This window comes from Mirounga leonina, unplaced genomic scaffold (genome assembly GCF_011800145.1).
Source record: "Mirounga leonina isolate KUSES-001 unplaced genomic scaffold, KU_Mleo_1.0 Mir_101664, whole genome shotgun sequence".
In the NCBI taxonomy this organism is placed as follows: domain Eukaryota; kingdom Metazoa; phylum Chordata; class Mammalia; order Carnivora; family Phocidae; genus Mirounga; species Mirounga leonina.
Genome location: NW_023270175.1, coordinates 26,524,767 through 26,596,855, shown reverse-complemented (window position 1 = coordinate 26,596,855; position 72,089 = coordinate 26,524,767).

Here is a 72,089-nt window from a genome sequence, read left to right as displayed (position 1 = left end):
CCTGGACAGGCACTGACCACGTATGTTTGTTGGGCAAATGGATGGGCTCCTGCCTATTCCTCTTACCCACCCCCCACCCAGGTCTAAAAACGTCCTTTGAGCCGTGCGTCCTCTAAATGGTAGAATCTTCTGTCACCTCCCCTGTCCCGAGCCCTGCCCACGCGGGGCAGCCCCCCTCGCCCCCCTCCCGCCGCCCCAGTCCCTGAGCCCGGGGATCCCCCGGGTTGCTCAGCAGCAAGAGCTCACCCCGCCGGCTTCCTGGCCTTCCCGGGACTGCGACCTAAAGGGGCTGCCGTGCCCCCTCTCTGGGGCTTTAGGGGTTCAGGGACTGTAAACATTAGACGACCCAAGCTCCTGCTAAGAAGCCAAGGCGGACCTCAGGCCCGGGCGGGCCAAGCGCTGCAGGTCCTGACTCTCTCTCTCCAGGGCGGGCTGACAAGCTGGTAGACCGCGCAGGTAGAGAACACCCGGCGCAAATAGCCCCTTTGCCGCGCGCTGTGACCATTTCTCCGTGGGACCTCTTCTGCCCTGCACGCGGGGCAGAGGCAACAGGCGGCGATTCGAGCGGCCCGCTGAGCCCCCGCCCGGCAGGTCCGGCGCCTAACGCCCCCCACTGCCCGGCCGTTCCACCGCTGCCGGGGCCGCCGGTCTCACTTTCCCGGGCCTCGGCGCTGCGCATTAGGCCACCCCCCCACCCCGCCCAAACCGCTCCGCCAAGAGGCAGGTGGGAAGAACGTGTCCCTTGCTCTCTCCGGGTCGAGGATCATGACCAAGCTCGCCTGCGGCAAACACTTGGTGCTCTGCACTTTGAGGCCTGGCGGTCCCCAGAGGCCCCCGGCGCCACCGCCCCTCCTCCCACTGCCCCCGATCTGGCTCCTCTCCGCCAAAGTCCGGCCCCCCGAAAAAGCCGTTCGCTGGCTCAGCCCTGTTTGCCCAGAGCACCGACTGGCCCCTTGCGTTTGGAATTCTTTTAGACTTACATCTGTGCCCACTGGTTGTCCCGGGGAACATCTGCCTCCTGCCAGGTCAAAGTGTACTCCTCCCTCAGCGTCCCCACCTCACCTTGGACTTGCCAGTCACTTAGAAAACGACTTAACAACTTTGCAAGACCCAGTGTTCAGAGCGTTCCAGGAAAGCAAGAAAGCCCTGATTTATTTAGCACCTATTAAATACAAGGCGCTGAGTGCAAATCGTCTCAAGAAATCCCCTCCACACCCCTCCAAGGTGGATGCTACTAACCCCCATTTTACATATAAGGAAACTGAGGCATGGGGCTGAGGTGACCGGCTTCCAAGTGTTTAGAATCTAGTAGGCCACACCAAACTTGACCCAAGTATGAAGCCTCCTCTCTTACTGGTGTTGTTGGTCCCTAACCTCTTCTCTTCCTCCCCAGGCTGGAAGGGAGGGGGTGCCAAAATTGGAGAGGCTTTGGGTGGGGGACACAACTGGCCACCGAGTCTAACATCAGCAACTGCCTGGCATGAGGTATAGGTCTGGAGTCCTTGGGGGAGTCACATCGCCTCTCTGTTTCTTCATCTTTAAATTGGGAACAATGACCATCACCTACCCCTTCCTCTGGGTGGACGTCAGAATCAGGGGAGAAAATGCCTTCGATACTGTCAAGTACAATGCATTGCTGAAATGAGCTGATCCTGGGGGGGGGGGGCTAAGGCAAGATCTGAGGGTCCTTGTCCTGCGGGGGTGCTGGGCAGGACGCCAGTAGTAGCCCAAGGGGTGGGAGGCGAGCTGGTAGGGACCGCAGCCGGAAGTCCCCTGATCTCGACTGGAGCACGACTGGGGCACGGTCGGGGAGCCCGCTGAGGCGGGGCCAGCTCGAGCAGAGTCGATGGCAGAGTTTCCAGGGCGCACCTGACCGTCAGGCTGCCCCAGGTGACTGAGGCTGTTTGGAAGATGCCTTACGTTCCAGAGTGCCCAGCTACTCTGCTTGCTATTTCAAACTCACCTGGGGCCACACGCAGTTTGGGGTCTGCAAAATGCGGGGTCAGATGCAAACTGGAGGGCCTGCACTCAGTTCCGGGTAGACCTTCCAGAAGACTTGCGCACAGAGAGCGTCCGGGAGGGAACTGCGGTGTGCATGCAAGCACCACCGCGGGCCGGCCGAGCCTCTGCGCCCGAGCAGCCCGCAGCCAGCCCGGCCTTAAGGGCCCCTCGCTCTGGGCGGCCGAATGGGCCCAGCCTTTTCGCTCTGGAAAGGCTGAAGTAGGAAAAGCATGCACTTTTTTGCTCACTGGAGCAAAGTCTCCGGAAGGGGCGTGGAGGACCGAGTAAGTAAGTGAATAAATAATGGTGCCTATCTTTAGGGTTTTCAGGTAAATTAAATGAAATAGAGTGAGTGACACAGAGTCGTGGCCACTCAGTGATAGCGACGAGCATAAATAAAATAATCCCCGATGAAGCGTCTTCCTTTGTAATGTGTCAAAGCAGGCAAAATGGCCAGAAGTGGTTAAGGTGCTTCACCTTGTTTGTGGGGGCTTGGAGAAAATCTGTCTAAAGTTACTTCTAAAACCCCTTCCAAACAAGAGATCTGACCACAGCACTTTATCCTGCCTGCATTCATACCAACTGATAACAAATGCTTTTTGCCCCTCAGATCCCCAAAGAGAATTCCATTGCCGCCTGGAGATGCGCTGCCTCCCAATGAAAGGGCAAATATTCCCTTTTCCAGGGGCCTATCGTTGCCCAGGGCAGCCAAAAACCCTGCCCCAAGGGGACGGGACCAACACAAAGACTCTGCCCTCCCCTTCATTTTCATTCCAATGCATTCTCAGGTGAAGTGGCGAGAAGAGGATGTTCAGTAGCAGCCCAGATGTGTGGGAGGCTCACGAAATGCCACCTGAGGAACTGGAAGAAGGTGGGGAGAGAGGACCCACGGGGCTGGCCTTGAGCTGCTTGCATGGTGGGGGGTTGGGAAAATGTGTGGAGCTCCTCCAACCCCATTCCTTTGCCCTTCCTTAATTGTTGCTCAGTTCTCAACAGCTCAACTCAACTCTCACCCCTAACAAGGCAGCCAGAAGCAGGACTCGGGATGCCTGGAGTCGGTCCTGGGTCTGAGCTCTGCCAGTAGCAGTCCTGGAAGTGTGATTTTTTTTTTAAGGTTTTAATTTTATTTATTTATTTTAAGTCATCTCTATGCCCAACGTGGGGCTCGAACTCACAACCCTGACATCAGGAGTTGCACGCTCCACTGACTGAGCCAGCCAGGTGCCCCTGGAAATGAGATCTTAAGACAAAGAAGGCGGTAGAGTGGAACTATAGCTCATTCTGGAATCAACGACGCCCTAACTTTAAGTGATCTTCACTTGAGTCACAGCATATTTTCAGTTGTGCTTTAATAGCTGTTACATTTCCTTGTGTCAAAAAGTCTGAACCTGTGTGTGGAGAAACGAGAGAGAATTTTCAACTGTTTTGGCATGAGGTGACTGTAGTTCAGCTCATGTTTCTATTCAACCGAACAGTAGGGTATTCTGATAGGCAGCCTCACTGGATTCAGGAAGAATATATCCACGCTTGGGCTCACCTCCACTCTGGACTTGCTGAGGAGAAGAAGAAACAATGTGGTGAGGGCAAAGGCTCTAAATATATCATGGCTTTGCCCTGGTGCCAAGTAGAATCATGTGGCCTTGGCCCTGGGAGTTTAGCATGCATGGCTTTGCCCTGGTGCCAAGTAGAATCATGTGGCCTTGGCCCTGGGAGTTTAGCATGCACGGCTTTGCATGCTGTATACCCAGAGAGTGGCTTTGAATATAATTTTGGAGAAGTGTACGTGGCTGGGAACAGTCCCCTTGCCGTCCAGCTTGGAAGAGGCAGCAGGCCTCTTTAAATTTCCAGGGTCTCAATTTGCAATCACTGACACCTGGAACGGATCTATCAGCTTTATAAACAAAAGATCTGTTCAGCAGGTGGAGGAGGAGGAGGCCTCTTGCCCATTGGTCAGCAGTTTCTGACTTGGTTTTTTTCTCTGTGATTTAATTCCCTGCCTCTTTTCTCCTTGGCCCCCAATCACACCTACACACCACTTCTTACATATTTCCTTAGGTAAAAGGCATTTCGAATTCCCATCTGGGATGTCCTGCCCCAGTCACGGAAGGAGAAATACTAGTTGGTAATGACGTTAAGCTGTAAGTTGATAAGAAGTGCAGGGTCCTTCTCAGCCCTGCCGCTTACTGACTGCGTCACCTTGGCCCTTATTTAAATCCCTGGAGCCTCCATTTTCCCATTTGTAAAAAGGAATTATACTGATGAAAGTGTTAGCACGGCACCTGGCACCTAGTCGGTGCTGAAAATAAGGCAATGAGTAGTTTCAAGTATCTACGGTGTGCCCCTCTCTGCACCACGAATCACAACAGATCACAACTCCTGGGTTCTCCTCATTAGCCCATGAGCTCCGCACGGAAGGATAAACCCTGGGTCCCCCTCCCTGTATCCTCAGAATGCAGCCCAGCGTGTGTCTTGCACTCGTGATCTAAGAGCTATTCTCATTGGGACAATAGATGACGTTGAGGTGCTAAATGGCATATAGCAAGGACAAGATCTCCTAGAATATGGGAATTCTGAGCAAAGCGGTAATGGGCGCAAGAGTCCCGCAGGGCTGTGGGGCTAGGGCACGCCTGAATGAGGAGGGATTTTCAAACAACAGATGCAAAAGGAATCCGAAAGACTTGTCTACCGATAAGATGAGGCTGTGCTGTGAGACAGGATACACCATCTGTATCATTTCTTTGTAAAGCTCCAGAGGTTTCAGCGTTGTTGTCTTATGTTGGTATATTTTGACAAACTGACGCCTCGTTTGCCTTTTCTAATTAGAGATACTTACAGGGCTCTTTGTGAAAACGGGGCAAGTCTCACTTTTGTGTATCTCAACACTACCTTTGCTACCAAGTATCGAAGGATGAAAGGACCCTTTCAAAGCCATCGCCTGAGTAACCAGCCCTCTTCAGACACTCAGGCTTGGAAAGGAAGCCCGATAGGGCCCCAAATGATGCAGGTCAACGGGTGTTACAAAATATCATCACACACACACACACACACACACACACACAACTCCATATGGCAGGAAGTCCCACCGATGGCTGGATCTCAAGCACTATTTATTATAGCTGAGTTCCTGTACAGCAAAGGAATTTGGCACCAGCCTGCACAGTTTGTTCTAGCAGGATTTAACCTGTCACTGGAGCTAAAATCTGGGTCCCTGTGAGGCCTGACCCGACCGTGGACGGATTGCAAGATCCGCCATGGAGAATGGATGCCACGCGGGGCTGCCTGCTGACACAGCTGAGAGCCCTGCGTAACCAGGGGCAGCAGGTTTGGGCTGACCCTCAATACTGCTGCTTGTAACCGCTCCCTGGCTGCACCACATCTCGGGGGATTTGCTGGTGATGGGGAGGATCCACATATTCCGGGACGGAGTGACTCACTGCTCCTAATGGTCAAGTGCTTTCCAAGGAGGGCATCCACTCCACGCCATCTCGTAGCGATATTTTATCTATTTTTAAAAGATTTCTTATTTATTTGAGAGAGAGAGAGAAAGTAGAGAGAAAGCACACAGGGAGGGGCGTGCAGAGGCAGAGGGAGAAGCAGACTCCCCAGTGAGCAGGGAGCCCGATGCAGGGGCTCGATCCTAGGACCCCGGGATCATGACCTGGGCCGAAGGCAGCCGCCCAACCGACTGAGCCACCCGGGCGCCCCTCGTAGTGCTTTTTAAAAAGGAAGTGGGGAGCTCTCCATATAGAACTCAGAAGGCAGAGACAAGTATGCACAAGAGACCCAAGTCACTGGACGGTTTTTAACCTAGACTCCCCACACTGCAAACAGCGAGAGCATGTGAACTAGCCAGCAAGCTGGAAAATATTTTCTAAGGGCCTGCAGCCGGAGGAGACCGCAGGGGAGCCAGAGAGCAGCATGGCAAGACTACCATCGGTCTAAAGAAAAGTGATGCTCTATTAATTTCTCCCTCCAGATTGCAGGGTGCAAACATCCAGGAGTTTTCTCTCTCCTACATTCCTTGTTTTCTCTTTCTCTTCCTCTTTGTCTGCTCTTTCAATGTCCTTCCAATGGAGAATTCTCGGGGCTTTTATTATTTTCCCTGTGGGTATCCCCTCAATCCATCATCATCTCCGACGTCCTCCGAACACCTGAAAACATGGACAGACTTCTATTTATTTGTATAAGCCTAAATTCATGATGAGAAGGAGATCATTTAAACACGCTTACAAGATGTTGAGTAGGAAACGTTCTATGGTGTCCTTCTCTGGAAAGGAAAAACCCAAGCCTCACATCGACCATCTGTATGGGGATGGAATAAGGTTCATTCATTCATTTAAGAGTGTTCGCTGAGTGCCTACTCTATCCCAAGCACTCTTCCAGGACTTGGCCCTCCCCAGTGTAAGCATTCTTTAATAAAGGAAAATGCAAACATCTGATCCAATTTCAGTCTGCTTCTTTCATGCACTATACATACGCTGAGCACCTGCTAGTATATGTCAGGCCCTGCTTGATGTTGGGACACAAAGATGAATGAAGGACAGTCCCTTGTCTCTGGGCACTCACGGTCTAGACGAGGGAGGCAAACAAGTAAATAGGCAAATACAATGCGACTTTCTGTACTGCTACATTCTAATTAGGAAGCATGAACAAGGAAATGCCATTCCTCATTAAAAATAATCACAAGACCTCCCAGGTCTGGAGACAAGCTCTGGGGAATGTACTGATTTTCAACCATGTACCGAGCACTATACAACATGCTCCAGATACTGAGGTAAGACCTAGTTTCACCCTCAAAGAACTGCCAGTCTAGTGGGGAGACGAGCCAGGAAACGGTTGATTACAATTGGCAACTACAGTGTGGTGGAAACACATCGCCAGGGACTCACCTGCCACAGTCCAGCTCTATACGCTAGGCCCACGCTAGGTGTTGGGTGTAATAATTATAATAGAAATCATTATACTTATTAAAGTTATTAGTTTTTCACATTAAAAATCATTTCATTTTAATCATTAAAATTAATGTTATTATAACTAAGACGATTTTTTAAAAGATTTTATTTATTTATTTGTCAGAGAGAGAGAGCACAAGCAGGGGGAGCGGCAGGCAGAGGGAGAAGCAGGCTTCCCACTGAGCAAGGAGCCCGATGCAGGACTCGATCCCAGGACCCTGGGATCATGACCTGAGCCGAAGCCAGATGCTTCACCGACTGAGCCACCCAGGTGGCCCAACTAAGATAATTTGAATGCTTATGATTCCAGGCACTTTACAGGGATCGCCTCATTTATTTATTTTTTGTAAAGATTTTACTTCTTTACAAAAGAGAGAGCACAGAGGGAGACGGAGAGGGAGAAGCAGACTCCCCGCTGAGCAGGGAGCCCGACGTGGGGCTAGATCCCAGGACCCTGAGATCATGACCTGAGCTGAAGGCAGTCGCTTAACCAACTGAGCCACCCAGGCGCCCCGGGATCTGCTCATTTAGAACAATCTCCAATTTGCACGTGAGAAAGCACAGTCACAGAAAGCTTTAAGAACTTGCTTCAGGCCCCCTGGCTCGTTAGTGCCGATTTGGAGTTGGACTCAAAGGCCTATCTGAATCCAAAGCCCACATCCCCATCCAGCTTGCTGTCATAAAGAAAAGCCAGCCTCCGTCCTCAAGATGCTCACAGCAGTGGGGGGGGACGGAGAAAGCGGCAGACAATTAGAACACATGGGACGCCGGGACAGAAGTAGAGAAATATGTCTTTGCTGAAGATATTAATTAGAAAAGGGAATGATAGGGCGCCTGGGTGGCTCAGTTGGTTAAGTGACTGCCTTCGGCTCAGGTCATGATCCTGGAATCCCTGGATCGAGTCCCGCAACGGGCTCCCTGCTCGGCAGAGAGTCTGCTTCGTCCTCTGACCCTATCCCCTCTCATGTGTTCTCTCTCTCTCATTCTCTCTCTCTCAAATAAATAAACAAAATCTTAAAAAAAAAAAGAAAGAAAGAAAAGGGAATGATAGCAGATGATTCTGGTTCTGGGTTGTTTTTTTTTTTTAATCAGGAAATCTCTCAAGTTTTTTTTTTAATTGTAAAATATGCACAACGTAATACTTATCATTTTAACCATTTTTAAACATGCAACTTAGTGCTATGAAGTATATTCACACTGTTGTGCAACCATCACCACCATCCATCTCTAGAACTTTTTCATCTTCCCAAACTGAAACTCTGTCCTCATTAAATAACCCCACATTCTCCCCTCTCATTCCAGCCCTGGGAACCACTGTTCGACCTTCTGTTTCTATGAATTTGACTATTCTAGGGACTTCATATAAGTGGAATCGTATAATATTTGTCTTTTTGTGTATCACTTATTTTACTTAGCAAAATGTCTCAAGGTTCATCCATGTTGTAGCAATGTAACAAATTCCATTCCTTTTTATGGCTGGATACTAGGCCATTGTTATGTAAATATGACATTTTGTTTATCCATTCATCTCTTGATGGACACTTGCATTTTTTTCTACCTTTGGGCTGTTGTGAATAATACTGCTATGTACAAATATCTATTTGAGTCCCTGCTTTCAGTTCTTTTGGAGTGGAATTGCTGGGTTCTGTGGTAGTTCCATGTTCAGCCTTTTGAGAAACCACCAAACTGTTTCCCACAGGGGAAATTTTGTTTCCTCTGTGTGTGTGTGTGTGTTTAGTCATTATAGCCCTCGTAGTACATTTTTAGTCGTTTCTTACTGTGGTTTTAATTTGCATTTCCCTAACGAATTGTGATGTTGCACATCTTTTCACGTGCTTATTGGCCATTTGTGTATCTACTTTGGAAATACGTGTATTCAGTCCTTTGCCCATTTTTGAATTGGGTTGTTTGTTTTTTGTTGTTGAATTATAGGAGTTCTTGATATACTCCAGGTATTAGAGACTTATCAGATAAATGATTTGCCAATATTTTCTCCCATTGAGTAGGTTATCTTTTTGTTTTCTTGATAGTATCCTTTTTTAAAAAGATTTTACTTATTTATTTGAGAGAGAGAGCCACAGAGGGAGAATGAGAGGGAGAATCACACTCCCCGCTGAGCAGGGAGGCCGACGAGGCGCTCCATCCCAGGACTGGGATCATGACCTGAGCTGAAGGCAGACGCTTCACTGACTGAGCCACCCAGGCGCCCCTTGATAGTGTCCTTTAATGCACAAAAGTTCTTAATTTCGGTGAAATCTCATTTATCTATCTTTTTCTTTTTAAAACAATTTTAATGTATTTTTAAAGTTTTATTTATTTTAGTAATCTCTACACTCAATGTGGGGCCCGAACCCATGACCCTGAGATCAAGAGTCGCATGCTCTACCAACTGAGCCAGCCAGGCGCCCCTATTTTTATTTATTTATTTATTTATTTTGGTCTGCCCTTTTGATATCCTGTCCATGAAGTTGTTGCCAGATCAGATTCATGAGGCTTTCCTCCAATGTTTTCTTCTCAGTGTTTTATAGTTTTAGTCTTTGATCTTTTGAGTTAATTTTGGAATATAATATAAGGTAAGGCTTCCGTTTCATTCTTTTGCATGCAGGTATCCAGTTTGCCCAGCACCGTCTGTTGAAAAGACCATTAAATGGTTTGGGCACTCTTGCCAAAAAACAATTAACCGTATATGTGAGCGTTGGTTCTGTTTAGAGTGTGGGCCTATCTCACCATCATGAACTGGTTCCTGAGTTTAGTTGACTGGGGAGTGAAACATCAGGCCCACGAGGCTTGAAGCTTCTGGACAAAGCTTGAACAGGACAACTGCACCTCTCATCTCCGTACATAGAGTAGTATGATTCCAGAACCATGGTCAGCATGGAGCAGTCTTCCATTCGTGAGCTTTGCCTTCTACGTTGTGGGCACTCAAGTATTTGTTGAACAAATAGCAAAAGAACTGTATTCACTTGGTAGCGATATTGTAAAACACAATCCCTATGTTTAAATTTGTCTTCACTCCTATAAAAGCAAATGGAATTTCTCAAATTAGAATCTGTGACATTTTCAAACATTCTGATAGCTTCTTAACTTTAAAGGAGTTTTCAGAGTTTCAGGAAGTTCAAAGAATTCTTTGATTATTCTTCTCTCTTTTCCCCCTGGCCTTTATGTTATGAAGGACAGGCCCAGATCCCTCTTTGATAAAGGCACGATTAAACTTCCTCACACCTAGGAAGTGAGCACATCATGACACAGAGTAAACAGACTTCTTTGCATTTACACTTCATAAACACGAAGCTGTAATAGATTAAGCTGTTCATTCTCTCTCTCTCTCTCTCTGGCTATAAGACGCTAAACACCACACAAGCAGAACATGGTGCTGTATTTCAATGATGGTGCATTCCAGACAGCCACCTGACAAGATTCTCAGGTGCCGGATGGAATGGATGTGTCTTATGTAATCGTGAGGCAGAGTCTTCCCCGCAACATGTGTATCCCAGTCCTCTCCACCGTGAACCTGAAGTCATTTATAGGAACTCATTTGACGTTGGCAACCCAGTGATTTCCCATGGACAGACAGTAGGGCCTGCCTAACAGGGCCCATTCTGTGACTGACTGCCGAGCCTCCATCAGGGAAGATCGATAGTTGACATGGCAACGAGCTCGTTTCTCCAGAAATGAGCTCCTTTTATTAAATTTTGCCAGCTATTGGTCAACTCCTGATCCACATATCAAAACATGACAAGCAGTTAATGAATCACAGGTCTGGTTGAGTCAAACAACAACAACAAAATATTCAAGAGAGTTAGGGCTGATTTTTTTTTTTTCCTGTGAATTCAGTCCAAGGATTCTAACCTGAATAGGGACTGGTACAGCACGAATCCATTTGTAAGGATGTAGATGTACCAAGACAGGAAAATGGAATGAATAAAACACACTTTCACAGCAAATTTAAGATTGTAATTTGGTCTTTTTTTCCCTCTCTCTCTTTAGATACTTTAGGACAAAGCTATTTTTCACACTATGCCTGTCCTTATCTTCCAAGTTTTATACTAAAAGATAGAGTACCTGGCTCATCCGGGGGTGAGCCTGGACATTTTTTTCCTTTAGCTACTAACAGCACCCCACTCTCCTTCCTGCAATTTTAGGCTGTCGGCTTCCGTGTGTGCAAGGAAGAGCCCGGACAAGAGAAAGGATCCCATAGTGAAGAAGGGTCAAGACCATGGCGATGGCTTTGACTCATTCCCTCCCTATGTTCCTTTCTTCAACTCCCTTTCCATTTCCCCACCACTCAGCACCTGTCTTCTGCTGATTTTCTCCAACCCAAATAGAAGACTGATTTCTCCCGTGAGTAAAGCTTTTAGTTGTGGATCCTTGGGGATTCACCTTCTGTCTTCCATTAACCAAGCTCATGTTGCTTTAAAGAGTGAAAATAGCATAACGCTCTTGAGTATCCCAACCGCGGATTAAAACCACACAAAAGGCCTTAATGATGCCAGACAAGCCACAAGAAAAATCGTGCCTTAAAAAAAGAGCTGCGCTCCAATCTTTATTTACATTAGAGATAATAACAATTCTGCCCTCAGTCTCTTCATATCTGATTTAAAAAAGAAAAAAAGATTTTAATTTTTAAGCAATCTCTACACCCAACGTGGGGCTCAAACTCACAACCAAGAGTCGTACGCTCTACCGACTGAGCCAGCCCGGCGCTCCTCTTCATATCTGATTTACTAAGTTCGCTTTTAACCCAAATCCTTGTGGCAGTGACAGGTTCTCAGGGACCCAGGAGGCACCTTCATCACCCTCATCAGCACACTTGGTGTAGTTCAGAAACTGCCAGCCTCTTATTCACTCGGGTCATACGGAGCATGACAGCACCTCTTGACAACTGTAGGGAAAAACTAGCTGGGGTTCTGTGTTATTGTGCGAGATCGATTTGTGTAAGAATTTATTATCATAAAAATAAACTTCCTTCCGTAATGACCCTATAGAAAGAGCAGCCTCAAGAGCTCTGGCAGGGATTCCAAACCTGAATGAAAATGGACTATTTTGCATAGGCGGAATTAGACCCACGTTACTGAGAAGTGATTTCATTATGTCTGATATTATCAAAATGACTGCTGGAAGAATTAAAAGTGATTAGCTGCCGGAAGGGTCTGGGAACTTTAAAAAATGCAGTTGGCTGAAAGCAAACTAAAATCATCTCGGACCGATAGCTATTTTATATAGCATATGTGTATAAACGGGTGTGTATCTGTGTCTTTGGAAGTTTACTGGGTATTTTTTATGGCGGTGTTCTCAAGTATCACATGTAGTAAAACAACATTTCTTAGACCTTAACAGAAATCACTGAGGAATCCAATTCAACCTAAAAACCGATGTTTGTTTGGCACCTATTATGAACAAGGCAGACGGTACCAGGTCCTATAGGGCAAAGGTAGCTAGCTTATGGTTTCAGAATCTGAAACAACGTTGGTGTAAACAATGAAGCCACACACTGGTAAGAGCCTCGTGCCCTTACAAAAATGACGCCTTGTTAGACTAATCAGATGCCCTTCTGTGACCGAGGGCTCAGCCTGTTCGGTCAAGTGGCTATTGTGGCCGTCATCTAGCCGGGATGTCTCCCAGCTTTTGATTTGGTTTGTGAGGTCACCTCATGTCAGCTGGGAAGATAGGTTCTAACCCCACTTCTTTGTTGGCTGCACTATGAACTCCTCAAGGATGCGAACCACTGCAATTCATTCTGGAGTTCCCAGGGGATGGCATAGTGCCTAGCACCCAGTGAGCATGCGATATATATGAGTGTGACATTGGAAGAGAGTTTCTAAATCAAGGGAAGTGTATCAATGAGCCTGCGGCGAAGGGAAGGACGTGTTCTGATGGTTGAAGTCTCTGCTCAGTGCTGCCTGCAGTTAGTCATCCTCCGTGATCCAGGGGCTAGACCAGAGGGCCCAGCTCTATTCTCTTGAGACACCAGGCTGGGCGGATGATTCACATCTGTCTCTCTCTCTGTCTTCGCATCAGGGCTGGGGCTGGGACTTGAGTTAACCAATAAAGTGCAGCAGAAATGACCCTGTGCTAGTTCTGGGCTTTAGGGTCTGGCTGTTTTTGGTTTTGTGCTCTTGGAAGCTTTGAGCCCCCATGGGAGATGTCCAGCTACCCTGCTGCAGAAAACATGTGGAGAGGGAGAAGCTCTCAGACTACACGGAGAGCAAGAAAGTCTCAGCCATGGTGGCATGGGAGCTGAGCCAGGCCCCTAGTTGCCCCAACAGTTGAATGCGGCCCCATCAGAAACCACTGTCAAGAGCAGCAGAAAAACCACCCAGATGAGTCCAGTCCAAATGGAAAAGTCATAAGCAGCTCAAGTGGGTGTTTTGGTAAGCCACTAAGTTTTGAGGTGGTTTGTTACACAGGAATAGGTAACCAAGACATTTCACAAACAGTATCGGGAGGACTGGGCTGTGTACAGTTGGGACCCTTTAAGAGGAGATTGTGACTTTCACTCTCCAAGTAAGGCAGGAAAGTAAAGTTGGTGTCAGTCATAAAAACTTAGTTTCTGCAGTTCTAGGGGATGAACGTCCTCAGAATACAGGGGAGGGAAGCAGCAGTGGAAGGCAAGACTGTATAAAGCAGGTTGAAGTGTTTGGAGTCTTATGTCACCACCAAAGGATATTTATCAAGACTTACACCCGCAATTTAAAGGCCGTGGTGGGGGGAAGGGGGGAGGGGTAGGGGTGGGGTTAGGGTGGAAGCAAACTGACATTGATAGAGCACTTGCTAGGGGCCAAACACTGTGCTGAATATTTTCAATCCATTCCCTCATTTAAGCCTTATAACAATACTGTGAGGGAGGCATTTCAGAACTTATTTAGACAGAGAGACACGAAGATAATTCACAACTGTACCCATCACCCAGCTCAAGAAATAAAACAGGAGAGAGGTTGTTGAAGCTTCCTGTGTGCTCCTCCACGATCACATTTCTCTCCCTTCCTCCCACTCGAGAGGTAACTATTGTCTAGAATTTGGTGTGTATCATTCCCATGCACGTCTTTATAATTTTACTGCAGGCTTTCTGTCTGCACAACATAGACCTAAGGAATATATAGTATTGATATGGTGTTGTTTTCCATGTTTTTAAACCTTAGGGAGATGCCTTCGTACCAGGTGCTTCCTACTGCAGGTGGGTTTTTGGTCAAAATTGGGTTTTTGAGATGCATCCACGTTGTGACGTGTAGCTTTAGTTTGTCCAAATCCACTGCTAGATAGTATTGTTTTGTGTAAATATACTACCATTATTCAGCCATCCTCCTGTTGCTGGACATTTTCTCTCCAGTTCTGTGCTCTTATGTCTTCAGTTCTTTTTTTTTTTTTTTAAAGATTTTATTTATTTATTTGAGAGAGAGAGAATGAGAGAGAGAGAGAGCATGAGGGGGGGGAGGGTCAGAGGGAGAAGCAGACTCCCCGCCGAGCAGGGAGCCCGATGCGGGACTCGATCCCGGGACTCCAGGATCATGACCTGAGCCGAAGGCAGTCGCTTAACCAACTGAGCCACCCAGGCGCCCATGTCTTCAGTTCTTTGCTAGTACAATGTTGCAGTGGACAACCCTGTACACGTCTTCTTACAGGTATTAAGAAGTAGCCTTGCTGGCTCACGTGGTACGAACATCTGTTACGAAAAAAACAAATCTGCACATCTCAAGTCCATTTGTAATATATGACAAGATCGATTTCTCTATCTGCCGGCCCTGTTTCACATGGCCAGACTCTAATAGTTTTGCCAGCTGGATCATGGGTAGCCACGTATCTCTTGTGGCCTTCATTTGGGGTAGCGCTGTGTCCTCTATCTCTTCACCATCCGGCTTTGGTCTTCTGTGAATTGCTGCTCCATCCATCATCTACTTTGCCCATTTTTCCTTCGGGTTGTTAGTTTTCTTTTAATTCATTTAAGGGGGATCTTTATTCTATATGCTAATCTTTGTCACTTCTCTGTATCAGTACATAGAACAGAAACACGTTTGCTGATCCCATTTCATACCTGAAGAAGTCGAGGCTTAGAAAGGTAAGGCACGTTTCTCAATGTCACACGACTAATGATTACCACGGCTAGGATTTTAGTCCAAGTCTGACCACATTTGAACATAAAATGCAGTAGCCGGATTCCAACCGCCTGCATTTAGTCTTTATTGGGGAGAAGAAACCTTTGAAATGGATGCTTCTGAGATCACCAGAATTGCTCCTCTTGGAATCTCTCTCTCTTTTTTTTAAAAGATTTTATTTATCTGACAGAGAGAGACACAGCGAGAGAGAGAGCACAAGCAGGGGGAGAGGCAGAGGCAGAGGGAGAAGCAGGCTTCCCGCCGAGCAGGGAGCCTGATGCGGGGCTCGATCCCAGGACCCCGGGATCATGACCTGAGCCGAAGGCAGACGCTTACCGACTGAGCCACCCAGGCGCCCCTCCTCTTGGAATCTCTTAAACTTGGAAAGTTCAACTTAATATCTTAAAACAAGAAAAGGAGCAAGAGAGAAATTCAAACATTTATTCTCAGGTCCATATAACTCCCTGAATTTGTATTTTTCATAATTCTTAAAAAGCAACTCACACACAGATGCACACAATTAGACAGTTCCCGGCACCAAATTATAGAACTTAGAGGGTTATAGAGACTATGAAAACAACAGTATGGAATGATTCATTTATATTATAAACAATGTTTTACATTGTAGCACGACTCATCCAACTGGTTATACTATAAAAGTCAGACGGGAAAAAAAAATCCCTGTGAAAACAAGAATCCATTGATCCCCTAAAACTGTGGATTTAAGAAGCAATATCTAGACAAACATAATAGCTGAAAAACAAACACAAGCAAGAAGTGTCTGGCTTGAAGTATATGGAATTGTGGAAAAGGGGGAATTTTTCCTAAGGAACAATTGGTTTGATTTGTAATAATAAACAAGATAAACCTAAAAGAGAGCGATAAGAGGTCAAATTGTAGAAGAATGGAAGAAATGCCTAGATAAATTGATTCCAGGATGTTCACTCATTCATTTATCCTATTTTCTTTGGAACAAATATTTACAGCTCAGATGCCATCCATCCCTGTCCTCCTGGAGCTCAGTAGTGAGGAGGAAGGGACTAGCCGTTACAGATCTCATTCCCAAGTCCCTGGACACATTACAGTGGGATCTATCCTAGGAAGGAGAAGTATGGAATACATCAGTGAGGTGGAAAAGGAATGTTTTCCAGAAGAATGAAGTGTCTGGTGTCAGTTTGGCCCAGTGGGTGGAAAATCCGTGAGAAAGAGCTGGAAAGCACAGAGTCAGTGGGACCTAAATAGAGGGAAAGGGAATAAGGCCAACGATGCGCTGCTTAAGCCACAGAGTTGGTGAAGTACGAGGCAAGTCAGGAGCAGAAACGGAATGGGTGATTAGAGATTTGCTTACTCCTCTCCCTGTTAAGAGAGGTATTAATTACTAAAGAAGCCCAAAAGCTCACTACAGAAGAAAGCGAGGCTCCCAAGAGGTGGCCACCGCGGAGCTAGAGCCCTGGGCAGCAGGCTGGGGCGGGGCGGGGGGGGCGGCCAAGCCACCAGCCACACGCGGGTCTCAGACGCACCCGGGTTCTGAAGAGGGCCCTGGGGAGCGGGGCGTGGCCTCGGGCCGGTCCCAGGGGGCGTGCCTTAGAGAAGGGGAGGAGCTTCCGTGCCAGCTGGGGGCCCGGCCCCAAGGTGGGAAAGACAAGAGCAAAGTGGGCCGTGCGTTTAATAGAGGAGTCAAACCGCTCCGACAGGAGGAGAAACGAAGAGGCCCTGGGACAATGAAGTGTTCGTTTGACTTGAGCCCGAATCAACTCGCCAAGTTTCTCGATTCACAGGGGGCACAGCTTTTTCATTTTCGTGCCAAAAGACCATCTCCTAGGATATGGAGACCATCTGTGTCAAGGAGCAAAGCCCTTAAAGATGATTTCAATGTAAAATGTGGCGTGACGGGGCCATATTGTCTGACACTGTCCAACCCCTTTCGTATTTCAACAAGTTAAGCACAAAGGAAGTAAAAAACTGCCGGCAACAATGAACCAGAATTCCCAGACAGCTCCAGGGGAGAGAGAAGGCTGTGACAGAATTAAGACAAGTCAGCACGGATGTGCACAGAGGTGTCTGAAATCACTGAGTCCGGGGTTTGCAGTGAGCGGAGGAAGAGGCTGCCTCCCGGCTGGCACACAGGCCACCGGTTTGCCTGAGCCCTGGGCCCGCGGCCTCTGCCGTCGCCGGGATGAATTCTGCTCCCCTGTTTGCTCAGCTGGGCGTCATGGCACCAGGTTCTTGCTTTGCAGGCCGAAATCCTTACAGTTGAAAAGCTGTGCTTGAGTCTGGCTTCAAAGTCACCCAAGACTAGGGTGGAGAGCGGGAGGGAGGAGACCAGGGTGGCTGTGAGTTCGAGTTCCTCCCGCTGCTCTCTGCACAGTGGCCATTTCCCATTAAAAGGGGGGGGGGAGAGGAAACTCTTGTCCGTTCACTTGTCTTTATGCCAAGGACTTTGCTGATTGCTGCACCTTCGTTCCTTGCTCCCCCAAGGGCATTGCCTTTCCTTTCCACATCTTTCACTCAGCAAACATCTCTAGGCAGGCACATGGGGAGACGCTGTGCTGGGCTCTGAGGGGCTGGCAGGGGGCGAGGTTCAGTTCTTCTTTTACAGTGTTGTGGGGAAGAGAAGGGGAGCTTCGGTAGTGTGGCCGGGCAGGCTGGGGGAAAGCCTGGCACAAGGGAAGGGGAGAGGCAGAGTACTTCTGGTTCATGCCCTCAGGAAGGAATTCCTGGAAGACGTGGTATTTGAGGTGCTCCCCAGGGGGAGAGTCCAATTGCATTCTGTGTATATCTGGGTGCAAGCTGAACATTCGAGAGGCTGGGACAGGAGTCAGCAGGGAATAACTAGCAAACGGGCCAATGAGACCTGTTCTATCCTCCACTCCTGACAAATATAGCTTTATGACAATCTGAAAGGCCAGGTTGGAATTTAAAATTTTTGTGCTCCTTGGAATTCTAGGCTGGAACACGGCCACACAGGGAGAGCCAGTCCTCTGACCTCTAGCCTGCCCCTCTCCTCTTCCCACCCTGGGTACCATGCCTCCCCTCAGCCCGCGCATCCCAAATTCATCCGAAGCCCCCACAGACGACCATCCCTCCAGCACTCCTCAGAGCTAGGGTGCTCACCCTGTCAGCGAGGCCATCTGCCTTGGCGTGGACGGACACGAGGGTGAGTGTCCCTCAGGCCCCAGAAGTGAGTTTGGACTCATTTGGGCAGGACTGTCTGGGGTCCCGGGTTCTCTGGGGTTTGTCTAGAAGCAGGTGGAGGGAGGCCAGGCGGTGCGTGGACACGTTCCCTTGGCCCAGCAGATGGCCTGCCCCGTGGGAGGGACACCGCTAGAGAACGGGCAGAGCAAGGTGCTCTAAAGCAGTTCAAAGCTCAAAAGTGAGGACGCAGGCCACCCTCTGTGAGCTTTCAGGTAAGCAACACTTTTCGGACTCCTGCTATTCCGATTTGCAAGATGGGGATGATAACAGGACCTAACCTCCGGGGTTGGATGGAGAATTACATGAGCTGACACGCGTCAGCAGCTGTTAGAAGAGCCCCTGGCAGGTTGTAATCACTCAACGAATAAACGAACAGCCAGTTTGAGGGCTCTCCCTCGGAGTGAACTGAACTGAACAGACCGGTTGCTTCAGGAGGGCAGTGAGTGAGAAAGATGTAGAAACAGCTTCAAACATCCTGAACAGGGCGCCTGGGTGGCTCAGATGGTTGAGCGTCTGCCTTCGGCTCAGGTCATGATCTCAGGGTCCTGGGATCGAGTCCCGCATCGGGCTTCCTGCTCCTTGGGAGCCTAATTCTTCCTCTGCCCCTCTCTCTCTCTCTGTCTCTCATGAATAAATGAATAAAATCTTTAAAAAAAAAAAAAAAAAAACCCCATCCTGAACATATTTTAATAAGCAACTTTAAAGAAAAAGATGTTATTTATTTACTTGACAGAAAGTGAGAGAGCACAAGCAGGGGGAGGGGCAGCGGGCAGAGGGAGAAGCAGGCTCCCTGCCGAGCAAGGAACCTGATGCGGGACTTGATCCCAGGACCCTGGGATCATGACCGGAGCCGAAGGCAGATGCCTCACCGACTGAGCCACCCCGGCGCCCCTTAATGAGCAACTCTTAACTAAGTGTGTAAGTTAGAGTCCTTTGTCCTAAGCATTCCTTTTGTGCGTGCTGAGCTAACGCCTACCGCCCATGGAAGGAAGGGTGGGGTCAGCCCAGTCCCAGGGAATCAAGATAGAAGAGGAATCATTTTCCTTCTCATCGGGGAGAATGAATACATTTCTTGCCGCTTTCTACCTTTCGGGGCAGCAGTTCGCCCGCCACCCATTGCACGCGAATAATGTGCTACCCACAACTAATGCGTGACCGCTTAGTACAGGAGAGGATCCAGAGGAAGGTTGCAAGGTTGGAAGGGTGACCACCCCTGGTGTAGGTAATGCAGCTGCCGCGGTCTGCATACGGTACAGTGAGCTCTGCAGAGGCAGGCTGCCAGTGGCGCTAAGAGCCGGGGGCCCTGGGAGCGTCCCCTCACTTGGCCACTTCCCAGCCATGTGACTGGGGACAAGTGTCTTCACTTCTTTGGTTCTGTAATATGGGAGCAGTCATAATAATAATTAATAATAATAATAATAATAACACCTACTTCACGGGGTTGTTGCAGGATTTAAGTTCATGGATGTAAAGTGCATAGAAGGGCCGCATATAAATATGATTTTCCTACCATTATAAGTAATCCTGATTGGAATCCTTCTACCCCTCCCCCCACCACCCGCTAACACCTTCCGAATTCGCGGGGCTTAACCCTACTTGGGAAGTTTTGCGATTAATCCTAATTGCGATAATAGTCAATATCTGTTGAATTTTTATTATATGGGAGGTGCCGTGCTGTTTTTTATTACAAGCATCAGCTCATTTTTGCCTCACCCCAAACCTTGAAGAAGAAGGTACTATTATCATCCACCTTCACCAGAGGAGGAAACAGATCACTACATCAAAAACTAATGATGGGGCGCCTGGGTGGCTCAGTTGGTTGGGCGACTGCCTTCGGCTCAGGTCATGATCCTGGAGTCCCGGGATCGAGTCCCGCATCGGGCTCCCTGCTCAGCAGGGAGTCTGCTTCTCCCTCTCCCGCTACCCCCTCTTGTGCTCTTTCTCTCTCTCAAATAAATAAATAAAATCTTAAAAAAAAAAAAAACACTAATGATGTATCGTATGGTGACTAACATAACATAATACAATACAATACAATTAAAAAAAAAAAAAAGGTCAGAGAGGGAAGTAACTTGATCAGGGGCACAGAGCTAATGGCTGATGAAGCCAGAGTTCAAACCTATGTCCCCTGAGGGCAAATCTGGGCCTGCTGAGCTGCTTGAACAGAAAGCTCATGACTTCTCTGCTGCCCATGGGGGGTAGCTTTACGTTACTGAGAACACACCCACTCCTTCTGTTAGATTCGCAGTGGTGCTCTCAGGAAAGCTCAGGGAATGGGCTCCTTATACCCGTGTGGGAGAAAGGAGGTGGAGGTGTGAGGAGGCAGCTTTTCCCACTTGGGAGCAAGAGCCAACTGCCCAGCAGACCCCCATAGCACAGATGTCTGGAGGCCAAGGTGGTCAGGGATGGTGGAAGGCAGTGAGGACCCTACCAGAGGCCGGGGGGCGGGAGGCTTAATAACAAATACATTTTTCACAGTTGTGGGGGCTGGAAGCCCAACTTTAAGGGGCTGGCAGGTCTAGCAGACAGCCCACATTGTGGTTCATAGACTGCTGTCTTCTCATCGTGTCCCCAAATGGTGGAAGGTGGGGAGAGAGCTCTCTGGGGTCTCTTATATAAAAGGACACTAATCCTATTCATAAGGGCTCCACCTCATGACCTAAACCCCTCCCAGAGGCCCCACCTCCTAATATCATCACATTGGGGGTTACGATTTCAATGTATGAAGTTTGAGGGACACAAACATTTGGTTCCTAATGGATCCCTTGCTGCTACAGGATGTGGATATGGGCACTGCTGTGACCAGCCAGTGATAAGTGCGGTATCAGGCGTGGGCTGTGGCAGGTGGTCTCATGCTTTTTCAACCGCTTGGATATTTGGGGGCTCGAAGGTTGATGTATCCAGTAGCATGTCTTGCCAACAGGGGTCTTTTTCCCTGGACAGATATTCATTTGCCTTTCCTGCTGTGGAAATGTATCTGGTGGGTCATTGGCAAGGACAGGTGGGTTCAAAGGTGGCTATGTGCCTTGTCCGCAGCAGGGTGACTAGAAGGAGGTCCTCAGGGAACAGTGGGACTGGATACCAGGTGCTTAAGGGGAGTAGCTCTTTGGGACTCCGTCCAGTGGAAACTGCTTACAATCCAGAAGAACCATAGATGGCTTGGACTGGAGGGAAGTTTGGAGACCACTGAAATGAAAACTCCATTCACACACTAAAAAACTGAGAAATGGAGGCCCCAAGAGAGGGACTAACTTTTGTAAGGTCACACAGCATGCGTCCCTTTACTTCAGTTTGCTATGGTGAGTTTCTTCCTATTTGCATCTATGGCAGAGTGCCCTGGGACAAACTCCTTCTGGCATATTTATCAGCTGTGCAAAATCTACACAATGAGATGTTTTCTTTCATTTAAAACTAATGTTGAAGTCCCCAAAAGGATCATTTCCTCACTAGGATAATTTTGCTACAAGCTTTTCATTAATCCAATCATAAATTCAGTAATGTTATTTGGCAGCTTACTGAAGTCTCGGGGAACCACGGGGGACTGGATGCATTGCCTGTTTTTATGACCGAAAGAAAAAGAAACAAATAACAAGCTAAATAAGCTCAATTTAAAAATTGGTTTTGTTCCAGATAATGTAAGAAACTCATTTACTCATTCATTCACCCACCGAACAAATGTGTATTGAGCACTTACTGGGTGCCAGGCGCTGCACTAGGACCTGGGGGCTAGCACGGTGAGTCATTCATTCAGCAAAACGCTGACTGCCCATTTCTTGGAAAGGGGCGTACTGCCCACAACTTATAAACCAGTCTCCCGGATATAGAAAGCAAGGGCCATAAATGATGTATGGACAAAGTTCAGAGAAGGAAAGAGTCATGTCTAGTGAGACCAGGGAAATCTTTGCGGAGGAGATGACATGTGACTGGGTCTTGAGTGTTGAAGGACATTCAGGGTGGGGGACACGGAGTGTTCAGGGGTGTTGGGAGACATAGGGTCCCATTGGCATAGGGTCTATCTGAGGGTTCCACGTAAGATCTTATTTTGGGGGAAAACAAGTGTTCCATTGATATAAACAAAAACTTAACACAACTGGACCAGAGCACAGATAGATTGCCTGGCAAGAAAAAGTCAGAGGTAAGACTGGAAATGTTTGGCTGGGGCCTAAGTGAGGAGGACCTTGATGATGAACCCCTGGGGAACTTCAATCAGGGTAAAAGGATGAGATTCATGACTGCAGAGGGCAGAGTAGACTGGAGCAGGCAAGGCAGGAGGGAAAGGCATCAATCAGTTCTTCAGTTGGTCAAGGAGCCTGGATCCCTATCTTCTGAGTGCTGGGTACCACGGATACAGTAGTTAGCCAAACACCAAATCCTTGTCCTCACAGGATTTATATTCTAGAAGGAAGTGGTGGTGGTGAGTGCTAAGATACAAAGATAAAGCAGCGTGAAGGGACAGAGAGTGAGGGGGTTCCTATTTGACATAGGTTAGTCAGGGAAGGCCTCCCGGAAGCAGTGACATTTGAGTAAAGACTTGAGCTATGGGGCTAGAGGGGCCCAGGAAGCAGCAAGTTTCCTGAGGTAGGTGTGTTAAAGGATCGGCAAGGAGGTGGCTGGAGCCAAGTGAGCTAAGGAGAGTGTTAGAAGAGAAGGTCGGAGAAGTCACAAGTACCAGACCATGGGGGGCCTCATAGGTCATGCCAGGGACTTCGGATTTTATTTGGAGTGGGTTGAGAAGCCATTGGAAGATCTGGAGCACATGAGTGACATAATGTGACTTAGAGTTTTAAAGTGATCACTCTGGGGACACCTGGGTGGCTCAGTTGGTTAGGCGTCTCTCTTCGGCTCAGGTCATGATCCCAGGGTCCTGGGATCGAGTCCTGTGTCAGGCTCCCTCTGCCTGCCGCTCCCCCTGCTTGTGTGCTCTCTCTCTCTCTGACAAATAAATAAAATCTTGGGGGAAAAAAAAAAGTGATCATTCTGCCTGCTCCGTGGAGTAGAGACTGAGGGAAGGAGGGTAGTCTGTTCCGTAGACCAGAAACTGTGTGTGTGTGTTTCCGGTGCTCAGTTCTGATCCGCTGGACTACCGATCTGTCTGGGGCGTCAGTACCACGTTGTTCTTATCACTCTGGCTTTGTAGTATGCCTTAGTATCTGGCAGAGTGACACTGAAGTGTTGGGATTTTGTACACAACATTATAGTCTATTTGCAGCATTGTGTCGAAGCTGGTGACATTTTAGCGGAGATAAAGAGGTTTCCTGTGGGTATCATGTAGGAATCATACAAACCATCATAGTGCCCTTTAATAATAAGAGCCTCCCTGATCGGTGGGTTTTAGGGTCAACCACTTGCCTGGTTGTATCTCCTCCTTTCTCCTATTTATGCACCAAGTGCGTTGTACGTTCCAGACAAACCAGAGTCCCCTGAATATATTCTACACGTTCCTGCTCTTGTGCCTTTCTTTGCTTCTACTGCTGCTTCTCCTGGATAATTTTCCCCTCGCTGGGGCTATATGAGAAATTGTACCTACAAGTCTCATGTCAGTTACCACTTTCTGCACGAAGCCTTTCCTGATGCCCCCAACAGAATATGATCTCTCCCTCCCCTAAATCTTGATACCATTTGCTTGGCCTTTTCTTTCTGTCCTTTACCTTACTGGACCTCGTCTGAGTCATTTGTGTACCTGCCCCATGTGGTCTTGAGAGCAGGGGTTGGCCCTCACGCTTTTCAGTCTCCCTAGCACCCAAAACAGTGCATGCAGCAGGTGCTTGGTCATTGATTGCCTGGGGAGCTAAAATTTGGTGGAATCACTTGGTTGTTTGGTTTATTCCGGTCAGGTCCCTTATTTACAGGTGGAATGAGATCGGCTTTTAGGATCCAGCAGAAACCAAGTTGCTTCAAAATGTTGGATATAGTATAGAGTTTTTACATCATTATGTTGTACATCTGACACTAGATATATATATTAATATATTGATATAAAATGTAATATAATAATATAAAATAACTTTATATATATATATAAAACATCGGATGTCAACTGTATTTCAATTAAAACAAATGTTGGGTATAAATTCTGCCTTCTGTCCCTTGCTCCCTTTTTTTGTTTTGAAGAAACTTGTTTACTGATAGAGCTTGGGTCATATTAGATCCATGAGCAAGAGACATGTGTTTTCTTTGAATGCCTGTTCGAAGTGTTTCCTGCCCAGCATGTCCATGTCCTTCCTCTGGACTTAGCTTTAGTGGCAGGAGAGTTCGGTGGTGAATGTAAACTGATTTCTTGACTTCATCTTCATCAAACTGAGGGACTGGCTTTGTTTTGGCATCCAGGAGGTCTGGCCGGAGGTGAGTGACTCAAGACAGACACGTGGGCTCAGAGGGTAACATTAATGCCTGTTTTCCTGCTTCAGGATGAGACACTGGGCCCTTACTGAGTATAACTGCTGCATTTCAGGGATGCCAAGTGACTGGTAGTGTATCTGGAGCTAGGAAATAGCCAGCTAAGCCATCCCGGGGCTCCATCACATTCCAATGGGGTAAATCATCTTCAGCTTGAATTAGGTTTCTTTTGAGAATCACAGAAATCACATGGAAAAACAAGTGAATTAGATGACACATTTGGACACGGTCCTAAGATTGGAAACTTGGGGACAGGATGGTACAGAGGAGAAGAGCTTGGACCTTAGACAAGTACATCTCTCTCAGCCCTTTTCCTTCATGAGGCAAATAACAACCCACCTTGCACGGCACTTGTCAGAATTAAATGGAAGTGCCTAACAGTTCCTGGCACAGAACCGTATACTCAAGAAGTGAAGTCCCTTCTCCTTTCTTTCCTTCACAAAGATGAACACTCTCCAAGTCCGTATTTATGTAGAGGGACAGACACATCCATTTCCTAAGCGAATCCTGCATGGTGCAAAGGAAGACAGCACGCATTCCTGAATGCATCAGAGTAGCCTCTATTCTACGCCCCCTGCTACTCAAAGCGTGGGGCTTCGGACCAGTCTCATTGGCATCACCTGGGAGCTTGTAAGACATTTGAGTCTCAGACCCTTCCCAGACCCTCAGAATCGGAATGTGCATTTCAGCCAGAGCCCCGGGCGAGTCCGTCGCACATTAAACGTTGAGAAGCACAGCTCTAGGTACTGCCTTTCAGAAACCAGCTGAGAGCCATCCCCACAGGCCGTGACCTGGTTTGTCTTACCTAATGGACCTCAACGTCCCATCCGTGGCAACAGCATCGACGATGACGGCATGGTTTTGTTTGCAATATTTGGTGAGTTTCACAACAGAGAAGGGGAAACCAAATCCAACTTTTGAGAGTCCTCAATAGGACATTAATAACTTTTTAAATATCAGCTGATCCTTGACCTAAATGTTGGCCTAAGAGAGGAGAGCAGTCTATGGTGCGAAAGAGGCATTATTCAAAATAAAAACAGCCATTATCATCAGTTTCTTTCAACAAAGCGGAGTTTAAATGATGTCTTCAATGAATTCATTTGGCTTGTAAAGTCCACGGGTATGTTATTTTACATAAATTCCAAGATTTGGAGACAGGTGGCTCCCAGCGTCTACTAAAAAGCCTTTCCCAGCCCCAGGTAGGAACGTAATAGTTCACCTGCTGGGACTAATTTCCAAAGAGGTGGAAATGCCTGGCAACACAGTCTTTTAGCCCAGCAAATTGGATAGCTTCTGTTTGTAAAAGGACATTATTATGGACTAATATGTTTCATGTGCCTCTCAACATATTACACTGCTTTTAGTCACAATCAGGACATAAAATGTTCAAAAATTAGGAGTTGTGGGACTTTATCACTATGGAAAAGCTGTTCTTCCCGGCCACCATTGCAGGCTTGCAAGGTAGCTATCATTTACTCTTTTATTATTTTTTAAAGATTTTATTTATTTATTTGAGAGAGAGAGAATGAGAGAGAGCACATGAGAGGGGGGAGGGTCAGAGGGAGAAGCAGACTCCCCGCCGAGCAGGGAGCCCGATGCGGGAATCGATCCAGGGACTCCAGGATCATGACCTGAGCCGAAGACAGTCGCTTAACCAACTGAGCCACCCAGGCGCCCTACTCTTTTATTTTTTAAAAGATTTTACTGATTTATGAGAGAAAGAGAGAGTGCGTGAGTCAATGAGCGGGGGCGGGGAGGGGCAGAGGGAGAAGCAGACTCCCCACTGACCAGGGAGCCCCATATGGGTTTGATCCCAGGACCCCAAGATCATGACCTGAGCCAAAGGCAGACGCTTAACCAACTGAGCCACCCAGGCCCTCCTTGTTTACTCTTTTATTTTAATGTCCTTTACTACTTTACTTCACCCTCTGTCCATTTCGATCCTGAGTGGTATAAAATAAAAAAATAATAGGAGAAATTTAGAAAAGTATGATTTTTTTTTAAAACAGGATTGTTTTTGATGATTAACCTTAGCAATGGATTAACTTTATATATTTTTGTCAACCAAGGAACTTGGCTGAATAAGGTGTTGCCAAGAACACCAACCAACCAGACATTTAGGAAATAGCAACAGCTAGTTCAGGGTTTAGCTATCATCTTAAAGCTGGTAACTCCAAATGTTATGTAAGTAGCTCTGTGCTTTCCTGTAGAAAGCAGTCCTGAAAATACGTGCAAAAATCCAATGTATCAAAGTCAAACAGTAGACTCAGATGTTACTGGGGACACAGGAGGGAGTTGATTCCCAGAGAATTAAAAAAATAATATAGAAATCCTGAATTATACCTTACTTTCTCATCATAATATTCAAAATACATTTTCATAATTTTATTTCTGTTCCATAATTGTAATCCTTTTGCTCACACTTGAAGATAGAAGTGCCTTAAGCCCAATGAAAATCCAATTGAAGTAAATATTTGCCATGTTACAGCATATCCAATGATTTCTATGTTTGTCTCAATTAAATTCGAGATGATGTTTCCTATCATTAGTATTAATCCTCTTGTTTTTCTGAATTTCTGTTTATTCTTTTTTTTAAAAAAGATTTATTTATTTGAGAGAGAGGGAGAGCAAGCGAGCACATGAGCAGGAGGGGTAAAGGGAGAGGGAGAGAGAAATTCAAGCAAACCTCGCGCTGAGCAGAGCCCAACGTGGGGCTTGATCTCATGACACTGAGATCACGACCTGAGCCGAAACCAAGAGCCAGATGCTTAACCGACTGCGCCACCCTATAATGTCCCCAGTAGACACTGCGGAGCTAGCCTCTTTTAAGCCACTGTCCAGGCTTAGCATATAGTACACTTTCAACAAAATGCCTAATGAATTGATGAGACTTGGAAACATTAAAGAGAATGCCAAAAAACCAGCTCTTTCAATTAATTCAGAGGAAGAGATCAGCCAACAGTTTTTAATGCCATAGACAAATCAACCTGGTAACTGAGTTTTTCACCTGCTCACATTTGTGCTACAGTATACAAACTCATCATCAGTTGCTTTAATCTTAGCACATCAAACACCTAAATGAAGCCATTCAAGGAAGGGGAGTAAGAAGTAGTGGAAATTTGCCAATATTCCAGAAGAATGACCATAGCTTTTTCAGAGGTGGATTGTTGGACAACTGGTAATTAGATCAAGTGGGCAAGGGTTAATGGCTTGGGTGGGGAGCGTGGAGAAAAACAGTAGAAGATGAATTACTTTGTCTTCCAGTAATTGAACCATCTTGCCAGAGAGACAAATCTCATACATGTGAAACAATTAGAGAATGATAGGATCAGGTTGCAGCACCAGAGAGGAGACATCAATGCCAAACCAGTCCACACACATCAAAATTAGCTTGAGAGCTCCCCAAAGTATGGTAGCCTACACCCCTACACCGTGGCCATAAATGTCCCATATAATGACATTCCCTCACTATGCCCAGGATATGCAGCTACGGGTCCAAACCCATCACAACAAAGAGAATTAAAATGGCGTTATCATTGAAGGAGCATCAGTCAAGAGGAATCAATTTTGCCTGCCAATTTTCAACAACATTCATTTCAGAATTCTATTATGGCAATATAAAAACAACCCAAAAACAACCCAACAAGGTGTCTTTGTTTTGGTTCTACTGGGATTTGCTTCCAGAATCAGCACTGGATAGCCCAGCCTAGCCAAGGGGAAGGGTCTAAGTGCTGAAAGGTGATGAGGGGTAAGATGTCTTGGTGGATTTTTGTGCGCTTGAATCACCCTGCAGCTGGCTGAGTCTCTACTCCCTTTTCCTTCCGAACGTAATGTGGGAAGCTGCCTTTTCCTTTCTTTGCAGAAATCATTATCATGCAACATGACTTGCCCTGAATGTCAGCAGATGATTTTGATTTTTGGATTCGACAACTTTGGCAGGGTCTGCATAGGACTACAGGACTGAATGGGGGGGGCGGGGCGGGGCTCCATATAAAAGATGAGGGCAATCTGAGCTTTTCCAGGGGCAGAGCAAACCATAAAGACCAGTTCAAATCAGGGACTAACTGGAAGCTGCAACGCCTGGCATGTGGCCACTAGTCACATGTGATCGAGCACTTGAAACGTGGCTAGTTTGAATTGAGACGTGCTGTCAGGGTAAAATACACACCCGGTTTTGAAGAGTTAGTGTGAAAAAGAAAAGATGTAAATTATCTGATTCATAATTTTATATTGGTCTTATGTTAAAATGAAGATATTTGGGATACATTTAGTTACATAAAATATATGATCATAGTGAATTTCGGCGGTTTCTTTTCACTTTTTTAAAATGGGGCTACTGGAAAAATTCAAATTATGTATGTGGCTTGCATTACATTTCTATCGGCGGCTGTTGCTGGTGGAAAATGCTGTGTTGCCAAATGCAGCTCTCAGGAGGTGAAAAAAACCTTTCAGTTCATCTTTAGATGCCCAAATAAATCTGCCCCCCCCCACTGCAACAAAAATATTACAACAATAAAGCATTTGTGTCAACCAAAAAGTATCCCAAAGTCTTTTGCGCCTGTAGGGAGACCTGCTGCCAATAAGGCATTAAATCTGAGGGAAACATTTCTGCAATTACTGATCAAATACAATACAGCTAAATTTCACCTCCAGCATATCATTTTGATAATGGGTATGGAAATTATCCATTCAATAGCTATTCAAAAATAACTCAGGAAGATTGGTTACTAGATACTTCACAGACCTTCAGAATAATCCTTTCTAATCAGGCTGGAGAATTCAATAGGCAACATTCGCCGTGGACAAATAACCTTTCGGGGGTGGGGGTGGCAGGCCTGTGGGCTTGCCCCTTCTCCCACTAGCTGTCCAGGAGGTGAGATCACGAGCAGGCAGAAAGGCAGAGACCGTTTTCCTGGGGGCCCACCGATGCTCCGTGCAGACAGCTGCGCCTGCCAGTTAAGTGAGGCGCCTTAGTACTTATCAATCAGGAATCAGCAGGGCTTCTAGAGTTGTCCTCATTAAATTTAAAGTATATTCTCTCCCCAGCAGCAAACGTCTCCAGTGCCGTCCATTTCTGCACAGCCAATTTTAGGCAATCAAAGAGTGTTGGCTTCATCACTGTCTCCGAACAGATTTCCAGCTTAACACAGCTCTGCCCAGCTTCCCTGATCTGGGACGACGAGTAGCTCTCTGCCTCTGGTCGCCACAAACTCGACGCTGCCTCTAAGCCTTTTCGGATCCTTTTTTGTCTTCTCACTGCCTTCTCACTCTCATCCTGGCAGGATGTTTTTGTCCATAAAATATGCCACTCCTACCTGTCCCAGCAGAAATGCTCCTTCATTCGTATTCATCCCTGGGTCCTGCATCTCCTGGTTCTTAGCGCATGGTGGATACTTAATGTTGGATGGCCACCTGTTTACTTACTCAAGAAGGCCATGTAGGGAGGTGGAAAAGAACATGATCACTAACTGGGATCAGGAAACATCGCTCTCCACCTGATTAGCTATATGACATCTGGGCAAGTCACTTAACCAACCTATGCCTCAGTTTCTTTATCTGACACCTGGGCGTAATTATAACTCCTTCCTCATGGGACTATCGTGAGACTCAAAGGAGAGACTCACAAAGCGTGAAGTGCTATAGACTTTGGTTCATTCATTTGTGGAGCATTGGACAAGCCCTTATTTTGTGCAAGGCGAAAGAGGAGGAGCCAGGTTTATGATGGCAAACAATGGCGGGGAGGGGGGCGGAAGTAGGAAGAGGGAAGGAACGGAGGTGGCATTTGTATGGACCAGAAGGAAGAAGTGGGTTTTGCTAGCCCGAGGAGGAAGATGTGAAAGGCAGAGAGGGGGTGTTCAAAGGCAAGAGACAGCTTTGAGAGATCTCGGAGCAGCTCGTGTGGCTGGAGATCAGAGCTCAGAGCTGACCATCAGGGGAGGCGTAGCTGCAGCTGGCAAGAGGGGCTCAACCGGGTTGCCATGGGCTTGGAACACAGACTGAAGAGTAGAAATTCCAGCCCCATGGAAAAGGGTAGGCTGGAGAAAGTTGTTGGAGCAGTTTTGCATTCTGGAAATTTCACTCTAGGGGCTGACTAAAGAATGGGAAGGCGTATAGGACAAGAGACAGGAAGAACAGGGGGAAGATGACTAACTCAAAACCTACAAATCAACATTTCCCTATGGATTCTCCAAACCCTAGTCCAGAGAGAGCCTCTGTGCATCATGGCCTCTGAGGCTAAATATTTGGGAAATGCTGCCCATTGCAGGCCCCTCTTGAATATTCAAAAACCACATTAGCATATTCATCTAGTCTCTGAGAAGTCTTTGTTTAATCTAGCATGTTCTAAATTTCAGTGACCACAGAATTCCTTTTGTTCCCCACAGAAGACCCAGTAACACTAGTGTTCATCTGTGTCAAAGTCACGAAAGACATGCTTACAGGTTGGAGGAGGCTAAGGAGATTTGATGACAAAAAGGCATCATAGAATTCTGGGTTCGGGCCTAAAACACAAGAAGGACGTGAGTGGAAAACCTGGTGAAATCCAAGTGAAGCCTGGAGTTTAGTTACTCGTGCTGTACTAATGTTAATAGTCTTAGCTTTGACAAATTTACCACGGTTATGCGAGATGTTCACATCAGGGAAAGCGGAGCAAACAATACACAGAAACTCTCTGTACTCTTTGCAGTTCTTCTGTACATCTAAAATTAATTCAAAATAAAAAAATTAGGGATGCCTGGCTGGCTCATTTGGTGGAGTGTGCAACTCTTGATCTCAGGGTCGTGAGTTCAAGCCCCATGTTGGGTATAGAGTTTACTTAAAAATAAATAAATAAAATCTTAAAAAACAAAACCAAAATAAAACATTTAAAAAATACTAGTGTCCAGGGGTGCCTGGGTGGCTCAGTCTGTTAAGCGTCTGACTCTTGGTTTCGGCTCAGGTCATGATCTCAGGGTTGTGAAATCGAGCCCCAAGTCCAGCTCCATGCGCTCAGCAGGGGGTCTGCTTGGGATTCTCTCTCTCTCACTCTCTCTCTCAAAATAAATAAATACATCTTTTAAAAATACTAGTGTCCATCTAAACAGACTGGAAATTGTGGGATAAACTGATTTTAGGCACATCCAGGTTTAATAACGTATTTCGTTTTTTTAGCATTTGAAAATAAACATAATCTCTTATTTTTACTAGATAAATGAAATTCTCCCTCAAAATCTTACCATCGGTATAAGTAAAAACATCTAGCAACATCTAGCACATAATCGAAGGTCAGTAATTCCAAGTCCCTTTCCCCTCCCTTTCTTCAATTTAGAGAACAATACTGCTGAGCCATTATTTAGAAACACTACTTTAACCAAAAAGCTATGCTTAAGGGTTGGAGAGCTATGTAAAAGCTTGTTCCCTTTGCACAACAGAGGGAGAAGATGGAAAAGGGCATTTGGCGCTCAGTTATCAAATCTTCCTAGGCAGATAGGAACTGATCCTGTGTGATGCCCAATGTTCCGTTCTACCGTTAATTAAATAATAGCTAGGAAAGCCTAAGATAATGGTTTTTTCTGAGCATCTAAAATGACCTTAAAAATGTGCTGAGTGTGAAATAAGTAAATTATATACAATCGATGGAGGTCAAAAGAGGTTAAGTTTTAAAAGAAATTCGTAACATAAAATGTACGCATCGTGCAAGCAATACCCTCCACCCCCCAAAACACACACACGTGCACAGCCTGCACTCCCCTCCTCAGCAATCTATCAGCTTTAGGATTTGCCTGCAGTGGTGGGTAAAAATCACTAATGGGCTTAAAGCAAATCAAGTGCATTTTATGAGGCTGTAGCTCAGGAGATGTGCCAGTCAGCCTGGGGAACATGGCATTCTTCTCAGGGTGCTGGTCTCAGCACCCCATCCCCTGGATGTACAGTTCATTGGGTACGTGGAGTCCCCCCAAGGTGTCTCTGACAATATCTTTGACTGATTGACTTTATTCTCACACATCATCTGTTGTTTTATCTGTGTTGAGAGAAAACAATGTCCTGACCTCTGAAAGGTCACAAAACTTAAACGATTCTTCTTTTTTAAAGATTTATCTATTTACTTGAGAGAGAGAGTGGGGGGGGGGCGGAGGGAGAGAGAGAATCTCTTGAGCTCCGAGTACGATGTGGGGCTCAATCTCACAACCCCTAAGATCATGACCTGAGCCAAGGCCAGGAGTTAGCCTCTCAACCAACTGAGCCACCTAGGTGCTCCTAAACTTAAATGATTCTGTCCAAACTGCATGTAGGGGTTGGGGAAAACGGGGTGATATGGATGTCCCTCACAAAGTCTGGGCTTCCAGGCTCTCCACTGCCAGTATGTATACCCCAAAGTGAATCAGAGCAACCTATACCCCAATTAAACCACAGTGTCGGGTCAGGTGAGGCAGAGGATGTTATGTGCTAGATGTTACAAGCCTAGAACAGTCAGGGAAAAGAGAGGGGGGAAATTGCCTGGGGGTGGGAGACAGCCGAGGCAGCTGCCCCAGACAAGCTGGGGTTCTGGTCCAAGTTGAACCCCTGCCAGCCCAAGGCACCTCAAGGGTCTGTGAGTGTGGATGGGGACATATGTCATCTTTCCATTCAGAAGGCATAGAACCGTTCTTACTAATGTTCAGGATATAAATGGCTTTATTTTACTCTATGCTCTTAGGCCCCTGAGGAGGCTGACTAGGATCTAGATGAAGCTAGAAGGAAGCCGGTTTCAGACCAAAATAAGAAAGAACTTGTAGTAGAAAGAGCTTGCTAAAGACAAGCGTGGCAGCCTCTGGGCATAGTGAGCTCCCTCTGGGAGTATTCAAAGCAGAAGATGAAATGCCATTCGGCAGGAAAGGTATGGAGAGGAATCAAACAAAATCAAGGATGGAGAAGCTCGGGCGCCTGGGTGGCTCAGTCGGTTGAGCGACTGCCTTCGGCTCAGGTCATGATCCCAGCGTCCTGGGATCGAGTCCCGCATCGGGCTCCCTGCTCTGTGGGGAGCCTGCTTCTCCCTCTCCCTCTGCCTACTTGTGTTCTCTCTCTATCTCTCTGTCAAACAAATAAATAAAATCTTTAAAAAAAAAAAAAAAAAAAAGGATGGAGAAGCTCAAAGGACTCTCCTTTAAGCAAAGATCCATCTCTGACTTTGGCAAACAAAGACACACACACACACACACACACACACACACCGTTCCCCTCAGCTCAGGGCCCTCAGAGCAAGCCAAGCTGGAATTAGAGTGTCCCACCAGGCGAGTGAGTGTGTGTGTGAGAGTGTGTGTGTATACTTGGGGAAGTACGTGTTGTGTGCATGGTGGGTAGAAGGAGTCACCTAAGGGAAGGGGGCCCACGAGATTCTGTTGTTGTGGAAAAGCAGCAATTGTTTAGAGAAGACAATCTTAGGTTATTAGGGTTTCCTTTAAAAGTCTCAACTTCTTGGGACACCTGGGTGGCTTAGTGGGCGAAGCGTCTGCCTTCGGCTCAGGTCATGGTCCCAGGGTCCCGGAATCGAGCCCCACATCAGGCTCCCTGCTCGGCGGGGAGCCTGCTTCTCCCTCTCCCTCTGCCCCTCCCCCCTGCTTGTGCTCACGCGCTCTCTCTGTGTCAAATAAATAAAATCTTTAAAAACATAAAAGTCTAAACTTTTTCTATTTTTTAAAAAGATTTTATTTATTTATTTATTTATTTGAGAGAGAGAGAGAGAGCGAGCGAGCGAGCAGGAGCAAGGGGAGCGGCAGAGGGAGAATCAGGCTCCCCGCTGAGCAGGGAGCCCGGTGCAGGACTCGATCCTGGGACTCTGGGATCATGACCTGAGCCGAAGGCAGACGCTTCAGCCACTGAGCCACCCAGGCGCCCCTAAACTTCTTTTCTAGCGATGGTCACCTAGTTCTTCCTTAATGCATTCCCCAAACTCCTGTTAGACTGAAGAAGAGGGGAGATGGATATTCCCACTAGTTCATGGTAATTATAAAAATAGCTAGTATCTACGTGTTCATCATGCTCCAGCCTAAGAACTTTACCTGCATTTAATTAATTTACTCCTCGCCACAGCCCTCTGAGGTAGGCACTGTGTTCCCTCCCAGGTTACAGATGACTAAACTGAGGCTCGGAGTTGTTAGGGGACATGCTAAGGGCCCACAGCTATAGATGGCAGAGGACTTGAACTTACACAGTCCTGCTCTCGAGCCCATGCTATTAATTACTGGATAATACTGCCAAATGATATAAATCAGGATCATTGGGACCTAGCTGTTTGAGGCTCCACCACTTTGAGGAGAAGAGAAGGAAACTGCAGCCCAGGAGGCGAGGACCTCCCCCTGTAGCTCATTTGGTACAGCTTCCTTGTCAGGCCTTTAGCCCCTCACGACGTGCCCGTCTCCGTGGGATGGGCAAGGGCAAGGCCATGCTCTTCTATAGGCACCAGGGAAAGGTCTGGCTGTCCTCTGACCCAGAGCAGCCAGGGGATGGGAACTTCTGGACAAAAGTTTTCCTCTCCTCCCCAGCCCAGAGCGGGGCTGATGGTTTGATTTCTCCCCTCTCATTTTTTTTTTATCTGAAAAGTGAAGATGAAAAGCAGATCTTTTCACTCAGCCATCTTGTAACTCGTTAGGACCGCTGTCTTGAAAACACATCTTTGTCAAGGTCACCATCAAATTAAGATCTTCGTGGATCTTCATGGATCCACCATTCCTGGAATTTCTCCCAACTGAAGAGACCAGTGGTGGATTGACCGAGAATGGAATTCAACAGTGGCGAGGAGATACTTTGTGTCAGAATACCGTTGCACCTAAGTAAATAAATAGAAAACGTATACAGGCAGTCCTATCTAAAAGCAGTCCCGTAGTCTCCCTGGGCTTCTCCCTAAAAGAGCCTGGGTACAACACAGCAGGCACTCTTGTTATTTGGCTGGTTCCGCCATAAAGGAAAGCCTAACTAATGACCTCTATGGTTCAGTGTCTAACTATCCGTCAAACGTATTCACCCATCCTTTACTTCATTTTCTTTGTTGCTTTCCAATATGAGAGACAACAGGGTACATATTCCTGTAGAACAATAGATTATTATCCTAATAATAGTTGCCTGGTGTTTTCTACACTTTTACCATTTTATTAAAACCAATTATCCGAGAAGAACCAATCTTTTATTTTTTAAGAACCAATCTTTTGTAATACCTACGCTATTGTTCTCATTTCTCTCTGATTCTGATGAGGTCTTTTCAAAGGGTATTTTATTCATAATTATAGACTGTAGGGCAATTGCTCAGAAACTGAGTCCAGGAAATATTTTGTTGAGATTAATTTTTCTTATACTTGTTTAGCTTTTTTTTTTTTAAACTAGCCACTTAATAAACATATTTCTTTTCTGTAAGGCAAGCGCACTGTCTAGAAACGATCAATATTAAAGCATGTTTTCAAAGAGTGAATAGTTTAGAAAAGTATAAAATAGTAAATATGAATGTTTTTTGTTTTATGAGATGAATCTATCCTTTGCATATGAGTGGGTGGGAGAAAAAAGTGCCTCAAATTCAAGCATTCCTTCCTGATTACAGGGAGCATCTGATAGGTATTTTATGTCGGCTTTTGGTCATCTCAGAAATCCTTGGCATTGGGACTGTATTTTTTAAAAGTCAGTCTCAGTCAAAAATCATCTGGGTGAAGAGGTCGATGAGTCCAAAGCAGAGGACCAGCAGGAACTTTTTGAATGTCTCAGAGTAAGTAATACACCAAACACCACTTACACATACATGTACATACACACCATGCACACAAACACACAACATACTTGTTCTCTTACTACCTGGGAGGCACTATCTTCTATCATATATCATCCTATTCCGACCTTAACCCATACCATTTCTTTCTATTGTATTTTTAACGTGCTGGTTGTAATCTCAGGACCCATGCATGGGTCATGGCCAGCAGTTTGAAAAGCACAGTTCTTGGGGCACCTGGGTGGCTCAGTCGGTTAAGCGTTCGACTCTTGGTTTTGGCTCAGGTCATGATCTCAGGGTTGTGAGATCGGGCCTCTCAGGGCCCTGTGTTGGGTGTGGAACCTGCATAAGATTCTCTCTCTCTCCCTCTGCCCTTCCCCCTCCCTCTCTAAAAAAAAAAGCACAGTTCTTGGTAGGATTTGGGGTAAGAGGGGTCATTCTGGGGATGACTGGTGAAAAACTCTTTTTGTCGCCCCCCCCACACACACACTGCCCTAGTGCCCTGGTCTGGCTGCATTAGGCTGGGTGCCTCGTGGCTATTGGGAGAGAGCAGTTTGCTCCACTCCTGGGTGGTTGCTCTTCATTAAGCCTCAGGGATTCAATTTCATGAAGCTTCTCAGCAGCTCCGCTGACTCTCCAAGATGTCCATTTGTCCATGCTTTCTTCTGCTCTGCCCTGCAAGCTCGGGGGCTGCCCCGCAAGGAGTCCATCTGATGGTGGGCGAGTCAATGGGATGGGTGTGTCATCTAAATATAAATGGGATCTAAATCTGAGTGTCTACAGAAAGTGACAGACAATTAACTGTACTTTGCTCTCAGCTTCCTGCCCTCATAAATCAAGTAGATAGGCCAAAAGGATCACCAATGTAACCTCTTTTTTTTTTTAGGGAAAACACAAGGGTTCCGCTTCTGCTTTCTTTTCTTCTTTTAATCAGTGATGCTTCATCTCTGTTCCTTAGCCATTCAAGATAAGTCCCATTTCCAGAACGAGTTGTAATTGCTTTGCATTTCACTCTGGAGGTTCTCTGTGTTTTGGCGACTGGTATGTTAGACTAATCACAGAGCAGCCCTTCCTTTATGTTTTCATCCTGGCTGATCTGCCTTTAGTTTTCGAAAGAATTACTGTTTTTAAATTTTAGGAAAAATTCACATTCGTTATAGCAAAATGTAAAAATGTGAAAAAGCAACGTAATTTTGAGAAGCCTCTGTAATCTCCCCATGCAAGGACTAGATACTACCCTCATCTATCGCAACGGATTTCTCCTATGCTTACAAATCCATGCTAACATATGGGTATTTCGCATCCTACTGTATACACTGATTTTTCATTTAACTATGTATTGTGGCCATCTTTGTATATCTATAAAAATTGACTAACTTTTTCCATGGCTACATGAGATCCCACTGTATAGATGGCTCATCATTTCTTTATTTAAAAAAAATTGGGGGGGGGCACCTGGTGGCTCAGTCAGTTAAGCCTCTGCCTTTGGCTCAGGTCATGATCTCTGGATCCTGGGATCGAGCCCCGTATCGGGCTCCCTGCTCATCGGGGAGCCTGGTTCTCCCTCTCCCCCTGCCCCTTCTCCTGCTCATGCTCTCTCTCTCAAATAAATAATCTTTAAAAAATATTACATTTTTTTTTTTTACTTTAAGTAAGCTCTACACCCAACGTGAGGCTCAAACTCACGCCCCCCCCCCCCGAAATCAAGAGTGGAACACTCCACCGACCGAGCCAGACAGGCGCCCCTGGCTCATCATTTCTTTAACCTGTGTGCCATTGCCTATGCAGGGTGTTTCCCGTTTTTCACTATGACAAGCAAAATTGTGATAAACGTCCCTATGTAGACATCTATTCACATATTTACAATTATTTCCTTCAGATGAATTCTTAGAATGGAATTGCCAGATTAGCAAGCACACACGTTTATGGCTCTTGATAATCATTTCCAAAATGCCCTCCAGAAAGGACAGACCAATTTCAACCCTATCACCAGTAAATAAAAGTGCCCACTTCCTCACACTCACACCAGCAATGGGTGTTCTCATTCTTTACAACTTTAGCCAATATAATGGACAAAAATACCCAAAAAACAAAAACGGTAGGAGATTATATTCTCAGGCGAGTTTTGGGCCATTTCAGCTGAAGTTCTACAAGATACCCTAAGTACCCCACTTCTGCCCCTTCCTTTCAGGGTATGTATTGTGAAAACGCCTTCCAAAAAGTTAGTCTTGATTTATGCTCGCCCAGTTGTGTGTGTCCCCCTCTCTACCTCTCACCGGCTCTGGGTATTAGTATTCATTTGCATTTTTGTCAGTCTGGTAACTGGCCACTCTAGCTGAATGCTTAGTGAAATCCTTTACTTGACAGGGACCATGGATGGGGCATCTGAATGTCGCCACTTTCAACTGTTGGTGAGTGGTTCCTAACACTAGGACTAGTATTTCCTGCTGAGCTTCCTCCTTGCTCTCTGGCTCCAGGGTGCCGGGCTTGGCAGAGACCTTTGGGTACTCATGGCTGCCACTGTCCAGGGAGGATTGGCCCACAGTGGCAGGTGACAAGGCTCTTTGACTCCTTGTGGTCACGGTTTGCTTGCAGTGGGCGTGTGGCATTTGGTCTAGAGGAGAAAAGTCGTTGTTCTGAGGACACCGACATCTTGGGTGAGGTGAGTGTTCTGTTTGAGACAGATGGAGGGTGCCAAAAAGAGAGTGGGTGGCACTGGATGTGGGCTTCTCTGGGGCACCGAGCTGTAAGCAAAGGGCAGCTTTAAGCCGTGGTGGGGAAGGCCCAGGTTTCCTATTTCCCATGAACCTCTCTTTTGATAGCTGGGTCTCAATTCATGACGGATCCCTGTTCCGTAGGCTTCTGGGAAGTGGGGAAGAGGTCAGTTACCATCTGTGGTGTTGTCTCGGTCCACAAGTGCTCTCCAAGTTTGAGCCAACTTTCCTGGAAACTTTCAAGCCCACCTTTGTTACAATCCAGATTCCCAGCCCTAGAACTACTGAATCAGAATCTCTGGGGTTGGACCCACGAATTTACAATTGTAAAGACTGCCATTGTAAGGCCTCTCGGGTGATTTGGAAGCACTTTCAAATTTGAGTAAGAGCTCTTTTCTTCTTAATCTTTACTGTGCATGAGTCACCTTGGGATCAAGTTCAAATGCAGATTCTGGTTCTGTAGCTCTGGGGTGGGGCCGGTGATTCTCCGGTTGGGAGGAGCTCCCAGGTAATACCCGTGCTGCTCGTCTGTGTCTACACTTTGACCAGCAAGGCTTTCATTCCTGCTGGGCTACCAACTAGTTGGGATTGCTTCTGTCTTGGAGGGTGGGGACCAGGGAATGCATCACAGAACAGGTGACATGTCATCTGGGCTTGAGAATGAGTAGGAATGGAGGGGAAAGGCAAACCGGTGTTTCTGAGAGCCACCTGCTCTTATCAAATTTAAATTTGGGGCACCTGGCTGGTTCTGTCGGTAGAGCATGTGCCTCTTGATCTCAGGGTGGTTAAGTTAGAGCCCTACGTTGGGTGTAGAGATTACTCTACAAAAAATACTCCAAGTATTTTGAAAGTTTGGTTTGTGTGAAGTTGGAGGGAAGGTTGTTTTTAATTTTTTAGATTTATTTATTTATTTTAGAGAGACTGAGAGCACAGGGGGAGAGGCAGAGGGAGGGGGAGAGGCAGAGGGTGCAGGAGAGAATCCTCAAGCAGACTCCCTGCTGAGTGTGGAGCCCAGTGTGGGGTTCAATCCTAGGACCCTGAGATCATGACCTGAGCCAATACTAAGAGCCAGATGCTTAACTGGCTGAGCCCCCCAGGCACCCAGTTCTTAATTTTCTTTAATGGAGGTATAACACACATACAGCTCAGTAGCCTTTTACACATATGCACATCCATGGAACCACTCCCCAAATCAAGATAAAGAACATTTTCAGCATCCAAGAAACTTCCTTCAGTGCCCCCACCCAGCTGACCCCGCCGAAGGTAACCACTAGCCTGATACCTAAAACCATAGGTGAGTTTGGCCTGTTCTTAAACGGCATTGAATGAAGTGATACAGGATACATTCTTCTGGCTTCCTTTGGCTCAACATTAAATGCTGAGTTGTTACATGCAGCGTACCCTCAAAGACATGCTGTTAATGCTCTTAAAATATTTTGAAAGTCTGTTTTTGGCAAGATTGGGTGGGGGGTTGAGGCTTTTTTTTTTTTTTAAAGATTTATTTATTTATTTATTTGAGACAGAGAGAATGAGAGAGAGAGAGAGATCACATGAGAGGGGGGAGGGTCAGAGGGAGAAGCAGGCTCCCTGCCGAGCAGGGAGCCCAATGCGGGACTCGATCCCGGGACTCCAGGATCATGACCTGAGCCGAAGGCAGTCGCTTAACCAACTGAGCCACCCAGGCGCCCAGGTTGAGGCTTTTTGAACAGGGACAAGCAGAGAGGAAGTGAATTAGCTGATGGGAACACCTGGAAGTGAACAAGGCAAGACTGAGCTCTCAAAGCCTCTTTTGGGCTCCTCTTCCTTTCCTTCCTGGATTGCATTTACTGGTATGGCCTAGGCCTGGAGAGATCCCACAGAAGAGGCTAAGTTTTGGGCTGAGCAATGCCTGTGCCCGTAACTCCACTCAGCCACAGAACTGAATAGAAGGCATGGTTCCCCTGTGCATGCACCTGGAATTTTCTCCGACTCTTACAGGAGTGGCGGTAACACGAGACAGCGTGAGAACCTTACAAGGTTATCAACTGCAAACTATAAAGGAGACGTGAGAAGGAAGGGATAATTCCAAATGGGAGGATTGAGGGAGACTTCCGAAAGGAGCTGACATGTCAACTGGGCTTCCAGAAGAAATAAGCCAGCCAGGTGAAGAAAGGAGGGTGCTTACGGAAGGGACCTCTAAGCAGAGGGGACAGCAGGAGCCAAGATGGGATGAGCTGGGGCCTTTCGGAGGCCAGGGACTCAGCCAGCATGGCGGGGGCATGAGGGAGAAGGAGGTGGGTTGAAGTACGGAGAGATGGAGCTAGCAACAGAAAACAGATCTCAAAAGTAGGTTGTGGCCAAATCGAGGAGACCTTAAATACTATCCTTAAGATCTGGAACTTTGTGTCGGAAGCCACAACGGAGCCACTGAAGGTTTGGAAGAGAGCTGGCAATTTTAGCAAGATGGTAACTCCGGGGGTGGGAGGCGGGGGTGAAGACTTAATCCAATGTGGCTGTAGAAGCAGAGAGAGAGAGACCCTGTCCTGCCTCAGTGGGACAGGTGGCACTCCGTAGTCGGAGAAGCCTGGGTTCCGTCCAGCTCTGCTTAGAATGCTGGCTCTGTCGTTTACCAGCGGTGTAGCCTAGGGCATTTTATATAACCTCTCTGAGCCTGAAGAACGAGGGAACCACGAACATCTACTGTGGGGGTTAAAGTGCGGGGCAGCAGGCCTGGCACTGGTACCTACCATTACCACTCAAGGCGTTGGCCAGTCTGACCTTCGGCGTGCCAAGGCCTCTGAGTAGGACGACCCTGTGCTAAGGAGGCAGATGCCGGAACCCTCTCTCGGCTGGGTCTGTAACAGTTCTTTCTGCTTTGTCGCCTGTTCCCTTTGGGGCCCTGGACTGGGTTTGCTGGTGCAGAGATTCCCTGACCACCTGTTGGATCGCTGGCCGGCCTGGCTCACCATTCCTAGCTATCTCCCAGAGAGCCCTCTAACTGAAGGCTGGGCTTCAGGAATATTTTTCTCTGTTCTCCTTCGTCAAGTTCACTGTAGGAGTCCCGTCTCTGGGGGGCCCGGGGCCCAGACAAAGGGCAGTGGAGCCGAGTGGGGATGTCCCAGAAGCTCCGCCCGGAAGTTCCCTGTGGCCGCTCCATCAGAAAACTCCTATAGGACTTCCTGTGGGCGTTCCCATGTACCTAACCAGGCTTCTCATGACAGCTTCCTAAGAAAAGTCTGAAGTCCTTTTTCCTCTTGAGTATGAGTGACCTCTCAGAGACAGAGGTCCTGGTAGAGGTATCGAGACTTCTCCTTCCCAGCCACTTAAGCGATGAGCTTCTGACAGTTACAGAACCCCTTGTCATTCGCCAGGACTGAATTGTATTCTGTCACTCTTAAGAGACAGAAGAGGCAGCTGTGGGAGGTAGTGAGTTCCCCATTCTCGGAGGTGTTCAAGCTGGACTACCGGTGATGGTGGTGTGTGCACACGGTGGGGCGGAATTCAGAGGCGATTGTTTTATGGGTTACTAGACCAGATGACTCTCTAAAGCCCCATCTAGTTCCAAGAGTCTGTGATGCACTTCAGCTTGCCTGTGGGCTTATTTGCTCACCCAAACAAATCAGCCCGTCTCTGCTGCTATTCAGCTGACAACAAACACTATGTTATTATATCAGGTTTCCCGTGGAGCTGGAACCCCTCTGGTTTATGAAGCTGTACTACATTACTCAAATAGCAACGATCCTTGCAGAAACATTGATGAGGCAAGTCCAAATCTGCCATCCGCTCATTAACTTTGCCCTGGGCCCATGAGAGTGCCCCCGGTGGGGACAATGGCCCTCTCCATATGGAAGGGCCCCGCAGAGCTGCTGCAGGAGGCTCTCCTCTGGCGCCCACTCACTGTCTAAGCAGCGCGGACTGGTCTCCACACCAACAGGAAACCCTCGTGGAGGGAGTGAGCCGTAAGATAGCCAGGGGCAGGGGGGCTGGAGCTCTGGGGCCAGACTCCCTGTGTTTAGAGCCCAGTCCTAGTCCTTGCTAGCTGTGTGACCTTGGGCCAATGACCTAACTTCTCCGAGCCCCAGAACCTCAGCTTGCTTTTTCTTTCTTTCTTTCTTTCTTTCTTTCTTTCTTTCTTTCTTTCTTTCTTTCTTTCTTTCTTTCTTTCTTTCTTTCTTTCTTTCTTTCTTTCAAGATTTTATTCATCCATTTGTCAGAGAGAGAGCGAGAGAGAGCGAGAGAGCGCACAAGCAGGGGGAGAGGCAGAGGGAGAGGGAGAAGCAGGCTCCCCGTGGAGCAGGAAGCCCGACGCCGGGCTTGATCCCAGGACCCTGGGAGCACGACCTGAGCCGAAGGCAGACGCTTAACCCACTGAGCCACCCAGGCATCCTGAGCCTCAGTTTTCTCATCTAGAAAAGGGGTGAACAGTTGGACCTGCCTCCTAGGCAAACACTGGCTTCTTTCGGCTTCCTGACCTCCTCCTGCTCCTTCCCCCTCCCTTCCACAGTCCCCGGCAGCCAAAGGGCTGAAGAACAGGGTGCTGACTTGCCACAAAGCCTTCAGCTTACCTTTCCTGGAAGACATTACAGCTTAACAGGGAAGAATGTCAAGTCAAAGGAATGAATTGCCAATGATAGCATTCTTGGCCTCAGCCAGAAGAGAGTGGAGAAGTTCGGAGCTGCAGAAGGGCCTGTCAATCAGAAGAGAGAAAACTGCCCGGCGAGGTTGGACACAGGACAGCTCTAAGTCCCCCCCACTGCGTTCCCTGGGCACCGAGTTCCTCAAGTGGTGGGGAGAGTTCTGCCTGAAGCAAGGTCTTGGAAAGCAGGGCTGCGTTTCCATACAAAGGGGTTTGGCCAGGTGGACGTCAGTGCTGGGGTGGTGGGGTGGGGAGGGTGGGGAGGGGCTGGGGGGCACAATGAGAGGTAGCATCAAGTGTCAAGCTCTGCTGGAGGTCTAAGAGGCTTCCCTGGGGTCAGATATGGGAGTTCCTTCAGAGGGAACCAAAGAGCCCTTCCAAGGGGGCGTGACCAGGTCTGGAGGCAGTAGCCGAATATCAAACAAAAGAGCCCCGCAGAAGGCACCTGGCCTCTTGGTGAAGATCACTGAAGAGTATGCATGTTGCCCAGTTGACCACCCTGAGAGGTGTGTGTGGTGCCTGAGAGTAAGTGGCCACAGAGGAAGGGAGAGGGAGATCTCTCAAGTCAGATCCATGCTCTGCTAGAGTAAGGACAAAGTAACTTAGTTCCCTGAAACAGAAGGGAGGGGGTCACTACCAAGATCTCTGCTCTTCAGCTTCTTCCCTTGGCCCAGTAATGTTCGCCCCCATCACCACCAACCTGCATGAGGATTTTGATATCATGATGATCTGATTGGCAATGACACAAAGATGAGGGAGAATCTATGTTCTGGATGCTAGAACCAAGATCTCCAAAGGCTTCTTCAAATACTATCTGAAAGAAATGTAAATGAGGGCCTAGGTCCACAAAAGCAACTGCACAATTTCAAGACAGGGAGAATGTGGATCAGCGGTGAGCACAGAACGTAGAAAGAGTTCTAAGTTTTGGTTGACTAAGGTCCGTGTTTGTCAACAGTATGAAGTTGCTCCGAAAACAGATAATATGATCTTAGGTTGTATTAATAGAAATACAGTAGATTGACCAGTTGAAGTGGCTGATATCTGACCATTTTTGACCTACAAACTGGCAATTGCATATGGTTCAACCTAACTCCAAGTAGAAGATGAGGGATCCTGAACCTGGAGGACATTATGCTAATGAAATAAGCCAGACACGGAAGGACAAATACTATGCTCTTGCTTGTATATGGAATCTAAAAAGTCAAATTCATGGGGGCACCAGGGTGGCTCAGTCGGTTAAGCTTCTGACTCTTGATTTCGGCTCAGGTCATGATCTCAGGGTCATATGATTGAGCCCCCAGTTGGGCTCCATGCTCAGCAGGGAGTCTGCTGGAGATTCTCTCTCCCGATGGCCTCATTTTGACTAATCACCTCTCTTTTTTAAAAAAAGATTTTATTTATTTATTAGAGAGCGAGCGAGAAACAGCATGAGAAGGGAGAGGGTCAGAGGGAGAAGCAGGTTCCCCGCTGAGCCAGGAGCCCGATGTGGGACTCGATCCCAGGACTCCGGGATCATGACCTGAGCCGAAGGCAGTCGCTGAACCAAATGAGCCACCCAGGCGCCCCTAATCACCTCTTTAAAGACCTTATCAGAGGTTCGAGAGCATGTGGAAAACTGTCTTACACGATACAGGATAGAGTGTGGGTGTTCCATTCCCAGAAAACTAAAAATACTCCCGAAAACCCCAGACCATCTTAAATAAATGATACTGTCACAGCATTTTGCACACATTCTCTAATTGTGTTCTGTGCTTTCACAACTGAGCCTCTAGTGTCTTAAGTAAAAAAACAAAAACAAAAAAACCGAGTCCAATGATGAAGATTAATGAGTCTCTAATTTGGGTCCATATAATGATTTCCATCCTTATCTCAATCATATTATGCCTGAGATACCCAAGCTTCTTTTCACTAGTATCAACACTTTTATTATTCTGTTTTCTACTTGCCGCTAACTTTTGTTCTGTTTTGTTCTTTTTTAAGATTTTATTTATTTATTTATTTTTTTTTTAAAGTAATTCTAATCTTTTTTTTTTTTTTTAAAGATTTTATTTATTTATTTGAGACAGAGAGAATGAGAGACAGAGAGCATGAGAGGGAGGAGGGTCAGAGGGAGAAGCAGACTCCCTGCCGAGCAGGGAGCCCGATGCGGGACTCGATCCTGGGACTCCAGGATCATGACCTGAGCCGAAGGCAGTCGCTTAACCAACTGAGCCACCCAGGCGCCTGTGCCGCTAACTTTTATAAAGTGAAATGGTGTGAACTGCTGTACCCAATGAAGGTCAGGCTGCTGAAATCCGTGGCATCCTCCTGTGACACCTCAAAATGCTCGCCGAGTCCCCCAAATGTTCGGCAGCCCACCGTAGGTGTGGAGATGGCAGTCTGAGGAGACTGGTGTAAAATGGGCCAAGTGCTGACTGTGTGAAGGTGAGGAAGGACACCCACACCCCGTAAAGATGAAGATCCCCCAGGGGCCTGGCACCTGGGAAAACCCCACCATCCCCTCATGTGACGCAATCTATTCTCGAATATGGAGCTGCAGGACAACAGAGCCAGCCGTTTTGAATAAAGCCTTCCTAAGGTCTCTGAATAAAGCCTTACCAAGCAGGCCTAACATTTCATCTTGACTGTGAACGGATTCACATAGCTTCGGATAGCTGATATTCCGTAGCAACTCAGTAGCAACAGCTTGAGGTCATGATCTTAATTACAAACTGCCTCAGTTCAAGGGGGCATCCCAGCACTTTCTGAAGAATACTTTAAACAAGATTTTGGAATAAAGACTTACACTGATTTAATTACCTTTCGCCAAAGAAACTGGCATCCAAGCCTCTTTCCTCTCCCCCAGGCATATTTTTCCAGAAGTAACCCGTGATGAAAAGAGCCCATTTTCCATTTCCTCCTCCCCATGTTGCTTCCATCCCTCCCCTTTGCCTAAGCTGATCTGGGGGCTCCCTTGGTCATTTTTCTTGCACCTCTGAAGTACAGGGCTAACCCAGAACTCCAAGAGTGACCAATATGGAAACAGTGTGAACCTGTCTCATGGACAAACCTTACCAAAGCATTGGTTGAATTCACTGGAAAAGGATTTACCTTTCAGCAAATGACTACTGAAATGTGGAAATCGTCTAGCTCCACGCGCAACCTGTAGCATAAATACTATCAAGATCTCAAAGGAAAAGATAGCAACCACTTTCAACTTCTCAAAGCACTTGCACATTCTTGATCTCATTCCATCCTCATAAGAACCCCACGTGCTGAAGTAGAACAAGAGGTAATGTCTCCATTTTATAGCTCAGGAAAGGCAACCATCTCTCTCCCTCTCCCTCTCTCTCTCTCTCTCACACACACACACACACACCCCTGGGCATGTGAAAAGCCAAAGATGAGGAACTTCTCTAGAATCTGAGAGTCTGAGAAAAGGCAGAGGCAAAGAATAAATAGGGGAGTGATCAGCGTCTACTTCTTCATTCCTTCGTGTTTTTTTTTTTAAAAAAAAACCACAAAATGAACAGAATCGCTGCTTGTTTGACAACTAGAGAGAAAAATCACACTGCATGTACCTCCAACAGGGGCTAAGAGAGGAAAAGCAAGACCCAGGCGCTTGTTTTTAAATAGACGTCATGCTCACAGACACAGTCAAAGCATTTAGGCTCCTTGGGGCTCTAGGTTTCTTGTGACACCAAAATTCTTCCTATTCCCCAGGGGGCCATGGGGGCGGGAAGAGAGGGAGCAGCAGAGGAAAGGGATGCGCTGTTTAATTAAACTGGTAAATCTTTTTCCTTTGAGAAAAAAATATGGCTTCTTCATATTTGATTTTGCAACTTTAGTATCAGTACAAATGCCCGAGAATCCGTGTGTGTGGCGGCAAGGGGGCTGCTTTTAAGGCTGCGCCGGCATATTAAGCACCTTGCAGGGGGCGGCTGTTCCACACAGACCCTGCGCACAGAGATCCTGGATGGGGAGCCACCAATTTGCCGCAGTCCCTTCGCAGCCATAAAATGGTGGCATAAATGAAAACTTTCAGATCAAACACCTTTCAGCTGTCTGTCGTCGTCTCGGGCTTCTTCCCAACTTGGGTGCTGAGATTGCCTATCTTGATACCTTAAATAATTTTAAGGGCATTTCCCCCCCTCGATTTGCTCCTGTAATATTTAAAATGCTCCAACAGACACAGGCATGTGATGCTTTCTTCCAAAACACATTACGGTCTCACTGCTTAATTATAATTGCGTTTCGGAGAGATACCAAGAAGGAAAATCAACAACAATGAAGGCTAATTTGGGCACGGACAAAAGATTTTTAAAAGATCTCTGAAGCTGTCCCACAGCGAACCATGGGACTGAGTCCTAAGGCAATGATTTTACTTATTTTCCAAGACATTCCCTTCTTCAGTTGCGATGCTGCAAATACAATCCCGAACTAAGGCTTTCTAATTTTCATTAGTGATTAATTTAAGCCACAGATGTTGATTTTTTCTTTAATGGTGACATCATCACTGGAGAAGTGGCTTAGCTAAGGAACACACGTTGCTGGCCGCGGGAAGTTGTCTTTCCCTGTAGGAGTCTGAACACATCTTGGTCATTACGGCTTCCAGTTGTTGATCCAGGGCTGCGAGGCATTCAGAAGGGATCCGGTTCCAAATGAATTTCGACTTTCTATTAGGCCTGTAGACCAGATTTAGATATTCCTGGCTCTTTCTGATTTCCTACTTGTAGTTCTGTCTGGTGTTCTTAATCTACGAACATCAGCGAACGACAGAATGTTTTCAATGACAGCCCCAGTTTGCAGTTGGCAGCTTCTTTTCCTCCCTCCCTCCCTCCTTTCCTTTCCTTGCTATGCAATACACACTTAAACAAGACAGAAAAGGAATTCAGTGAACCTTACGGTGTGTTTGTGTGTGTGTGTATATATATATGCAATCTACAATATATATGCAATCTACAATATATATACAATATCTATAATCTATATAAATCTCTCTCTACAATTGCTTTATGTATTTATTTTACTGAAGAATAATTGATGTACATTAATGTATTAGTTTCAGGTGTACACTTATATGACCCTTGGTGCCCCTCTGATCCTTTTCAAAACACCAGGTATATTTTTACGGGGTTGTAATCACCGGGCACATGATGTTCCATGTTCTGCTTTTTCTAATTAACATTATTTCATGCAGACATCGCCACACACTGAAGCAAACCACCTGCTGGATGCTCTAAAGGCTGTGCGGTGCACCACCGAGTTGATCTGCTATTCTTGGCTTAGCCAGTCTCCTTACGGTTGGGCATTTGGGTTGTCTCCAGTTTTCCCCTATTCTAAATGGCTTTGCCATTAAATATCCTTGTCAGATTAGATTTTGTCTTTTGGATGATTTCCTTGGGATATGGTCCCACAAGTGAGATGACCCGGTCAAACGGTAGGTATGGTTTTTGAGTTCTTGTGTAAACCTTTGGACCAGTCAGCAGCTCCCGTAGGAATCTTCTGCCCACAGGGGCACTCATCATGCCCAGCTGAGTCAATCTGTTCTCATGCTTTTCGTAAGTGAAACATTGTTACCGATGGCTTTAGAGCTCTTTTAACTGTGATTTTTTTTTACTTTCTTGCCCAGAATTCGAAATACGAATTTGTGAGTGCTAGAAAGATGACCAGATCTTGTGAGGAAAAAAAAACCACATTAAATACTCATTTGGAACGAAAGATTTCATCTGCACCCTGGAGCTGGCCCGTGTGAGTCAACCCATCACCAGGGGTCCTCGCACAAGGGATTGAACTCAGGCAGAGCCTCCTGTGTTCTCGTCTGGGACGAGCTGAGTTAGTTTTTCTTTTTTTTCTCTTTCTGGTGAGAAATAAACCTTTATTGGGTTAAGATGGGTTTTTCGGTACTCATTTGTTCATTCATTCATTCTACAAACATTTGTTGACTACTCCCCATTTGCCGAGGCTTGTGCTAGGTGCCCTGCCAGGTGACACGAGGCTGGTTAAAGGCTGTGGGGGCCACACAGGGGCTGAGCGGCACCTTTGGGCCCAGCAGGCCATGTGCTGGCAAGCACGGCCTTCACCCCAAACGGCGCACCGTTTATACAAAATGTTTAAATCGCAGACACAATTATTTACATGCTGAGTTCCATACCTTCAACAAGGGCTCAAGCTGTCAGCATAATATATCTCATTACAACCAGCACTGGGCATGGAAAGGATTATTTTTCAAGGCTGTGAGTGCAAAACATCAATTAGTCATAAGAGAGATTTTGCACCTTTGGGAGGGAGGGGAAATACATTTACTTAATCTTTTATAGCTGAATCAAATGAAAAAGGAGACAACAAAACCACTCAATTTAGGTTAGTTGATTCTTTAATCAGCTTCTCAATTAATGCACACAGCGAGCAGCGAACAGAGACAGCCCCGGGAAGGTGGCCTTTTCAATATGCCTACGATATTCACGAGGAGCATTACCACACTTGGGCAGGAGGCTACAGAAATCAATATTAGCTTTCTCAGGCTTCAACCCGGGAGCTGCCGCTGCCCTGGAAAAACTCCCTCTCCTTGTGTCACTTCTGATTTCTTTCCTCAAACAAAAGGCCAGATTCAACAAACGAACGGAGCCCCTACCAAGTGTGGGAGGCCCTGGGTGCATAGAAACTTGGGTAAGGACCTGATGCTCCCACTTGCTCGTGTAGAGGAATGAATGCCTCGAGTGGTTTGGACTTTTGAGAAATCTAGGAAATGTGAACTATGAACTGAATATCACATGATGCCAGGGAACTGTCATTAATTCTATTAGCTCTGAAAATAGCCTTCTGGTTATGTAAGAAAATGCCCATATACTTTCTAAAAGGTATTCTGCAGTTCACAGGAGTGAAATGACACGATTCTGGCATTCGCTTTAACAGAATGCAGCCCGAGGCAGGGAGGAACAGATGAAGCAGGTATGGCAAAATTGTAATTACGGATCGAGCCAGGTGAGGGGTCAATGGGACTTCACTGTACTATTTTTTCCACTTCTGACTATTTCGAAAACTTTCCTAATAAAAAGCATATTCAAATGAGTGGCTTAATCTGAACACAGGTGTATTTCTCGTATTGCATTACAGGATGTTGGGGGCAGAGCCTATGGGATAGCTAGTTGACGTCTAGATAGCTAGTCACACGTCTCAAAACTCAAAACTCAGCACTGCAGCCAGCCCACTGAAGAAATGCAGCCTCTTAGAGATACACAGGCGCAATCAATGTGTGAATCACCGTGTGACATTCAATATCGGTGGCAGTGGAGTAGGGTAGGAAACACAAGGTTTTGCTAAATGAAGGATAACAGCCGAGACGGGATATACACACTGAAACTGGCCAGATGTGGAGGCAACGATTAGCTAGGGCTGGATCCTCACCTTTGCATACAATGAGGATCCAGCCCTAGCTAATCGTTGCCTCACATCTGGCCAGTTTCAGCAACCGTGAAAGCACACGGTAATTAATCAGAAAGATATCCTCATTTAACGAGCTATTTGTAAATATAACGCGGTAGTTCTTCACTTTGGCAAGAAACTGACAGAAGAGTGGACAAGTTAAAACCCCTCCAGGTGACATTAAGTACATTACTTGGGATCCTTCATAAAATTTATTGTCTCCCCTTGGATTTGGAAGAGTGTTGTTGTTTTTTCTGTTTCTGTTTTTGTTTTTTTTTTTCCCTGTAAATGACAGTGCAGCTTAGTTTATACAGCTGCAGCCCTCTGGAGTCTACAGATGGATTATCAGGTGGGTCGGGTGCACCTAAGTAACTAACTCTGCAACCTGCAGGATCTTTTTTCCCTGAGATGACTCCCTACACACCCCATAAAACTTTTCAACTGGGAGAGGTCTCCTCTGCATAAGAGACGGCACCCCTGGTTGACAAGGATGAATCCTGACCACTGGGCATCTACAAAGTAAGCATGCATCTCTAAGCAGAAAACCTCACCTTGCTAGGTCCTGGAGTTGGGCTGAAATGGATTTTTTTTTTTTTTTTTTTTTTTTGCCTGGGCTACCTGTACTGACCTGGCAGGAGAGTCAAATGAAGTCTTTCCTCAACAAACTCCAAAGACTGTGTTGGCAGGGGAGAAAAAAGGCAGATCCTTGGGACCATGGCTGATATCAAGGGTCATTTCTAAAATTACAAACCAAGAAGCCCCCGAGCTTGATGCAGAATTAGGGAACTTAAAGCATGTTTCTTGGGTGCACTAAAGAAAGCTTGCATCTATGTCTAGATGTGAATATGATCTTCAGGTTTTGGTAAATCACTGTGACCTTGCCAGTTGATTAGAAGGATTGATCTGGCATTGACTACAGCGAACACAGGCGTGGCCCAGTAGATGCCTTTGGAGAGCAACTGAAGCTGCTGGGAGCCGGCCATTACCAGGCGTAGATGTGCTTGCCTTTCCAGAGCTGATGTCTTCCAGCAATGTTGGCTCTGATGTCTGGTTTTGTAAATTAAACCAGACTGCCCTCACCAACCTCTGCTATAAAGTTATAGCGGTTTTCATGAGGATTCTCTGCCCACCAAGAAGTAATACAAATCACATTTGAGAATGTAAGAAGGTGGGGTTTTTTCCCACAATAAAAAAAAAAAAAATGCAACCAGACTTTCAACAATCACACATTTTAAGATAACTTGTACTTTTACAGTAAATGCTTAGAAATGCTGTTCCGATGGACATCTGAAGAAGGAGGCGTGTCCCGTGTGTGTTGCCTTAGTTGTTAAATGTATTCCATTGCTCACCTCTCCCTGGGTAAATATTTTCTTTGAAAACTCAAGCATTTAGCTGCCCCTTCTGGAAAGCGGTTTATCTTATAGGAAATCCCTCAACTGTTTGTTTATGTAATCGCCCTGTTTAAGGCTGCCAGTAGCTGTAATGTTTGCTCAATGCCCTTTTAAGTTCAGTAGGGAGAAAACACCTTATCTTGCTGCATAGTTTAAGCATCAAATGCTGGTGGAAGGATCACCACGCTTTGTTCCTTCTGTAGGTATATCCCACCCAATGAGCTGTACGTAAGTGAGATCCATCCATATTTGGAAGATACCCGTGACCGTTCTGACAATTAAAATTTTCTTAATATTTTTTCTCTCCACCCTGCCCCCCCACTGGTGGGGTATCACCTTACCAGTAGCCACCTTCTTCATATAGCTCTTCCTGAATAATAATGGAATTTAAGGCTTTAGACGCTTCTCCTTAGAATAACAGAATGTTGCGTGTCACGGAACATCGCGTGTAAAATTCAGGGCTCCTTCTCCCAGTGCAAGTGAACACAATGTATTACATCTCAATTTAGTCTAGCCTCCCCCAACCTCTGCCCCCAGGCTGTATTTTCTTGGAAGTTTCCAACCTTCCTGAAAATAGCTTTTAATAGGTTGTTCCGTTTAAAACATATATTAACACCTATATTTCAGCTTTAAAAAACATTGAACCAATAAAATGGAAATGAAGGTGCCAGCGTAACATTACCCATTGCTCGGAAGGGTGCATTGTCCTGAACATCGTATGGAGGCTGGTCAACAATCCTCTAAGTCCACTCTCCCATTTGCTTCTTGAAAGTCTGAGCTCTGAAAAATGACATAAAATGAATCAATGAGCAATAATAATCACAACCTAAACAATACCCTCAAAGAAAAATTCAACAATGCAAATAGGACTTCTTCAGAGGAAACCTCTTTATTTTTAAAAGGTGACATTTTTCAAGTGTGAATGTTTTAAAAACCTAACATGAGCTTTATCTGTGTCTACGTAATGCTAAGCATCCAGATTAGAATGGAAAAATATGTTTTTGTTAGCTACACAAGAACAAAGATTTGCAAATATCCATAGCATCGACTGTTCCAGTCAATTGAGGTTATGGAGAAAGAGCCAACGTTACATGCACCAATATGCCAACTATTCGATAATAACCCAGATTTAATTTCCTTCTGAATTAACACGATATTCATTAATTTGACAGTGTCTCTATTGCTGCTTCCCAATGAAAACACATATGCAAAAGATTCCTGGCTGCATTTTAAATGGAAGCCTGCAGCATATTAGAATCAATCATTTGTCTAATGTTGGTAAATTCGTTGTTTTTCTTTTATTTCAAAATTTTTCCTCTACTTATAGCCCGGCCTTTCGCTGTGAGTCTGCAGGCACATTGTTAATAAATGCCTTTGCAAATATGATTATGCAAAGAACAAATGAATATTGATTAAACTGAATAATGCATTATTTTCTAGGATAAGTATATTAAATTAACTCTCGGTGAACAAACAGCATGAATTAAACTAGTTAATTTTTTGAGGCTGTGACTAGCTTATTTTGCACTGCTCTGAAAGTTCAGACAAGTTTGAAATGGCACTTGCACTGTTTTTCTCTTCGTTTTTAATTGCGATTCTTAAAAATGTGTATAAGTAATGTAGGTTCCTTAAAGGAACGTTGGAAAGCGCAGATGTGTTGAAGAAAGAAAAGAGAACAGCCATCCCCTCATCACTCTGGCATGACCATTGGGGAGTACTTTCTAGTCTCATTGGGGATGGCACTGAATTTTTTTTTTTAAACATTTACTCCTTTTCTGCATGATGATGGAAACTTTAAAATCTGGTCTTATTGTTTCCCCTTGGCTTTTTTGTGTAGACACATACTCCCGAGCAAAATCAATCATATTAGAAAACAAATCAGTGTTTTCATAGCTCCAAGCATGGGTTTTTAGGCTAATCTTATTTGAGACTATTTATTCCCGAGGATTTAAGGAAGTCTCTAAAAGTGTTTGTTTATAGCAATAAGAAGTAAGATAAGGAATGGTTGGGGGGTGGGGAAGGAATTGCCACATGCTTTCGTTACAGGTACTAGGAAGCATTCCAGAACTACTAACCATTAGTAGGATGTACCAGGTCCTTGGCGTGTGGCATCCCATTTTACCCGCACAACAGTCCTGTGAAGTTGGTGATATTAGCATACTGATTTTCAAATGGGTAAACTGAGGCTCAGAGAATTTGAGTCGCCCAATGTCCCAGAGCCTAGTGGCAATGGCACATTCTGAACTCACACAGTCTGACTCTTCGAGCCTGCATTCAGACCCGATGCCATGCAGGTAGAAAGATGTGATTCCATGAAGTGTTTTCAATGCCATGGGCATGTTTCTCGGCCAGCACCTCCAACCTTTGGACACAAACAGACCTTAAAGCCCAGGAGACCACACAAGGGACTTTGAAAGCATTATTCTCTAAGATCACCCCTATTACTACTCCACCAGTTAATTTTAAACCAGATTCAAATGCTACATTCTTCCTATACCTCCCAGTCTCAGAGAAATCCTTTGTGTCAACTTGAGAAGATCCAAGCTCTTGCTCTCTGTGGGTTCCTCCATAAACATCACAGTTCTCTGCCTCCCGCCAGGCTGAGAAAAGTGTGGCCCAAGAATGCAATATTGGGACTTGCAAGCCACACCGCTCATCACGGATGGCAGTACGTGCTTCCCAAGCAGTTCAGAACGTCAGGGTACAGAACAGGAAGAAAGGCGTTGTCTAAAGAGGTCTTTCTATGGAGCAGGGCCATAGTCCCTTCTGTATCACATGTCCCACATGGCCTACAGTCAACGAAGGATGCATCTTGTCTCTGGGGGGAGGAAGAGAAGCCAGCTTCTGTTGCTATAAATTACTGTGGTTTCCACAGGCTTAAGGTAGAGAATGGGAGGAAGCGGGTAAGTTGGTCCTCCTGCACATCAGGCTGAACCCAACATGGCAGACACTCCCCTTGCGACGGTTATGGCGGAAGCATGGCTGCCCGCTCTCCTCTCTTGGCCCCCCACGCACACCCATGCCCACCCAGCAGGCAGTGATCTTTCTCAAATACAAATCTGATCAGGTCCCACTTAATACCTCTCCATGTCTGCCTGTTGCACCTTTGCCTGGCCTACAGGGCTCTCTCCTCATGATTTCCCCTTATACTCCATGGTTCCCCACCCAGGGTCTTTAAACACGCCGTCTTCCCCGCCAGACACTTTCCTTCCCTTCTCCCCTCCCGAACCCACCCCGGCCACTCTTACCTCTCTCTCTCTCTCTCTTTCTCAGGCAGACACCACCACTTCCAGGAAGCCTTCCCTGATGTATTCCGCCACCACCGAGGATTAGACTAGACTTCTCCGTTAGCCTGCACTTCTTCAAGGCGCTTATCATAAGCTCAAGAAGGGCATGGACCTGGTGCACGATTCCACGCAGGGAAAGGCAGAGAGAGAAGGGGTAGGGTCAGAGGTTAGCTAAGCGATGGGGGCAAGAGATGAAATGGGTGTCCTTCCAGGTGGAAGGGGCCTCAGGGGCAAAGGCTTAGAGGTGGATGCCACTGAGTAGGTGTGAGGGTCCCCGGAGAGCTCAAGAGCATTAGGATAGAGGCTGCACTAGGGCGCGGAAGCCCCAGAGGGGTTGTGTAAGCGTGTATGTGCGTACCTGTGTCTGTTTTCTCCGAGATCAATTGTGGGTTTTTGGAGATCGATTGTTTTTTAATGAACATCTCAGAAGGATTTCAAGAGGAGGTACGTGTGGAGACAGAATTTCGGGGAGTGCACAGACCCCCTTCAACCACACGCATGGGCCCTAGGTAAGACGCTCATGGGGGCAGGGATCGTGTCTATCTTTGTCCATGATCTAATCCCTCGAATAGACATGTCACATTGGACGTGGCCTGCACCAAACTCCTGGGTTTCTACACCACCCACCTACCCAGCCCGCCAACCTACTTCTTGCCCGGATTTCTCCTTTGCAGTAATGGCGCTGCCGCCCACAGTTCCTCACACCCTTGGTTCCCGGCTTTTCACCACCCCCACATCCCACGGACCAGGGGGTCCAGAACCCATCCACGTGCCTCCCTCTCCAGTCCTGGTGGCTCCACTCTGAGCAACATCCTCTCCTGTGAGAACGACATCCTTTGATGACCAGTCTGCCTGCTTCTAGCCACACTCTGGCCTCTGATCCATTCCCTGCCGGGTGTTGGTCACACGTGTGGATCCCTTACACCCTCCTTGTTTCCCAAGGCCCTCGGAATAAAATTCAAACTCTCTGCATTGGCCTATAAGGCCCTCCCTATCTGGCCCCTGCCAATCTCGCCTGGCTCTCCCCTCCTTCCCCTCTGCCCCCTCATCCACTACCTTCCAGTCACCCTGGCCTTTGAACACTCTCTTCCCGGAGCTCAGCTCAGTCCCGCCTTAGGGCCTGTATGTGACTGCTTCCTCTGCCTGGAAATTTCCTCCTTGTCCATCAGGTGCTTTCAGCTCAACAGCCTCCTCCTCAAGGAGGTCTTTCCTCTTTTATTGTCTTTCTAACATCTCCCTCTATGGGAAATGAACTTGTTAATGAATTTCTTTGCAAATTAATTTGTTTTCACCCTCTGGAAGGCAGGAATCTTATCGTTCGTCTGCCCGGCTCCTTCCCCTAGAACAAGCCCAGTGGTTTGTCAGTGTCCAATCAAGATTTGTTGAGTGAACAAATACATTTTGAAACACTGAAAATACATTTGAAAGAAATACATTCTGTTGGGATCCTGACAGGTGAAGACCTTTGACAGGGACTTGGAGTACATCCGTGAACCTCTCTCTCCAGGCTCCAACTGTTTCATCTATAAAATGGGGTTAATCATAATTGTTCTTCCCAGTGGGGATGGGATGAGATTAAAAGCAGAAACCAGTCCTCACTGTGTGCTGCCTTCTGGGAGAAGGGTGGCCCTGAGTAGCGAGCACTGGCGGCAGGGGGGTGGGGGGGGGGTTGTTGCCTATCTCCAGGCCCTGGCTGTCATGGATACTTGGGCAATCCCAGAAGGCAGCCTGGGAACATCAGAGTGGAGGGCAAACGGAAGGGCACCTTCCAAATAAGGCCACCACGAGACTGTGGTCCTGAAGCCTGCTTTGCCAGTTGCCCTGTCCTGCCAGGCAAGCCTCTTGTCTGCCAAGGGCCCTGGCATACTCTCTCTCCCTTCAGCTACTGCCGGCGGCCATTTTCGCCTTGAGGAAGTAACCAGCGGGCTCTCCCCAGGTCTGTCCTTTGGGCAGAGGGAAGAATGATGACAGAAATACTGGTATTTCCCAGTTTACAGAGTGCTTTTACATCCGCCATCTGGTCTGACCCTTCCTCAAACCCCTCAAGGTTGGCTTATTCTCATTTTTTGAAGAGAAAACTGAGGCTCTGACAGGCTGCGTGACACTCCCAAGGTCACAAAGATTAAAAGTAGTCAGGCCAGGCTCCCCTGGGGGGCCTGCCTACATACTTTGCATAAGGAGTTCCTGAGCGCTGCAGTGTGGGGCTCACGAGGTGGAACTCTGGTCAGGCGGCTCACCTCCCGCTCCAGACTCTTCCTTCTGCCAGTCCCCGAGCAGTTGGGCAGCAAGCGCTGGGGCCCTCAGAACACTCACTGGGAAAGACAACTCCGGGCTGCAGGCCACAGCCGCCTTGAGGACCCAGAGGCTGAGCTAGGAGCTCGCATGGGTGTTTCTTTGGAGGCCTCTTAACATATTTTAAATGCAATAAAATAAAGCAGTATTTCTAGTAAATTGCCCCAAGCCATGCATTTTGTGGTTTCAGCTTTTTGGGTGGCTGCCAAGGCCATGACAAATTCGGTCACCAGCCAGAGGCCTGGCCAGGGACTGTCCCTGGAAAGCTGCCCCGGGCTGCGCAGACAGTAGCAACAGAGGTAAGTAAGCTTAGCAAAGGTGTGTGCGCGTGCATGTATGTGCGCATGTGTGTTTCAGATCTCTGCTTTAGAGGCGCCTGGGTGGCCCAGTCCGTTAAGTGTCCGACTCTTGGTTTCGGCTCAGGTCATGATCTCACGGGTCATGGGATCGAGCCCTCGGTTGGGCTGCGCGCTCAGCAGGGAGTCTGCTCGAGACAGGTAAATAACTTGGCCCACAGTTTACACCCTCCATGAAGTTAGTCATTACTGCCTTCTAGTGAAAACCCTGACTGTACACTTTGTGCAGTGGGGTTTCGGGAGCTTGGAGAGATGGACAGGGTCTCTGAGGGTAGGCATAATGTTTCAACTGCTGTCTGATCCACATTCTGCGGAGAGGAGAAATGTTGAATTGCGTCGGAGATTTGAGAATAGCCAGGGAAGAAACATAGGAGCCCACAGGTCCATATTTAAATAAATAAATAAATAAATAAATAAATGGGGAGAAGGAAAAGCTTTTTCCTTACAGGGGGGAAAAAAAGAAACCCGACTAATAAATGTTTAAGGGGTGATTGAATTAGAAAATCACCATTTGGCAACCATCATAGTAATAATTAATCGGCCAAGAAACATCAATGGATGCTAAAATTAATGGGTGAAAGTTTTATGAGGAAGGGGATATTGACATAGTCTCAGAGTACCTCCCCTCCCCACAGAATACTTATTAATTACAAAGGGAATAACTTTCCAGTGGAGAAGGCTGGCAGATACTGCCACCTTAATGAAGTGATCAAAGTGAACATCATTAGTAATGGGACAAATTGAAATCATGGGCCACCTGATAGGATGCGATGAGAACATAGCATCGCTTCTGTGCTGTTCCTGCAGAAGATGCATAACTTGAACCTAATCACGAGGAAACATCAGACAAACCCAAATTAAGGGCCACTCTACGGCAGCTATGGCCCTCTACCCTTCAAAACGTCAAGATCATAAAAAGCACAGGAAAAGACTGAGGCACGGTCCAGACTCAAGGAGACTGAGAAGACGGGAAAATCAAATGTGCCCTGTGATCCTGGATTTGGATCTTTTTGCTATGAAGGACATTATTGGGGTATTTGGAGAAACCTGAATGGAGTTTGAGGCTCAGATGGTCGGTGTCAACATCCCGCTTCTACTGTTTGTGTTGTGGTGATGTAGGAGAATGTCCTTCTTTGCAGGAAACACACACAAGCATTCAGGTGTGACGGGGCATCAGGTCGACAGCTTACTATCAAAGGCTTCAGAGTAGAAACACATATCAATACTGTTTTTGCAACGTTTCTGTGAGTCCGAAGTTCTCTGAAATGCAGGTTCTAGAAAAAGAGGAAAAGTGTGCCCAAACACAGACCCTGAAATCCCCACACCCACTTACAGGGGCTCACACCTGCTTCAGCACTTGGCAGACACTGCAGCAGGGAAAGGGGCTGAGGCATTATTATCCCCACGGCATAGCTGGCTAAAGCAAGGCTACTCAGAATAAAAGATGATGCTAGAGCTAGAAGACAAATCACATCCAGGAGCCCAGAGAACTTGCCAAGTTCTCAGAGTCAGGGCTGAAACGGAATCCAAAGGCCAATACCACACTGCTTGCACCAAACTGCATCTCATTAAAAATATGTGCTGTTCATTTGACTTCGTCCATACGATTATTAATTTTTTAGAGGGGAGGGGCGGAGGGAGAGGGAGAGAGAGAACTTTAAGCAGACTCCACGTCAAGTGTGTGACCCCGATGCGGGGCTCGATCTCCCAACCCTGAGACCATGACCTGAGCAGAAATCAAGAGTCAGATGCTTCACCGACTGAGCCACCCAGGCCCCTCTGTTCAGAAAATTACTATGTTCTGGTACATTTAGAGATGGGATAAAATTGGGTTGACAAAAATGTGACCGAATTTGTAGATGGAACAAAATAGAAACATCCAGCATAAAAACCCAAAAGCAGGGATTGTGCAAGTGTGCCTGGCATATGGCAGACCCTCCACGAAGAGTTGTTGAATGAATGAATACTGTTCGAAACTTCCAGGAGAAAAAGGTGAAAACACCCAGGGGAATTGTTTGCTTTTTGCCCCCAAAGAAGCCTCGACCTTCCCGGTCCCCTCCAGGAGACCATGCTGATAAGCCCAGGCCCACCAGGCCAGGAGAACAAAAGCAGGACAGGACTGCAAAAGTCTCCGCGAAGAGGATGCGTGGTTCTTCCCAGAGGCCTAGGTCATGGTTAGTTCTCTGGGCTCCCTTCTAATATTTGCTGTCGCTCTTTCAATGGTTCTGGCTTTTCCACACTGTGGTGGCTCCGTGCGTGGTAACGGGAGCCAAACTGCCCGTGTGTGTGTCTCTGTGTGTGTGTGTGTGTGCACGCGTGCTTGTGAATCCGGGCTCTCCCATTTACCAGACGTGTGATCTCGGATCAGTTACTTAACCTCTGACTCCCCATTTGTAAAACAGATATAATAAGACTGAGACTAATATAATGCTGTATGTTAGCTATACTGGATTTAAAAGTAACACACACACAAGATAAACAGAGATGGTAAGAATACCTAGAGATCATGGGGCCGTGGTGAGGAGGAAGCTAGCATATTTATATAGTAAGCACTCTAGAAATGTTTGCGATTATTCCCAGATCGCCCCAGAGGATTCTCCCAGACTGTTCTCTGGCACATCCACCATAAATTTGTCCCGCTTGCCTGCCTTTCAGGGGCTGTGTCTCAAAGGAGGGGACACTTGAACTAGGTCTGAAGGATGGGTGAAGTGCACGGGATGGACGGGAAGGCACCAGAATACCCCACAAAGGGTGCCCAAGGAGCCAGAGGTTCACAGGTGACATCTCCCCAGCCCCTGGGGGGCCCAACCTTGGGCTGAAAGTCATTTACCCAGAATGGATTGTGCTGACATCATTTCTGTTTACTTAGAGCTCTGGCATGGTCTGTAGTTGGCAGTTTGAGGTGACTTAAAAATAGCACTTTGAAAACCTTTAGAAGCCAAAGTAATGAAGTGACTCACAGAGACAGCAGAATGCAGTGAGCATGGACTGTCTGGGGACAAATCTCAGCTCCACTGTTCCTTAGCTGTGTAACCTTGGACAAGTTCCTTAACCTCTCTGTGCCCCAGTTTCTTCGTCTCTGCAATAGGAATAATGATGATAATGGTACCCGCCTCGTGGGGTTGTCAGGAAGCATAAATGAGTTCATATTTGTAGAGTGCTCAGAACAGTGACTGGTGCAGAGCATGTACTCTACAGAAGTGTCTGTTTAATAGCACATAAATAAACTATGACAATACTCAAAACTGAAACAGAAGATGGGAGGAACCATCCATGTAAACAAACATAATAGTGATGAATTAGTCATGCCCTCATGAATGGAACCTCAGACGTCTTCACTGTCTGTTCCTTCCTCTGTGCATAATCTGGGGTGGGGGTAAAAATCTCTCTCATTATCAAGAAGACAGAAATTATTTTTAAGTCAATCATGAGTTACGTATTGCAGATCGAAAAAGGCCAAAGCAGAGCGTGTGTTGGGGGGGGGACACCTGTCTCTATTGCTGCTAATATTGCTTCCAAACGTGAAGACTCATCTGTGCAAATAGATTTTGGTGACTACTTGACTCATTTTTACCTCTTCATAAGCCGCATTTTAGAAACCCTGGCACTGAGTAGAGAAAAGCATTTTCCTCACCATGAAAAGGTCAAAATGAAAGGAAGAGAAAAACAAATCAAACCACTACGTGCATTTTACCACCGTCATTACCTTCAGGAAAAGGAAACATGTCTTCCAGTGACTGATAGGGCATGAATAAACACCTGTTTGCCTTGCTTCTCTACTCCTAGCGGTGATGCAACTGGGTCGAGATGCTGCGAATTCCAGCACATTCGTGGGTGTGGCGTTGGCCTTCGGAAGCCACTGGACAAGGCGCCCCGTTTTGCTTTTTGGCCCCCTCAAGTCGATTCCGATTGGAAGTCCCCACCCGGAGCGCGGCTGCCTGGTTGCCCGAGGAAGCACATGCCGGCTAATTGACTGGGACAATTAGGGAGACTGCAAAAGTCGGGTTCCGAAGGCACAAGCCAGAGCGCGCCCGCAAACGGCTCCGTAGTAGCCCTATGCAGATGTCACCCAAATGCAGAGATCTTGAGAGAGTTTTCTTTCCAAAGCTGGCAGAGATGTTGCTGGTATCAGGTGTTCTGCCCACAAAAATGATAAGTGCCAGTTAATGTCAGTCCTTGGCTAAGAGCAACAGGTGTGCTGGGGGGGGCGGGAATTGTATAATCGAGCGGAGCGGAGCTCTCCTGAGCGTGGCAATGCGCAGCTCCCAGTACGTTTGCTTGTAAGGATGTGTTCATGCTCCCCTGGGCCGCCTCTCCCCCCACCGCAACTACACAGCCCGCCGTGGAATCTGAGTACTTTCGCCCCGCAAGGTACAAAGACAGGAAGACGGTAGTGTCCGTGGGTCTTTGCTTCTTTCGTGCCTGCCACGCCTACTTCTCGGGGAGCGAGCATTCACAGGATCACACGAGAGAAGGCTGTTGCCAGGTGTACGATGATATCCAAGTATGGGGGTAATGATGATAATGATTTTGTAGGTTCTCAGCAAGAACTAACCCAACGAAGACTGGTAAATCTCTGAATGTTTAAGTAATGTCACTTCAAATGGCCCTGAGGCTACAGTGATTCTCTGTAATCTTAATAGCTCTAAATAATATCTTAATTTGGGGCGCCTGGGTGGCTCAGTCGGTTAAGCGCCTGCCTTCGGCTCAGGTCATGATCCCAGGGTCCTGGGATCCAGCTCCACATTGAGCTCTCTGCTCAGTGGGGAGCCTGCTTCTCCCTTTCCCTCTGCCTGCCACTCTGCCTCCTTTGTGCTCTCTATCTCTCTGTCAAATAAATAAATAAATAAATAATATCTTTAAAAAATATCTTAATTTATTATAGCCATTTGAAAATCAGCCTGGGGTGGTAAATAGTACCTCCGTCCTCCCGTTCGCCATCACACTTCTTAGAAGACTGGTTTGTACTTCCGGCCTGCATTTCTTTCTAAGACGTACTCCTTAATCCCTAGTGATTTGGCTCCTACCCTCAGTATGTGAGTTATCTATTACTGCCTCACAAATTACTCTCAAATGTAGTGACCTAAGACAACACACATTTGTTATCGCCCACTTTTTGTGGGTCTGGGAGTTGGGTGTGGTGGGGCTGGAGCTTCTGGCTCAGAGTGTCTCAAAGGCTACAATCTAGATGTCAGCCGGGGCCGTGCTCTTCTCAAAGCTTGACTGGGGAATGATTCATTTCCAAGCGCAGCCATGTACTTGTTGGCAGGATTCAATTCTTCATGGGCAGCTGGACTGATGGTTGTTGGTTGTTGGCCAGAGGCCATCCCCAGTTCCTGGTCACGTGGGCCTCTCTGCCGGGCGGCTTATAACACGGCAGTTGGATTTGTGAGAGTGAGCAAGTGAGAGGGCAAGAGAGAGAGAATGTGAGTTGGGTAGAAGTGACAGTCTTTTTTTTTTTTTTAAGATTTTATTTATTTATTTATTTGAGAGAGAGAGAATGAGAGACAGAGAGCATGAGAGGGGGGAGGGCCAGAGGGAGAAGCAGACCCCCTGCTGAGCAGGGAGCCCGATGTGGGACTCGATCCCGGGACTCCAGGATCATGACCTGAGCCGAAGGCAGTCGCTTAACCAACTGAGCCACCCAGGCGCCCTATTTTTAAAAATTTTTTTTAAAGATCTTATTTATTTATTAGAGAGAGAGAGCGCACATGAGAGGGGGGAGGGTCAGAGGGAGAAGCAGACCCCCCGCTGAGCAGGGAGCCCGATGCGGGACTCGATCCCGGGACTCCGGGATCATGACCTGAGCCGAAAGCAGTCGCTTAACCGACTGAGCCACCCAGGCGCCCGAAGTGACAGTCTTTTTAAACTTAATCTTAGAAGTAAGATGCCATCACTTTCACTGAATTCTAGGTGGTAGAATGTATTCTGTGAGAAGCAAGTGGACAGACCCAGCCCACGATAAAAGGGCAGGGGTCACACCAAGGCGTGAATACCCGGAGGCAGGGATCACGGGTGTGTGGGGGGTGTCACCTCAGAGGTTTGTGTACTGCACGGAGATGGCTTGAGATGTCATCACCAAAGCCAAAGAACTTTTGATAGGTTGCATCCTTTCCCGCCTCCCTGGAGCCTCTCATCCAGGCAATATCGCCAGCTTGAAATGCTCTTCGCTGCGACAGCAACAGTGCTTCACCTTCCCACCTCTCTGTCACTCCTTTCTGGTCACCACCTCTCCTCCTCTTTCTCCTCTTGCCGGGCTGTGAGCTTGGCCAAGCTCGAAGTGGGCGCACCGACAAAAACGTGGGGACTGACGGGAGCAGTACAATGAGTGTCTCGAGTGTCAGTCCTTGACTCTCGTGCCCACATCTTCCCTTTCTACCGTGTCTGCCCTGGCAATCTCGTCCTGTTCCCCATCTCGTAATAGCCCTTCGCTCATCATCTCCATAGAAGGAAGTCGGATATCTTCATCTGCGACCTTGTATCTCTCCCGAGCCTCACTTCTGCCTAGCTGCCCATAAGGCATCCGAAAGGACGGTGTGCTGAGATCCTCAGACCAGCGGATCCGGCCTTTGCCTCCACTAAACCCTGCTCTTCCACTAGTCCCAATCTCTGACAGTGCCATTTGCCCAATCGCCCGGACCTAAAACCTCAGGATGACATCTGATTCCTCTTTTCCCTCCACCTCTCACACCACTCACTTATGAAACTTTGTCTACTCTACCCACACATCACCTGTCCTCTCCTCTCTGTCCCCTTAGACTGCTGCCATTGGTCTCGATCTGCCTCTGGGCTCTATCCCTTCTCATCGATCCTATACATTCCTTTCAAATGAATCTTCCCGGAGTGCATCTCAGATCATTCCACTTCTTGCTCAAAACCCATCACTGGTTGCCTGCTGATTACAGAATAAAGTTCAAATTCCTTAGCTGGTCTGTCATCCAAGGCCTGCCACGATCTGGTCCCATCCGTGGTCCCTGCTCATTTCATGCGCTGCGTCCTCCAGTCATGTGGAAACTCCTCATCTAGCTCTCAGGATTTCCTGCCTTAGTGGCTTTGTTCTTTTGCTCTTTGTCCCCTCAGCCTAAAATTCTCTGCCACCACTCCTTACCACTCCTTCTCCAGCGTCAGCTCCTGCCTGCCTCCAAGGTCACTGCCCACACAGAAGTTTCCCTGAGCATTCCACCTTCTCCAAAATCTGATTTGAAGGTAACTCTTCTGTACTGTGAAATCCCAGAATCCTGTACTTCTCTACCTTATGGCACTTTACTTAGGTATTTCGGCTCAAATGTGTTCTTTCCTAGTAGACCGGGAACTTCTTGATGGTAGGATGTGTGCTTGATTCATTTTTAGCCTACGCAGTCTATAGTACCTTACATACCCACATCACCAGTCGATTTAAAATCTTTTTATAATGCCCCCATTAAATATGTATACTCATTTGCCTCATGGTCACAGAAAATGAGAGGAGATGCAATGAACACAGTGTTACTACTTAAAGGTTAATATTAGGTTTGGATGACATCTTACAGCTCATTATTTCCTTTTATGCTCTCCTTGATTATATCTGAATTTCTCTCCAAAGGATAACAATACATGTTGTGACCCTAAGAAATGATGTCTACATTTTCCTGTTGGAAACACTAATTAATAAATGTACCAGTCACAACTTCTCATGGGAAGACAAGCCATAGTATTCAGTTCCATAAATAGTCATCAGGGATCTACAATGGATGTTAGAGAAGTAAGACCTAATTCCTCCTCATAAAGGCCTTTCAATGGGGGATCAGAGTATAAAACAAGGTGACAAGTTATAGTACCAGCTAAATTTCTCCCCTGCAGTGTCCAAACAGCTCAGCCATCAATGAAGGTGCAGAAACTCATTTGCTACACATACAGTGTGGGAGATCTCGAGGCAAGAATCAGCCAGTTGCAGACGTCTGTGCGTGGACGCCCATGATTCCCTTGATTGGCGTTAGAGCATTGCTTCTCGGCGTGGGGCCCAGAGCAGCAGGGGCATCACCAGGGAGCTTATTAGAATGATGCAAACTCTTGGGCCCTACCCTAGACCTACTGACTTGGAAACTCCATTGGTAGGGCCCAACCAACTGGGTCTTAACAAACTCCCCCACCCCAGGTGATTCGAATGCACTGACTTAGGATAGTACTCATCTCTTCAAGTTCTTCTAGTTCAACCTGACCCTTCTCCAAAGAGATCCCATTGGTCTTCAAACCGGGGTCTGTATTTTCCTGGGAGTCTGTGAAGACTTTTGATGAAGTTTTAAGAGAACCAAGTTCCGGATCCTCAGTTTCAATATGTATTTTTTTTCCCCTAAAACTTATCCACCTGAGAAAGTATCCATGGTGGGAACAGCAAGCCAGTCTGGCTTGTCTACCTTTCCTTTCGCCTCCGATGTTCTCACACTTTACCAAAGAAAGGCTAACTTTCGCCCATCCCAACTCTCACTCTGGTGCATGGCCCTGGGAATGTAAACACCTCTGGAGAAAACAAATAAGAAGGCAATTTGAAATACCGTGCTAGTGTCAGAAAAGTGGGTGACTCTAATCAAGACTGGGTAACACATCCCTTTGCAAGTAGGTGGTATCCAGTTCTTTGCTTTCGACAAAATTGAAGGAAGGTCGAGTTGTATTGTCAGCTGAGTGATCATTTAAAAATATTTTCCAGTGGAACTCTTGTGCATTGCTGGTTGGGATGCAGCCAGTGTGGGGGACAGTATGCCAGTTCCTCAAAAAAAATTAAAAATAGAACTATCCTGTGATCCAACAATTCTATTTCTGGGTATAAACCCAAAAAAACTGAAAGCAGAGACTCAAATGGATATTTCTCCCCTCATTGTTCACAACAGCCCAAGGGTAGAAGCAGCTCGCTATTCCTGGTCACAACAGCAAAAAGGTGGAAGCAGCATTATTTACAAGAGCCAACAAGCAGAAGCGAGTGGTAAGTCCATCATTGGATAAATAAACAAAATAGAGGACATACGCAGAATGGATGAGTATTCGGCCTTAACAAAGAAAGAAGTTCTGACACCTGTTACGTGTTCCAACACGGATGAACCCTGAAGACATGATGCTAAGTGAAATAAGCCCACCACAAAGGGACCAATACTGTCTGGTCCTACTTATCAGGGGAACCTCCAATTCCTAGCAACAGAAAGGAGAAAGGTGGTTCTGCAGTGGGATGGCCCCAGGGCAGGGGGGAATGGGGAGTCAGTGTTTAGTGGGGACAGAGTTTCAGTTTGGGAAGGTGGATGATTTGTAGAGAGGGATGGTGGCGTGTACTTAAAATCACTGACCTGCACACTTAAAATCGTTAAAACAGGAAATTTTGTGATGTATATTTTACCAGGATGTAAAACAATTCTCAGCGATAATCATTATGTGATTTGGGGGGAGCATGTCACATAAAAAAAGTTTGGAAAACTCAGGTGACATTTGCTCTAACAAAACTCCACTCCTTCTTCTAGTCCAATATGCCTATTTATGTAAGATTTCTTCCTAAATATCTATAAAAATGAAAAAATGGAAAGAAAATCAATGTTGAATCCTATCCCCTTCTAGCAATAAGTAATAGTTATCTCAGGTACATGAACTAATCAGGCAGAAAATCCTCATCAACGATTGTCTGGGGAGGCTGTGGTGAAATGGGGAGCCCCATGCACCGTCGGTGGGAATGCAGCTGGTGCAGCCACTCCGGAGAACATATGGAGATGCCTCAGACAGTTAAAAATAGAACTACTGGGCGCCTGAGTGGCTCAGTTGGTTAAGCGACTGCCTTCAGCTCAGGTCATGATCCTGGAGTCCCGGGATCGAGTCCCGCATCGGGCTCCCTGCTCGGCAGGGAGCCTGCTTCTCCTTCTGACCCTCCTCCCTCTCATGTGCTCTCTCTCTCTCATTCTCTCTGTCTCAAATAAATAAATAAATAAATAAAAATAGAACTACTGTACGATCCAGCAATTCCACTTCAGGGTATATATTCAAAGGAAATAAAAACACTCTCTCAAGGAGATGTCTGCCTCTCCACGTTCATTGCAGCATTATTCCCAATAGTCGAGACATGGGAGCAACCTAAGTGACCATTGACAGATGAATGGATAAAGAATGTGTACAAACACACACACACACACACACATACACACAGGAATATTATTCAGTCATACAAAAGAAGGAAATCCAACCATCTGCAACAACACGGATGGACCTTGAGGGCATTAAGCTAAGTGGAAGAAGTCAGACAGAGAAAGACAAATACTGTATGTTCTCACTTATATGTGGAATCTAAAAAAGCCGAACTCATAGAAATAGAGATTAGAATGGTGATTGCCAGGGGTTGGGGGGTGGGGGAAATGGGGAGATGTTGGTCAAAGAGTATAAACTTCCAGCTGTAAGATGAATGAGGTCTGGGGATCTAATGTATAACATAGTGACCATGATCAACAGTACCCTATTATATACTTGAAAGTTGTTAAAAGAATCGATCTGAAATGTTATCACCACAAAACACCTTATGTCAGGGGCCGGAGGTATGAACTAACTAACCGTGTGGTGGTCATCATTTTGTAGTATATACATGTATCAAATCATCACATAGTATACCTTAAACGAATACAGGTTATATGTCAACAATAAAGCCGCAGAAAGCCATTTTTAAAAGTATATTGTGCATTATACTCCATTAGCCTAAAAAATAAGTAAATAAGAATATGTGTGAGGGATGCTTATTTTTTCAAAATTATTTTAGAAGGGCACAAGGGCAAAAAGTTTGAATATATCCTTGCTTTGAATCCTTTCTTGCCAACTCCTCCTCAGTTACACGTTATACACTCCCAGTCTAAGATTGAGTTCTTTTTCTCAGCTCCCTCTCTTCATGGAAAAGCTGAACACCGGGTGCACCTCTTGATTTCAGATTGAAATCATCATTCTCAGGGACTCTCAGTGAAACTCCTGAATTCTGGTAACAGTGGTTCTCGATCAGGGATGACTTTGCACCCCCCTCCAGGAGACATTTGGCAATATCGGAAGACAGGCTTGGTTGTCACAATCGGGGGAGGTCTGCTACAGGCACCTAGGGGGTAGAGGCCAGGGATCCTTTACACTTAGGACAATTCACAGGACAGCCTCCCACCACAAAGAATGATCTGGCTCAAAATATCAATGGTCCCGAAGTTGGAAAAACCTGTAAGGCATGTATGCCTGGATGATTGGACAAATGAATGAATGAACGATCATGTAAATGAATAAACAAAGGAATCAATGAATGAATGCTAGCTGGTAAAGTCTCCAATCAGTACCATGGGGCAGGTTCCATGTGAGGCTCTCAGAAAATACTGGTGAACCTGACAGACCCAAGGCCAGCTATTCTTTTTCCCCCAGGCCAGCTTTAATGGAGCTTAGGTGCCAGCCCAATACAGTGTCTTTTCTAGGCCCAGAGCACCTTGCTCAAATAGCAAAACTGTCCCCTCTATCCAGACCTACATTCTTCTTGCCTTTGGGGTGCTCTAAAAGCCCTCACCTTTGTATTTGCTTGGGTTAGGGGCTTCCATGTTCCCTGTTGAGCCTCCCTCCCTCCCTCAGGTAATTGCCTGAAAGCTGTCCTCTCTGTAACACTTCCTCTTCTGTCAAACATCCTCAGGACTCATCAGCATGACTCCTGAGTAGCTGCATTCTCATCCCTCTGGTTCTCATCAGCGAGCTGAGAGCTGAGGTCACCGTGATCACAGTGATCACCCTGGGGAAGGACTCTGAGCCCCACATACCTCTGAAGAAGTAACATGTACAGTACACAACCTCATCTACATACCCGATCCCTAGGTTTTCCAACTCTGTCTAACCAGTGGCGTCTGAGAATGTCCTGTCTTCCAAACAGTGGGCGAATCAAGTTAACTATTTAAACTGTGATAACTGCAAGACGGTCACTTCACAGAGGGCCCTAAGAAGTTGCTGTGTCCTTTCAGCCTCCTGTTCCATCCTGAGTTCTCAGAGCCTGAAGGTTCTGTAGGAAGATCTTCACATCTAGGAGTCCACAGATCCAAATCTTCAGGAATGCAGCCCTTTTGCAACAACTCTAAATCATAATCGCTAATATTGATTGACTGCTTATCATATGCCAGACACCGTGCTCTCACCAGACCACGACCCTGCTGGCACCTCTCTCTGGGGGCCAGCCTACAGTGGGCATCAGGCAAGAGTGATGGCCACAGGCCAGTGAGGCTCTCCTTCTACAGTTTATACAAGTTCTGATGATCTCAGACTTTAAGACTGCTGAGTACGCCCATAAAACAAAAGCTATTCATCCCCCTCCTCTAAGACATGGTCCTGACCTTCTGATGCAATAGCCATTTAGCGGGCAAGCTTGAGGTGCCTGCCTACCCACACACTCTCTAAGAACTGCTTCCCACCTGTGGTCGCCGATAAAGAAGGGAGCCCAAGCTGTCCAAGTGAACGTGTCCATCCTGCCCTCAGCTGATGAAATCCACCTAAATCAAGTTGGTCCATTCCAATCCCCGTGCTGCGAACATGGAACTGAGGCCCCAGGAAACCGAGCCAGGTAGCTATGGGAAACAGCCATTTGAAGATGATCCTGATGCTCCATGTGCAAGCAGATAGGGGAAGTGAGAAAGCAGGTCCGCAGTGAGAGTGGAGGAGATTGGAGATGCCATGGGACAAGGACTGTGTGATCTGTATAGTATCAGTTCCTGACGGCTTTCAGCTCCTACAAGGCCGGACTTACTTTGTTTATTGACCTTGGGTTCTCTGATAATCCCCCCTGTCATTTATTTTCAATGAACTCTCCTTTTTTTGAGCTAGGTTTGGTGAATGTCTATTCCTTGCATCCAGGAACTCATGAACCACTAAAATAAAACCTTCACTGAAAAGCTACCAGACAATAAACACCTTGCTAACTCTGGAGTATCCTGGTCCATTGTGATTGACTCTGAAAACTTACAGTGTGTATGTTTTGTATTCCCCAATCGAGGAATACTTACTACTTACCCGTAGTGAGTTATCTACTGTTTTTATTCATTCATCTAGTCACTGAACATTTCTTGGGTGGCTACCATGTGCCCAGTGTTCAGAAGATCACATAAAGGACAGAATGGGACACCTTCTTTCAACAAACTTACAAATTCACTAGCAATTTGAAAGTACAAAGCAAAAAACAGTTTCTGTCATAAAATGCCAATAAAGCACAAGATTTCAGAGGAAGGAGCCACTAGTTTTCCTTGTAAAGGCTGGGGAAGGCTTCATAGAGGAGGTGTCTTCTGAGCCGAAGTTTGAAGGATGAGTGGAATTTTCGCAAGCAAAGAAAGGAGGGAAGAAGAGCAGATGAGGTAGCTGTTGCCACAGTCGTGCTGTGTAAGAAACCACCTCAAAACTAAGCGGCTGTGCATAATAATCATTTGTTCTTATACAGCTGTATGTTCTCTGGCGATCAGCTGATCTAGCCCGGGCTCCACTGGGGCTTGCCTCCATGATGCAAGTGTGTGCACATGTGCGCTCGTTGCATGCGTGCGCGTGCGCGTGTGCGTGTTGCGTGCATGTGTTCCTTCTGGAGCCCAGGCTGAAAGGGAAGCAGCTGCATAAAGACAGCTGTTCTCACGGCCATGGCAGGCATGTGAGAGAACACATCCAACTACTCCATCACCTCTAACATCCTCCTGACCAGAGTAAGGC